General features: G+C 37.0%; 6 protein-coding genes across 9 annotated transcripts; 3 read left to right on the top strand and 3 right to left on the bottom strand.

The window, feature by feature from the left end:
• Nucleotides 1–26,845: 26,845 nt before the first annotated feature.
• LOC148691400 (uncharacterized) lies at nt 26,846–27,571 on the bottom strand. Its single transcript, XM_088684010.1, has 2 exons — nt 27,121–27,571; nt 26,846–26,985 (listed from the first exon to the last, which is right to left on the bottom strand). Exons 1-2 carry the CDS (start codon nt 27,569–27,571, stop codon nt 26,846–26,848), a joined length of 591 nt encoding a protein of 196 aa, XP_088540136.1.
• A 448-nt stretch (nt 27,572–28,019) lies between these two features.
• LOC148691399 (uncharacterized) lies at nt 28,020–28,562 on the bottom strand. Its single transcript, XM_088684009.1, has one exon. The coding sequence runs from the start codon at nt 28,560–28,562 to the stop codon at nt 28,020–28,022; it is 543 nt and encodes a 180-aa protein (XP_088540135.1).
• Nucleotides 28,563–29,375: 813 nt separating this feature from the next.
• Nucleotides 29,376–31,879, top strand: LOC137711924 (homeobox-leucine zipper protein HAT14-like). The gene is made up of 4 exons (XM_068451077.2): nt 29,376–29,893; nt 30,360–30,679; nt 30,803–30,882; nt 31,211–31,879. The coding sequence occupies exons 1-4, from the start codon at nt 29,602–29,604 to the stop codon at nt 31,530–31,532; spliced, it is 1,014 nt and encodes a 337-aa protein (XP_068307178.2). The 5' UTR covers nt 29,376–29,601; the 3' UTR covers nt 31,533–31,879.
• A 12,243-nt stretch (nt 31,880–44,122) lies between these two features.
• On the top strand, nt 44,123–46,908 carry LOC137712110 (homeobox-leucine zipper protein HAT14-like). The gene is made up of 3 exons (XM_068451253.2): nt 44,123–45,394; nt 45,511–45,590; nt 45,922–46,908. Exons 1-3 carry the CDS (start codon nt 45,134–45,136, stop codon nt 46,163–46,165), a joined length of 585 nt encoding a protein of 194 aa, XP_068307354.2. The 5' UTR covers nt 44,123–45,133; the 3' UTR covers nt 46,166–46,908.
• A 6,775-nt stretch (nt 46,909–53,683) lies between these two features.
• On the top strand, nt 53,684–58,031 carry LOC137713867 (FT-interacting protein 1-like). Of its 4 annotated transcripts, none has more exons than XM_088683652.1 (3): nt 53,684–54,448; nt 55,027–55,321; nt 55,427–58,031. In XM_088683652.1, the coding sequence occupies exon 3, from the start codon at nt 55,447–55,449 to the stop codon at nt 57,832–57,834; it is 2,388 nt and encodes a 795-aa protein (XP_088539778.1). In that variant the 5' UTR covers nt 53,684–54,448; nt 55,027–55,321; nt 55,427–55,446; the 3' UTR covers nt 57,835–58,031. The 4 variants fall into 4 exon arrangements, with proteins under 4 accessions (XP_088539778.1, XP_088539777.1, XP_088539779.1 ...); XM_088683651.1 differs by having other exon boundaries at nt 54,341–54,448; nt 55,419–58,031; XM_088683653.1 differs by lacking the exon at nt 53,684–54,448 and having other exon boundaries at nt 54,755–55,321; nt 55,419–56,982; nt 57,082–58,031.
• A 2,007-nt stretch (nt 58,032–60,038) lies between these two features.
• LOC137713693 (uncharacterized) lies at nt 60,039–65,202 on the bottom strand. The gene is made up of 6 exons (XM_068453029.2): nt 64,964–65,202; nt 62,724–62,816; nt 61,782–61,914; nt 61,101–61,380; nt 60,939–60,993; nt 60,039–60,531 (listed from the first exon to the last, which is right to left on the bottom strand). Exons 1-6 carry the CDS (start codon nt 65,084–65,086, stop codon nt 60,457–60,459), a joined length of 759 nt encoding a protein of 252 aa, XP_068309130.2. The 5' UTR covers nt 65,087–65,202; the 3' UTR covers nt 60,039–60,456.
• Nucleotides 65,203–72,089: the final 6,887 nt, after the last annotated feature.

Genomic DNA, 72,089 nt, shown 5'->3' with positions numbered 1-72,089 from the left:
TAAAAACCTGATTGAATATTGAATACCCATAGATTCATTAAAAGAATTAAAATCCCTCAAAATCCCAATTGACCCTCCTTAGTTTTCAGCCGTCAGATCGGATGAATTGAAGAAGATCATCGGACATAAATTAACAAGGGGTGTGTGGATAGCACACCCCTATATTTTGATATAAAGATAGGAAAATGTAGAACAAGATTATATCTATTTGGAAGCCTAATGGTTGCCAGAGATGACCGAAAAATAGCCTGAAAGGTGACTGGTCCGCATAAAACTGGAAAACTCGCTAGAAACCGGGTAAAATTTAAACGTTCATAACTTCTTCAATACTCAACAAAATTAAGTGATTCAAAAACGAAAACCATACTTCTCAACGAGATGAAGAGAATGGTATCTTTCTCGATGGCTAATTCATCATGGTTTGGTTGGAAAACGGCTCAAAAGTGGCTAACTTGAGACCAAGACAGCCATTTTCGAGCTTTTCCGGCCAAACCACAGACATTTAGCCATCAAGAAAGGTACCATTCGCTTCGTCTCGTCGAGAAATATGATTTTCGTTTTTGAATCACTCGATTTCGTTGATTATTGAAGAAGTTATGAACGTTTAAAGTTTACCCAGTTTTCGACGAGTTTTCTAGTTTTCCCGCAGACCAATCAGCTTTCAGGCTATTTTCCGGCCATCATCGGCAACCATTGGGCTTCCAAATGATATAATCTTATTCTACATTTTCTTATCTTCATTTTGATATATTATGGGTCGAATTTGGTTAAGAAACGATTGAGTTACGAAGCTTTGAAAATTGCCCAAACTTTCGGCCAAGAGATCTGCGACACTTAACGGGATTTTTAACGGAATGACCAAAATAATGGATGGTGGACAATCTCAGGGACTATTTCTATTGATTTTCAATCTCAGAGATCAAAGTGATGTGTTATGCAAATCTCAAGAACCATTTTGGATAAAAAGCCTTTTCTAAATTTTTAAGACCCATGCTAGCACAACACTTTGTATTTGTCTAGTCTATGAGTCTTAAATTACTCACAGTTTAGTTTCAAAACCGTAGTTTATCTGAATTTAGAATTCGCATATTAATGGAAACATGAGTATCCGTTAGATTTACGAGTTTACATTTCTTTACTAAGGTATGGGGGTTTTTTTTTCCTTCTTGTTTTTGTAATCACAGTCTATTGATTTGTTCCCGTTAAATGATTATTAACACTAAAGATAAACCAATCAATCTATTGGATTCTCCAAATCTGACTCTGTCACTCTGCAGATTAATAACGTATGTGGGACTGCAGGTCCCATTGACACAGGTATTGTTGCTACTTGCTTGGTTTGATGATGACGACGACGATACTGTTTGGGATATGATGTTGGACATATGAAGCCTGGAAAGTGTGAGAAAAGAGAATGGGAGCAAGATGATTGGAGAAGGCAAAGGCCATGATTGAACACACGGAGAGTGTGTTTTAAGTCATCCTCTCCCTCTTGTGGCGTTGTCCCATGGTCAACAATCCTAGCTTGTCCTTACCCAGGCATATCAATTTATTTTTTACAGTCGAATAATATAAGTTATCATTAACTTTTGAAAAACTAAGAGATAGGAGAAATAAAGTTCATCTTATTTGGTATTGCTCTGGCGCTAGTCATGAGAGTCGTCAATCTCTTTCTAAATTTTTTTGTTACCAAAAAAAGTTTCATCATTATTTTTTTTTTTTTAAATAAACAATATTATCTACGTTAAAATGGAATGGATGGATTCAAATAAACCTTAATTATTAGTATTATTAAGTTACAATAGTAATTACTTTAAATGCAAAGTGGAGATAACTATACATTTTAAGTACTAAAAAAATAAATCAACTTTTCATAAAGTAAAATGCATATTGTTATTTATTGGTTCATCCTTTTATATATGACTTAGGCCACCACACAATAGTTGCAATTGTCCTTTAACCTAGTTACGGAATTTTTTTTTCTTTTAAAAGAAAAGAAAAATGGAGTGAAGTGCATTGTGCTTCCATTTTGTCTAGCTATATATGGTAAGACCATCTTTTATGGAGGTTGTTAAAACCTAAAGTTTAGCATTTAGCAACCAAAGCCAAAATAATTGTGTCATGCTAATTTTACAAGCAAAGTGGGGTGTGGATGGATTGTTTACTGTTTCATTGAAACTTTTTATGCCAACGCTTTCACACGACCCATTGAGTTCAATTTCTAGCGCTAGTAAAATACACGATAATGCTCAGGAGGAGGCTCAAATACGTCTGTGAGTCTTCCCATTTTAACATGTTTTAAGAGAAAAACACTTAATACTCATAAGCATTTTTTGTTAGAAGCATGGCCAAATTTTTAACAAAAACTTAAATTAATGCTTCCTAAAAGAAATTTATGTCCAACACTTCCGCATAGCACGTCTTCAACACTTTAACAAAAATCTAAACACTTTTTATATTTTCTCTATCAAATTTGTTAAATTCGTTTTTAGTTTGTCTGAAAGTTCTTAACAGGAAATGGATCCATTTCTAAAAAATTAGTAGAGGGAAAAATATGCAACTCAATTGCTCTTTTATTTTTACACAACAATCTTTATTGTAGGGGAAAAAATGAAAGTGTTTCATAATGTTTATTATCATTCAGGTCAGTTGAAAGCAATTTTTTGGGGGCTTATGTTCCATTTTCTCCCAACATAATACAGCATCCCAGGTCGAGAAGGGACATAGGACGCATGATGGTGATGATAATGTTGATGATTAAGATAATGCAAGAAAAGCATGAGAAATGCCTAATGATGATGTCTAAAGGGGAACAAATTAAGATCCTTCTATTTCCAGGGTTGCATGCCTCAGTGTCTTCTCTTTTGCTCTCTAATATTTTTGGATTATGATAATTATTTGTTGTGATCAAGTGCTCTTTATCGGCTACGATTAGGGAGTGTGCAATTATGTAAATGATATGAACAACAATGCGCTCATAATTACTTCACTCATGTTACACAATTATGTATTATATTAATAAGATCATTATGTATATATTTACAAGAAATGCAAGCAACATTTGCACTAGCTGAGAAATCTTTTAGTGTGTCGGAAGTATGGTAAGGTGCATCAACTATCATAATACGAGCGGTCGAAATTTTTTTTTCAAATATCCAACCAATTGTATCATGACATTTGGTGTATCGGGTCGTGTTTCCTATTAAGTCATGCTTTGTTGTGTAAGTTGATCTTGGAGTGCCAAGTGTCACAATCCTAGAAGAGGAGTTAGTTAGATGATCAGCTTAGTCATTAAGCTAACTAGTATGTATAAATAGTGGAGTGAATAGGATTGTAAGAAGGTTTTTGCATACGAATGACATAACTGCTTCCTTTCCCTATTTCTCTCTCTCTCTTATTTCTCTTTGCAAGATTTTCCTTGCTCTCCAAGTATCAATGGCGATGCTTTCTTTGATTTGTTATGATTTCCGACACATTAAAAAATCTCTCACGCTAACTTCTGCATTCAGAATTTTCCACTTCTTCAAATAACATGTGGCATTTGTTACATAAAACCAAGAACTTTATGTCTTTGAAATTAATCTTCTATTTTGTATCATTAATTTTTAGCCAAATTTTTTTTTTGTGAAAAAATAATAACACGTATCGTTTGAAGAAGTAAAAAAGTTCAAATGCAAATGTTGCTATACTCCTCTTATTTTACACAGTCCGGCATATTTTGTCATTATAACCTAGTACAGTGTAAGTCTCACATTCAAGATGTGAATTCTTTTTATTAGTAATTCCAATTGGTAATATAGGACCAACCAGCTTTTTGGTTAGTGGTATTGTGTCCGTATTGCAGAAGGAGACATCAACCTACAATATAAATGTGTAATGATTTCGGTACGGTACTTAATTATGATTCTATTGTGAGGTGTATAAGGCCATTGTAAGAAAAACGGAACATAAAATGGAACTTCGGCTGTGAGTCAGCTACTAACTGAGTATCGACATAAATATAATACGTTATCATCATTCATGTGAGCTGATCTAAAATTATCACCTACTAGTAAAAAAAAGGAATATTTTGGATGTGGTCCTTAATCCTTAACACTTTTTAACTAAAATCTTAATGGTATTCAAAGTTTGATCAAAGTCCCTTGATTTTGTACACCTCATTATGTTACTATTTATATTTATAATTTTATAGTTTTGACATTAATTGTTTGATATTTTATGAGATTTATAATCCTATAAATTTAAAATTCCTCATTATAATACTATTAGAAACGACTACAATAAAAAAATTCAAACATTTTGATTGAATAAACGGATAAAAACCATGTAACAATATGAAATAATAAATGGAAAAATAATGTATCCATAGTGTTAAAAAATTGGTACATTTTACATATAAATTTTTACACCAAAAAAAAAATGTACATTTTACTTGTAACAAAGTGGTACATTAATAAAGAAGGATGAGTACATTATAAATAAATTAGGGTACAAATAAAAGATTAAAAAATTATGAGTACAAATGAAAATTTTAAAAATATGGGCACAAAAGGAAATTAATACATGGGTACAAATTAAAATTAAAAAGAAAATAGTACAAATTAAAAAAGGGTTGCAAATTAAAAGTGGATACAAACAAAAAATATAACTATATGGTATACAAAGTTTAGCCATAAAATATAAATATATTGTCACATCCCGACCTGGGCCCCCACCACATTCCGGGATCGACTCCACTATAGCACGATATTGTCTGCTTTGGGCCCCAACCACGCCCTCACGGTTTTGTTTCTGAGACCTCACACGATAACTTCGCAGTGGATCACCCATCCTGGGATTGCTCTCGCGCAAACTCGCTTAACTTCGGAGTTCCTACGGAACCCGAAGCCAGTGAGCTCCCAAAATACCTCGTGCTAGGTAGAGATGAGAATATACATATAAGGCTTACAGGATCCACTCTTCTGGGTGACGTGGGATGTTACAATTCACCCCCCTTAGGGGCCTAACGTCCTCGTCGACACACATGCGGCCAGGGTTAGGCTCTAATACCAAATTGTCACATCCCCGCCTGGGCCCCCATCATAACCTGGGCTCGACTCCGCCGTAGCACGATATTGTTCGCTTTGGGCCTCGACCATGCTCTCATAGTTTTGTTTCTGGGAACTCACACGAGAACTTCCTAGTGGGTCACCCATCCTGGGATTGTTCTCGCTCGAACTCGCTTAACTTCAGAGTTCCTACGGAACCCGAAGCCAGTGAGTTCCTAAAAGGCCTCGTGCTAGGTAGAGATAGGAATATACATATAAGGCTTGTTGGATCCACTCCCTTAGGTGATGTGGGATGTTACATATACCATATATAATGTTTCCAACACTATATGAATATTTTAGAAATTTAATGTAATTATGTTGTATATTGAAATAATGACATTCATTATAACCTAAGGACCTTGATAAAAAATTACAAAGAAATAAAGTTTTAATCAATGAAATAGAAAAAAAATGCATGAGAACCTAATTTCTTCCAAAAAAGAATAGTGTTGAATCATATGCTTGAGGAATTGTAGAGTTTCAACTCGATGACAACTAATCTCTAGAATTTTTTCATTGTGAACGTTCAATGATAACGAAACAATAGAAATTATTACATAACTAATGATGCAGTGTTAATGTTGTATTAACATCGTTATTGTGATTCCATTACCATTTTAATTAATAAGAATTGGTTGACGAAAACATATTCGACTAATTAGTTGTTCATCATAACTCTCTATCAATACAAACCAATCAACGTGAACGCATAAAACTTCCTATTAGGTGGTGTGGTGGTTTTTGGACAAATCGAATTTTCGATTTCATTCTAAAATTTTCGAAGTGAATTGAAATTTGAAATTCTAAATTGTCGAATTATTTTGGATCGGAGTTTCAAAACATAAATCGAAATTGATTTGTTTTACAAGTTTTTTTTATATTTTCTAACTTTTTGAAATTATTTTGTTGTTCTTTATTTTATTTTATATCTAAGTATATGATTAATATAAAATTAAAAACTACGAGTAAAATGTATCCAATACTGACCCTGAACATGACGAAATGCAAAATCTGATTACAAAATACATAATGTTACTAAGTAATTATAAAAAAATTGGATTACGTTTGAAGTTTTTGATCAAAATAAGTTTGAAACATTTTGGAAAAGTTTAAATCTGAATTTAGAAATTTAAGAATCTATTTGCATAAATTTTTATCCATTCTTTTCGGAAAATTCGACTTACAAATTTTCTAGAATGATTTTTTTTATTGCACCCTTGTTTTGTTCATACATGAGCCAAATTTTATCAAAGAAACTTATTAGAAGTTTAAGACCTCAACGGTGCATTGTATTGAGTAATACAAAAATTAATTACTGAAAAAAAATTTAACAGTTGTAAAACTTTAACGACAAAAACACTCGTAAAACTCAATATGCTACGTAATTTTGAAGGTACACTCAACTTCAAGTATAAAAACCTGCTGAAAATCTAGCGGTAAAAAGTATACGAAATGAGCTGTAAATTATGTACCTCCAGATTTGAATCCCCCGAAAATATTCTCTAATATATTAAATAAAAAATAAACTGGGAAATAGTTAGTTTTGTTCTTTCAGTAAATTTGAAAGAAAGGGAGTACTACTACTAGAGATGGGGACCCAAGCCTTAGATGAGGCTGCAGGAGAAGGGGACGTGGGACTGATGACTTGCATCAAAAGGCACGAAGTATGTGACTCTCCACACAAATCCATTCACAGGCCTGCCAAACCCTAAAGATAAGTCATCATTACAAAAAATTCACACCCCCCCCCCCCCCCCCCTCTCTCCTCCACCTTGGCAAAATAACCCTAAAAATCGTTTGCTTAAATCGTTATAAAGAGGTTAAGAGTTTGAATAGGTAGATGACGAAACTGTATTAAGCAGCGTAATTTATCACCTGCAAATCTACGCGGTTGGAACTTCTTTAATCTTACAACCACCAATAATTTCACTGGGTTTGGTGCCATTTTTTTAGGATCTGAATTGTCTGCCCTTCCCATCCTATACTCTTCTTATTTTCTTCTATTTCTGTGATTACGGTTAAGTCATGTCAATATTTTATATTGATTTTTTTATAAAAAAATAAGATAAAAGGTAATAAAAATATAAAATATTAACATGCCTTAATCGTGATTTATAGAGATAGAAAAGGATAGAAAAAATATGGGATAAAAAGAGCAGATAATCCAGATCCTTTTTTTTAACGGGAGCCCCGAAGTCGAAGGCTCAAGCTACTTGTATAGCTTCTCTGCCTTTTTCAATGCGACCTAAAAAAATCTTGGCAGGTCCTATAAAGATCCACTATATAACACCGGTATCTTCCATTAGATTTTGTCTCTCATCGACATCTATAGCCTGTATTCCGCTATCCTCATAGCCTGAATTTCTTGGCAAACATTTATGATTCAAGTCGGATGCAAAATATATATATACTTGTCTACTGTATCTGTATGTATAGTTGTATACATAATACAATCAATCAGCTACTAATAGCATAGGGGAGGGTGTTCTATCATAAAGCAGACTCTCTGCCCTCTCACTTTTCGTGCTCAACTATTTATGTGATCACGGTTAAGCTACATCAACATTTTATATTATTTTTTTATAAAAATAATAAGATAAAAATAAATAATAATATAAAATTTTAACGTGGTATAACCGTGATCACACAAAATAGGATGACACAAAAAGTGAGAAGGCAAAGAATCTGCCTCTGTTCTATCGGGGTCAGATTCTTCTACTCGTTTAGTAAGTGAAAGATAAATACGGCTGAATATATGTGTGGTTGTCCGATCACAATTTTTTTTTCTTTTTTGAAGAACAATTCGATTACAAATTTGTTATGTATAATTATACTCGCATAATTTTTTGCTACTGCATTTATTAAAACACACGTAGAAGCGACCACACAAAAACAATGATTGGTGAAGAGGTGATGATAATTAAAAGTAACAGTGATAACTCAAAACACCAATGTAAATAAAAATAAGAAGTGAAAAATATATGGAAGAGAAACCCTAATTAGATCCGACGTACAATGATTGTTGCTGTATACATTGTCTCCTTTGGACTCTGCAATGTGTCCCGCTGAGTGGGCCCACTACAACATCGCTCCACCGCCATCATTATTGATCATTGGCCCTTCCTCCTCCTCCTCCTCCCTCCTCCTCATTCTGCCTCGCGCCCATAACCATACTTGACCTAAAACTCTCTCTCTCTCTCAGAGTTCACGTCATTCCACTGGCTCTGACCCAATCCCCCATCATTAATCCCACCTCATGCGGTAGTCACGTGACTTCTTGGACATATGCTCGATCTGCATTTAGATCTACTCATACATGATACATGCAATGCTACGTACGTATTGACACGAATGTCCTGGGTGTCCGTTTGTACCAATTACCGACTCCATCTATCTCTCGTGTTCTTTAGTTTTGACAATGCTGGCCTTTTATGTAAAAGGATCTCTATTTTTTGAAAAAAAAAATAAGAATCGAATTTCAACGATTCGAATCGTCTATTTTGTAAGTTTCGATTCATAGATTATCGTTGTAAAAATTCAATTCAATCCGAAACTATTTTCTTATTTAATTATCAAGATCAAATTTCATTGTTTCTTATATAACAAAGTATTCGTTCATTTCTTTTGAACCCAATTAGATGTCTTAAACATTTCTGATTTGGCTAATATTTTGCAAGGATAATCTATGAGGTACAACTTGAAAAATAGATGGTTCAGATCGTTAAAGTTCGATATAGTGTGGACCCCACAACTAATTCCTATTTTCTTATAATAAAAAATGGGTATCCCTAACCTTAAAGGCTTCCTTGGTAACGAGAGAATCATACGTTTGTGCGCATTTATCCCTTTATCAAGAGATAGAAAAATATGTATTTATCTGACACCTCATTATATATGTTTGTTTTGATTAATGATATATTTTACACTAAAAAGAGGGGAAGTTCGGTTAAGCCACAATGGGCAACCTAATTTGGTATCAAATTCACCATCTATGAGATTCGAACCTAAAACTTCTCACTTACAAATGAAGAGGAATATCACCACACCGTATTACTAAGTGAAGAAAAAAGAAAAAGGAAAAAAAATCACTCTTGATCTTCGCTTAACGTGAAGAAGTCCCAACCCAACTAAGTCATCCTCTAGTCCTAAGAGAAAATTTCAAGAGGATACATGAATTTAGTTAATGTTCAAGGTTCCAAATAGTTTAATATCCTAATTAATAAGGTGTCGGGTTTCTACATATGCGTTCTAGGTTTGAAACTCTCTCTTCCACTAGATTATTGTAATATTTTAGAATTCTCCTCCCCTAATAATAGTATAATTAAAAATAAAAAGAAAGTTAATGTTCAAGAGAGAGTTGCCCATGTGATAATTGTGATTCGCAAACAAGTTGAACACAATGATTAGAGAAGGTAGACAAATAGGATTGAATCAATTTATCGATGATGTGATCTAAAAATAAAAAACGCCTACTTTTTAGAACCCAAAATTTGAAAATGTTTTCATGATAAAAATAATATTAGAAATTTTTAGCCATCTAGGTGAAAAAATAAGGCTCAAGTAATTTCCCATGAGTCATAAATTTTGAAGTGAACCTACATTAAGCAACGTGCACCCACAATCATGTAACATGAAATAAAGTTGTGGAAATGAGACTTGGAGCTCAATGAATTCATTGCCTATAAAAGGCCAATAACTACACCAGCATAAGGGGGGTGAGGGAAATTGTATAGTAATATAACTTGAACAAAATTTGACTTGAGCGTTAAAGTGTTTTGTTACATATCCTTTTCTCATTAATGGCTAGTGAAGATTGGTGTCCAACTTCTCAACAAGGCTACAAGATTACTGTGGGAGGATTCGAAATTTTTTGCTCCAACACTTAATTATTATAAAACAAAGATGAACCCAATGTTTCATTTAATCACCAAAATTATCACAAAGTTAATCATATGGTTAAAGATTCGGATTTTGGCTGAACATTTGCAAAGATGATAGGTCGAAAGGGTTTCAATCACTAGACCACATTGGGATAGAGTTTGTAACATTATTATTGCTATTTCGTAATCGATTGTTGAAGAATTGGATTGAGCAGAAGTTCATTCCCATCAAAGTTGTTTACTGAACTATGTACTACATAAATTAGGGGAAAACTTGAAATATTAAAAATAGTTTGAAGGTATAATGATGATAGAAAAAATTGAAATTATGATGGGTTGTTTCTCCACGAAAATTCAACCCATGAGTACTCAAATTCTTCCAAAATTACGAGCTGGATTTCTAATATTTATGGGGGTTGTACCTGTATTTTAAGTTCTCCTATGATTAGTAAACACATGAGTAATCCGTAATGGAAATCTGAACTTTATTTCAATTCTGGTTGCGAACAAGAAAGCATTTCATAAGGATTAAAAACCTTTCTCATGATCAAAAGGGATTCACAAACTCATCATTCCTTGACTACCAAGAACTACGCATTCCCTTTTAAATAGGATTAGGGCAATGTCTATCCCATGCAGTAAGTAGGTAAGTGAGAACCCAAGTTTAGACAACCAAATTAGAAAAATTGCACGCCTTGCGGGACCGGGAAGTAAACAATCTAATCATACTTTGACTATATATCAATTTGTTATTAGTCTCCACCCAATATTTTTTATGATTCTTTATCTTGAATCAAAGGTTTGAATTCTAAGTGCAGATAACACAAATCCATATCGGATTCTTGGGTTTGGACTAAATCTTAATTTCCTCACCTCGTTCTCTGACTAAGCAACTAAGGATATGTACAAGAGACTAGTCGCTTAATACTAATATCTAGTGATATATCTCTTCAATCATAAGTGAGAGGTTTTAGGTTCGATTTTTATCAAATGCATTTTTGAACCATAGTATTGCTAGTCTATTGTAAGACTTAATTCACTCTCCACTCTCTTAGTGTAGATAATATCGTTTTATAAAAAAATAGATCACGATGAACAAATAGAGGGGCGTCCCCTAAATTACGCCCTTTATATTGTGTGACCTTTTCCTAAACTAACCCATAAAAGATTGCATAATCTAAGCTTAGGCACGAGATGATTTGCTTAGGTTTGATATTTTAATTAAGTAGGACCAATCATCTAACAATATTACTTGAGAAAATATCCATATTTGTTTGACGAATACAAGTAAAAGGTCCAACAAACGTCCTTCTAGAAAATCCAATTATGGCTTTTAGCCTTTTACCAATTTTTCTTCTCATTGATTATGGTCGTGATCATGTGTCATATTATTATATAGTTTTACTACGGCAGATGGTTTGATTTTGTTCATCAAATTATGCTCAACCACAGAATGTGGTTAATTATAACATAATACTATTAATCTCTAGGACATATGATGATTATTCTCTCATGTATTTCACTTCAACTGTCTCGGATCCATTATCTAGTAAACTCAATTATTTTTCATACCAACTCTACAATACCTTGTGTAAATCAAACATTAAATTTCGAGCGTGATACATATAATAATGCAATTTTCAAAATTGCTACACTTGTAAATATTATTTATTATGTGGTTGTTCACTTCTGCATCGAAACGTAATATGTAATTAGTTAGGACCTTTTTACTTAAATCTTAAACCTTTAAATAGGCACTAATCTAATGAGAAGGAAAAAATACTTATATTTTTTCTCCTAATCTCTCCTTTCTCTCTTTGTTTATACCTTACTTCTAATATTTACTTTTTTTAAAAGGAGAATAAACTGTTAATTAATTATGATCAACTGGTCATTGATCTAGCGATATATTATATTTTAATAATTTTTGAAAGTTGTAAGTTCAATACTTATTTACTAATTATTATTACAATTTAATTATATTTATTTTTATTAATAAGTGAAAAGTTTTAAATTCCACTTATATATATATGACAAACAAATTATGTTTATGTGGAATTAGCCCATTGGCTGACGTAACTCAATCATCTTTCATTAGTCTCCACTTAGTAACCAAAACAACAATCATCATCGAAAGGTATCATGTTTAATATGATTGCTAACTAAATACTGCCACGTGGCAGAGAACCAGTGGGTATTCTTGACCTAATCACTGAAAGGGTCTAAACCTTATCATTGTGAAATTGTCAAATTGGTGATTAGGGGGAATGTAGGAAGGGGAAGAGAGAGAGAGAGAGAGAGTTGTTCGTGTGGCTTTTTCCATGGAGTCATGCATTACTTTTTGCCACGGTTTATCAGCAGGAGGGGTCCCACCCAATAATTCACATATATCTCTCCCTCTCAAACCTATCATTAAAGCCTGCATGACTTCAATTATTGCAATGATCCCAAAAGCATGACATATCTGGCCCGGTCACATCCTCATCCTCTCCATCTGTATTTTAATTACGACTTGTTTATAAAGCTAACCCACGCGTGTGGGACCACAAAATTTCAAAAATATAAATAAATAAAAACTCAAACCCCAAAAAATGAAAATAAAAAACAATTAACACTTTTACGTTTGAGATTATTATTATTATTTTTTTAATTTTATTTTTTAAGTTTGAGATGATTTTCAAATAAAGGAAATCTCAGCCAATAAAGCTGGAGTTTCTAATTTTTTTTCACATTGAATCTTGAAGTTTTAAAATTACGTTAATATACACATTTTATCTCTTTGAATATTTGAAGATGGTGTTATTCATACACGTTTTTTAATTTTCACACATTATTTGTTAATTTTTTTCGTTTGATTTTTTTCAACTCATTCGATTTAATAATAAAAAATTAAGTGTGAGGTAAAAAAATGTGTGTGAATAGCACCATCCTATTTGAATCCTCCATCAAATTTGATGAGTTTTTTTGTTTTTTTCCAAATGTGACTTATATGTTAAACCAAATAAGAATTTCACGTTAATTACATCATTAATTTAATGAAGAATCAAACAATTAATTTTGTTTGTTAAAAAAACAAAATTGTTGAGAATAAATTTCACAATGATGAGAGAAAAAACTTTACATATGCTTATAATTAGTTAAACTACTTCTCATATTATTAATTAATTTTATGATCGAACCTTAATTGCTTCAAATCTGACCAAGTACATAAATAGATGCTTCAAAAACGATTTTGAAAATCGCGTCAAACTTTTAAGAGTGAAATTTAGTTTGTCCAAGCTTTTTTTTTATGAGTTTGTTTTTGCAGAAAAAAAAAAACCCTAATCGGCTAGGAGCAGCTAGTACATAATGTACACTCCATTGGATACCCTTTTCGTGGCTTTTTTTACGGTAGTTTCAATGTTTTGATGGCTATAAAAAGCTATATGACCACACCACCAAGGCAAGGCCAAGCTGCTTAAAAGACACAAAAGCAGCTTGCCCCCCATAAACTATACGAAAAAGCAATTAACGAAAAAGGACTTCTCTTGGAATGGTAAAAGATGATCACTTTGTCTGCCTACACAAAAACACATTTATAATAGTCAAATCTACACTTATGTCTCCTTTATATGCTTGTCTAACGTGCTAATCCCTTGTATTATACATGGCAATTAATCAAATTGACTAAAAAAGAGTGATTAATTAAGTTAAACTAGAGTAGTGTGTTGAATTGTTTACACTCAAATTCGAATTTTTATCTTAAGAAATATTGAAAAGACTCTCAAAGTAAACCTTTAGGGACTCTTCGACATTTTATATTTTTGATATAATGTTTTATAATGTTGACACGAGATTTGTGTAAAAAACATGAAGTGGCGAAGAGCTTATAAAAAAACTCATTTTTAAAAGAGTCTCTTTAGCATTTTTTTTATTTTTTAATTCAAAGGATATGTTCCTATCTAATGACGACTAATAAATTTCATTACAAAACTCTTGTTATCAACAAATTTTGTTGAGTTGTTCCTTCGTTTGCAAAATAATTACCTGTATTGTGATTGATCAATTTAAATTTTAGTGTGCTACAGGCTTGAAGAAAAAGAAAAGAACATATTTGCAATCAAATGAAACCCTATTTGTGATCAATTTGACAAATGCCATCCCAAATTCCCAATGTTTTGCTCCTATAATCCTATATCCGGTCGCCCATCAGACAAACCAGCGTGCTTGGTTGCCGAAGACCGGTACCAGTATTAGGTATTGGGTGGATGATACGTCTACAAAAGTAGGTAAAGTTGCATCGGTCTGCTGCATTTGAAGCCCCCGGTTGGTGAGTCAGCGGTCCAAAGCCACCAGCGACAGAGTCATTTCATTTCAAATTGCGTCATCACTGATGATAAGGAAATAAAGAAAAAAACTTGGGAAACTGCAAAATCCACTTTAAGCTTAATTGGCTATCATTTAAATACAAACAAAACCCCAACAGTGCATGCCTAACAAATATCATTGTGTATTCTGTGGATATATCATTGCGTATTCTGTGTTATTGTGTTTGGCAAGAACACACACATCATTCCCCTCATATTACCGTCATGATGATGATCATGATAACGATAAATAAATCAATTCTACGTGATGGAATTCTACGCAAAATATGATCGCGATAAGATGCTGTTTTCATCAAATTATAATACGTGAATTTAATTTTTTTTATTAATATATTCTCAAAATAAAACTAAGATGATATAATTATTTTATTATTCATCGATATTATAATTCATGAAATAACATATTTTTGTGACATGTGCTTCTCAATAGTCAGAAATTTCTACCCATCATCCCACCTCTTGAATTATATTATGTTTAATTGATTGCTTTTCATAGATTAAGGTCATGATAATCGTGGCCCTTGTTTGGTAAGGAAACAATAATTTAGTCTATGGGAGACAATAATCACATAAATAAACAAGGCACAGATTCTGCCAATAATTTATTTTTTTGGATAAAACATTCTGTAGCCTTCTACCAAATAAATATATCGAGGTTACAGGATGCATTTAAAAGAAGAGAATCTCATTTTTTCAATAAAAATAGAGATTAGTTGTGGGGTTTATACCATATCAAACTTTAATGATCTGAACAGTTTATTTTTTAAGTTGCACCTCATAGATCATCTTTGCAAAATATTAGCCAAATTGGAAATATTTGAGACATCTAATTGAGTTCAAAGAAATTGACGAACATTTTCTATAAAATAAACAACGAGATTTTATCGTGATAACTAAACAGAAAATAGTTTGAGAGTGAATTGAATTTTTGTAAGTATGATTTACGAATCGAAACTTATAAAATAGACAGTTCAAATCGTTGAAATTCGATATAAAATGAGTCTCATAACTAATTCATATTTTTTTTTTTTGAAAAATAGAAATTGCTTCCCGTAAAAAGGTCTAATAGGTTACATATCTTGACCAATAGATAAATACAAATAATATTATGTATGGTACAATGTGCTCTGTAAGGAGTAGTCAAACTAAGGGTTATTACCTTGACATGTGTCATAAGATTAGGCAATCAATTGAGAGCTTGTTAAAATAGTTAGCTTCTTTTGTAAGCTACCTCAGTTACATATAAATACTACAATGTAAATGTGAGCAGTTAGTCAGTGAATATTTTCAATGCAAACAAGATAACTTCTCTCTCTCTGTTTCTACATTTTCTGCTACATTCATCTTCTTTGCTGCATCAGATCAATCTTGGTTAACATGGTATCAATCGCCATTCACGCTTCATCAGCTTTCTCATCGGTACAAGCGTAAAGACTTGACAGTTCTTCGATCTTGGATTCTTTGATTCCTCTATTACAATCTCCTTGCGTTGGACTCTTGTTCTTCGATTTCTATTTCTTTCTTTCTGATTTAGGATTCTTCATCCCTAATTCTAGGAATGCTTTCTTCGATTTTAGTTGTGCACACCACCTGTGTCACATCCCGGCTCATGGTCCATCACATCCCGGGCCTGCTCCACCACCGTAGCACGATATTGTCCGCTTTGGGCCCCGACCACGCCCTCACGGTTTTGTTTCTGGGAACTTACACAAGAACTTCTCAATGGGTCACCCATCATGGGAGTGCTTTCGCGCGCTACTCGCTTAGCTTCGGAGTTCCCATGGAATCCGAAACCAGTGAGCTCCCAAAAGGCCTCGTGCTACGTAGGGATGGGAATATACATATAAAGATCACTCCCATGGGCGATGTGAGATGTCACAATCCACTCCCTTTAGGGGCCCGACATCCTCGTCGGCACACCACAACCAGGGTTAGACTTTGATATCAAATTGTCACATCTCGGCCCGAGGTTCACCATATTCCGGGCCCGCTCCACCACCGTAGCACGATATTGTTCGTTTTGGGCCCCGACCACGCCCTCACGGTTTTGTTTCTGGGAACTCACACAAGAACTTCCCAGTGGGTCACCCATTATGGGAGTGCTCTTGCGCGCTACTCACTTAACTTCGAAGTTCCCATGGAACCAGAAGCCAGTGAGCTCCCAAAAGGCATCGTGCTACGTAGGGATGGGAATATACATATAAGGATCACTCCCCTGGGCGATGTGGGATGTCACAACCTGTTTGTCTTTTGTTCTTTGTACATCTGTTTCTTGAAGTTCAACAATGGTGATCGCCACTCAGTTACAGATATTGCAGTCTCATATTACTTCCCTAATTTCATCGGTTTCAACCTCTATAACCATGAAATTGGATAACACCAATTACTTGACTTGGCATTTCCAAATGAAGCTCTTATTGGAAGGTCATGGAATTATAGGGTTTGTTGATGGTTTTACACCATGTCCATCTAGGTTTCTTGCTCCACATTATGGTGATTCCGAGGTTTCTTCTAGGCAACCATCTGATCAAACTCTTGCTAGCAAGGAATCAGATGAATATTTGGTTTGGCGGATGCATGATAGAGCTTTGATACAACTTATCACAGCTACCTTATCTCCACCAGCCATTTCTTGTGTGATTGGAAGTACAAGTGCTCAAGACCTGTGAACTCGACTCAGAAAACAATTTTCTACTATTACTCGGACAAGTATATTTCAGATGAAATCTGAGTTGCAAACTATCAAGAAAGGTACTGATTCAATTAACGTGTATCTTCAAAGAATTAAAGAAACTAGGAATTATTTGTTTGCTGCTGGTGTCTATTTTGAAGATGATGATATTGTGATCCTTACACTTAATGGATTGCCATCTAAGTATAATACAATTAGGTATTTGATAAGGGGGCGTGAATATATTATTTCTCTGAAAGATCTTTGGTCACAATTACTTGCTAAAGAAGTCATGATTAAGACAGATTTTAATTTAAATGATTGCAGTGGAGTTTGAAGAGTTGAAGAGTCAATGTGAGAAATGGATAAACCTTCACCATTGGCTGTGTGGATAGATTCATGAGATGGATATCGTGTAGCCATAGAAAGATTGTTTAGATCAGTGGTCATATGATTTGTAGCACTAGTATCAGTAATCCAAACTTGTTGAGGTGGTGCAGAAGGTAGTTGAGTTGACATTGGATTGCCAGAAGTATTGTTGACATACATTGCAGTCATTGAAGGAGATGATCCATTATGAAAACAGAACTCAGCACTGTGATTTGAATTCCCACATATTTGATAACCATTGGACTGAGGTATGTTTCTGAATCTGCAAGTAGCAGCCATGTTATTGTTCTTTCCACAAATTTGATACCCTTGAGAAGATCTGAACCTACATGTATCAGCCAAATGATTTGTTTTCCCACAGATTTGATAAGGAATTACAGGAAGATTGCCAAATTGTGAAGAAGAACTAAGAATTCCAGAACCAGGATTACCATTATTGAAGAATGGTTTTGAGGTATTGAACTTGTTATTCGAATTAAATTTGCCCTTGTTCTTATTGTTGAAAGATTTATAGCTAGAGTTAGAGTTACAGGAAGTGTACGGCCTGCCAGATTACATCTGAGACTGGAAATTTGAAAATTTCTAAGGAAAACCAGGTGATTAGGCCACTAATGCATTAAGCATTAGAGCAGTATTAAGAGTTCTTTATGTTCCAAAGTTGACACAGAATCTGTTATCTGTCCATTGAATATGTTTGGATAATAATTGCTGGTTGATTTTTGATGCCTTTTATTTCTGGATTCAGGACAAAACCACAGAGAGGATTTTGTACAAAGGGTAGTGCAGTAATGGGTTATATCTAATCATCTCTCCACCTCATCGAGTTTCAGCACAAAAGGCTTATGTTGTTACATATCTTGGACAACAAGTTACATCAAGACTTTGGCAGCACATGCTAGGTCATCCTTCTAATCATATAGTATCTCAGATTCTTAGAAAATCAAATGTCTCTCATACCCCTTATTCTTTACATTGTTTGTTCTACATGTCTAGAAGGAAAATTTAGTAAACTCCCATTTCCAATGTCTCCATCCAAATCTGTAAAACCCTTTGAGATAATACATAGTGATGTTTGGGGCCCGGCTCCTTGTATTTCGATTGAATGCTTCAAATACTATGTCACTTTCATTGATGAGTGTACTATGTTTTGTTGGATTTTCCCAATTTGCAATAAAAGTGAAGTTGGTACTACATTTGTTTCTTTTTATCACTTTATTGTCAATCAATTCAATGCTTCTGTTAAGGTGTTTTAGAGTGATGTGGGGGTGAATTTATAGGCAAACCATTCCACAATTTTCTGGTGGACAAAGACATTATCACCACATGTCTTGTCCAGGTACCCCAGAACAAAACGGGCTTGCAGAAAGGAAACATAGACACATTATAGAAACATCTATTACCTTATTACAAACTGCCTTATTACCACCTTCATTTTGGTCATTTGCTTGTCAAGCTTCAGTCTATCTCATCAATAGAATGCCTTTTTCACATTGAAAAATAAATCACCATTAGAGGCTTTGTTTAACTCCATTCTTGAGATTCATCACCTTAGAGTGTTTGGTCGTTCATGTTATCCTTTGCTTAGACGTTATAACCATACCAAACTGCACCTTCTAACTACAAAGTGTATTTTCTTAGGGTATGCTTCAAAATATAAGGGTTACCTTTGTTTTGAAGTTAACAAAAGGTGAGTGTTTATATCTCGTCATGTTCTATTTGATGAGATAGAATTTCCATATCCCACTTTGGTTTCTCAATGCTCTAAAATATCTACTTCACTGCCTATAGTATCCACATCCCTACCTGTGTTAATCTCAAATCTTAACAATGTTATAGTTACACCTCAATTTAACTCTGGACCTACTTCATTATCACCCTCATTATCTCATACACTAAGCCTGAATCTGTGCTTATGCCAACTGAAGTCAGTCTTAGAGATTTGAATGATCACAATTCTGCAACTCTAAGTGATTCAAGTTCCATATCTTATACTGCAACTTCATCCATTACTGGCACTGCACATCAATCCTCCCCTTCACTCTTTGTGGTTCTTGAATTTCAGGGAGAACATCTTCAAGTCATTTTGTCTATACCACCATTGAATCTTCACCTTATGCAAACTCGGTCCAAGAGTGGCATTTCTCAAAAGGTTGCTTTACTAGCTTTTGTTCATGAACATGGTGGTGATGATCTTACTAAGGTTGAACATGCAGCATACAAATCAGCATTAAAATCTCCAGTATGGTTGGCTGCGATGCAAGATGAATTGAGTGCTCTTAAAAAACAGGGAACCTGGTCTTTTGTTCCTTTTCCTCATTATAGAAACTTGGTAGGCTTTCAATCAAGAAAAAGGTACAGACTATGGCGAGACATTTAGTCTCGTGGATAAGCCAACCACTATAAGGTTAGTATTTGCTTTGGCTGCTCACTTTAATTGGAATCTTAGACAATTTGATGTGAAAAATGCTTTTTCTGCATGGTGTGTTATAAGAAGAGGTCTATATGGCTCAACCTCCTAGTTTTCTGGACCTACTCACAATGACTACATTTGCAAGTTACACAAGTCTCTTTATTGTCTCAAGCAAGCCCCAAGAGCCTGGAATGACAGATTTACTAGTTTTTTTTTGCCATCTTTGGGCTTTCAATCTACCTATAGTGATTCTTCTTTATTTGTTAAAGCTATGATTGGTACAATTGTGATTCTCCTTTTATATATGGATGACATTATCATCACGGGCAATGTATCTCAAGCAATATCAGATGTTATACATGCTCTTACTCAAGAGTTCGATATCAAATACGTTGGGCCATTGCATTACTTCCTTGGTATTCAGGTTGTTCATTAGAATGATGGCTTATTTCTCTCTCAAGATAAATATGTTAGTGATTTGCTCCTTAAGTCTGGAATAGAGATGTCTAAACCGTGTGCTACTCCTTGTCTACTTTACAATTGATTGTTGAATGATGATAGGAAACCCTACAATAATCCAGCATTATATAGAAGCCTTATAGGAGCACTTCAGCGCCTCACGTTTACTCGACCTGATATTGAATTTCATGTGCATCAGGTCTGTCAATTCATGCAATGTCCTATGGAAGCTCACATTGTGGCAGTAAAACGGATTCTGTGATATCTTAAAGCTACTAAAGGTTGTGGACTTCATTATACCAAAGAAGGATTGGATTTACAAGCATTTAGTGATGTTGAGTGGGCAGAAGTTCCTAATGATATGAGATCCACTACCGGGTTGGTTGTTTTTTCTCGGCTCAAACCCTATATAATGGTCATCTAAGAAACAAAACACTGTCTCTCGTTCTTCCACTGAAGCAGAATATCGATCACTGTCTACAATAGCTGCTGAGATCGATCAGATTAAATAATTGTTGCAGTTTCTGTATGTTCCTATTTATGGTACACCTACCCTATATTGTGATAATCTCTCAGCAATTGCTCTTACGTGTAATCCTATCTAGCATCAGCGTACAAAACATATTGAAATTGATGTTCATTTTGTGAGGGAATGGGTGGCAAAACAGGTGTTGTTGGTTCAATTTGTTTCCTCTATTGAGCAGTTTGCTGATATATTAACTAAAGGTTTGTTTGTACCTTTGTTCAAGACTCATTGTGACAATCTCATACTCAGTTTCACTGTCCCTGAGCTTGAGGAGGGATATAAGGAGTAGTCAATCTAAGGGTTACTACCTTGACATGTGTCATAAGATTAGGCAATCAGTTGAGAGTTTTCTAAAACAGTTAGCTTAGTCTGTAAGCTACCTCAGTTACATATAAATACTACAATGTAAATGTAATCAGTTAGTCAGTGAATATTTTCAATACAAACAAGATATCTTCTCTCTCTAAGATTTTTCTCTTTCTCTCCGTTTCTACATTTTCCGTTGCATTCATCTTCTTTGCTGCATCAGATCAATCTTGGTTAACATGCTCCTCTTATTTTCAGCAGAAAAGTCAAACTGATTTCAATTTTTAAGTCTTTGATTGACACTTTTTTTTTCTTTCTCCCACACTAAATTTATAGTTTTATATTACAAATGGTTTTGTTGGAGACCACTCTTGCACATTAGAAAACATTTTACTTGTTCAACATGTGTAAAATCATATTTTCATATAGTACTAATTAGGTATATGTTGGTGTAGAGGTATTATTCTTGCTCTCCTATGGTCATCGTTTCGAGGATTTGTGAGGTCCAAATCCATATTAGTCACAAAATTATATTAGTTTAGATTCAAAAACTTAAAATATTTGACAACTTAATAAAGCAAAACTAACTTTAAATTCATGAATTATTAGAAAACTCATTTTTTGTTTTGCTTCATTAAGTTGTCAAATATTTTAAACTTTTATATCTAAACTAATATAATTTTATGGCTAATATGCATTTAGTCCTCATAGGTCCTCAAAATGAGGACCTTAAGAGAACAACCCTTGTTGTGGTATTCATCTTTCCAATACTACCTGAGTTTAATGTTTGAATTGAATTTCTCACCGGGTCGAAAATGAGAATTCTACAACCCCTGATTTCATCATTTGACAATGTAACAATAACAATATAAGTACAAAACATGCATTGCATATTAGGTCATGTTACTAAATTCAAAACAAAAAACTAAACATAATAAAATTTTACAGGGTAATTTTCCATTGTATTACTTCCTTGAAATATATACATATACAATCCTTGTTCTATAAGGAAACACTAACCAATAAAGGACACAACAATAACTCCTTCCTAATAAAGGACTTATAGTATTTACAATATATTTACATACTTATTTTAATAACTCATGTTCACACTCCCCCTCAAGTTGATGCCTAGATATCACACATGCTCAACTTGATAAGTGAGTCACCAAACTTTCAACTACATACTGCATGAGTAAGAGCATCAGCAAGTTGCTCCTCTAAATCCACAAAAGGTATTGATACAATCTTCTTTTGAAGTTTCTCTTTGATAAAATGACGATCAACCTCTACATGCTTCGTTCTGTCATGTTGTACTGGATTATCACCTGTATCTCTTGCTGACTTGACAAAACAACTTCATGGTATCCTTCGGCTTAAACCCAAGTTCCCAAAGAAGTTTTCGTAGCCAAAGGATTTCACAAATTCCTTGAGCCACACCTCTATATTCGACCTCAACTGAAGACCGCGACACCACATTCTGTTTTTTACTTTGCCATGTCACCAAATTTCCTCCAACGAAGGTAAAATAGCCAAAAGTAGACTCTCTATCAGTTACATCACTTGCCCAATCTGCATTAGTAAACCCTTCAATCCTCAATGCCTGTTTTTTCCATACAAGACTCATTTTCCAGGTGCTGACTTCTAGTATGCTAAGATACGCATAACAACAGCCATATGATCCGTACTTGGTGAATGCATGAATTGACTTACAACACTCATAACATAGGCAATATCAGGATGGGTATGAGCCAAATAAATCAGTCTCCCTACAAGTCTTTGATATCTACCTTTATCAACTGGTTTCTATTTTGGATCCAAACATAAATGGTGCTTTTCGATAATAGGAGTCTCTTCTGGCTTACATCTCAACATACCAGTTTCTTTTAATAAATCCAGTACATACTTACGTTGAAGAAGATACCTTTAGACGAGCGAACAACTTCAACTCCTAGAAAATACTTCAAATCCCCTAAGTCTTTAATTTTGAATTCGACCGCGAGATTTTCTTGCAACTTGGACATCTCGTCAACGTCGTCTTCTGTTATAATCATGTCATCTACATAGATAATCAAGGTTGTTACTTTATTTTATCTACGTTTCACAAATAAAGTGTGATCAGAATGACTCTGACAATATCCATTTTTTCTCATGACTTGAGTAAATCTACCAAACCATGCACAAGGCGATTGCTTAAGTCCATAGAGTGACTTACGCAACCGACATACTCCGGTGTTTCCACCATTGCTATACCGGGAGGACAATCCATATACACTTCTTCCTCCAAATTCCCATGGAGAAACGCATTCTTCACATCAAATTGTTTTAAAGGCCAATCCATGTTTATAGCTAAAGAGATAAGGACATGTACCGTATTCATTTTGGTAACAGGGGAGCAAGTCTCCTAGTAATCCACCCCATATGTTTGGGTATACCCTTTAGCCACCAACCTTGCTTTGTGTCTGTCTACTGTTCCATCAACTTTATATTTAACTGTAATACCCACTAGCATCCCACTATCTTCTTTCCTGCAGGTAGCATCATCACCTCCCAAGTATTATTTTTATGCAATGCCAACATTTCCTCATCCATTGCGTTTGCCCACTTTGGATCTTTTAGAGCTTCATCCACTCGAGTTGGTACCTGCATAGACTTCATATTACTCACCAACGTCTGATGCTCTGGTGCAAGCCTATTGTATGATACATAGTTGGCTATCAGATACTTCACATTCCCTTCAGGAGAAAACCTATCAGGAGGCACATCTCGATTTTTTCTTGGTGGCAATTTATAAGTACTCACATTATTACTCAGATTAATTACACAATCATTTACGATACTTACCTCAGGGATATTTAGAGATGATGTATTGGGCGGCACTTCAGAATTAGAGATAAAAGGTGTACAAGTCTCGGCAAGGATAGGTGTACTGGGTTCGGCATAAGGCTGTTCAACAGCAGTGTTCTCCTCGGCAGTAGCTGGCCGAGACTCTCCTATGGGTTCGGTCAGAATCTGTCGAACATCATCAACATCAGCCACGGCACAAACAGTTCCATCATCAATATCATCCATGACACCAATAGTTCCAAGTTCTACACGCTGTTCGACAATCACATATCCCCCTAGATCCAGCCAACTTCGATTACCAACAATGTTCCCCTAGTGATCTGAAGTTGAAGGTATGGTAGTGTAGAAATATTCCGTTTCAAAAAATGTCACATCCATGGTTGCACACATATGCCGGGTCTTAGGATGGTAACATTTATACCCTTTTTGGTGAGACAAGAAGCCCACAAAGACACACCAGAGGGCACATGGATCCAATTTATTACGATGTATTTTTTGAATATGAACATAAGCCACACAACCAAACACTCGAGGAGTGAGAGTATTACTTGACACCACTGAAGCATGTTGAGTGAAGACTTGAAAAGGTGTTTGAAATCCAACAACTTGAGAGGGCATACGATTAATGACATACACGACATAGGTAACAGCTTCGGGCAAAAAACGTTGAGGAACCGAAGCCCCATGGAGCAAGGCATGGGCTGTCTCCAAAATGTGGCGATTTTTACGCTCTGCAATCCCATTTTGTTGTAGGGTATATGGACATGTGGTTTCATGGAGAATTCCTTGACCATGGAGAAACCTCGACAACTCAAAATTAATGTACTCTCCTCCATTATTAGAATGTAGAACTTTAATAACGAAATAATATTGCGTTTAAATCATTTGAGCAAAAGACCGAAATATGGCACCAACATCACTTTTATTTTTCAACACATAAAGCCATGTCATACGGGTGCAATCATCAGTAACAAACCACCTAATTCTAGAACAAGTAATAACCGGAGAAAGCCCCCAAACATCAGAATGCACAAGGTCAAATGGAAAAGGTCTTTTATTCATACTAGGAGGAAACGAAGAACGATGGCTTTTAGCAAGAATACATACTTCACAATGTAAGTCTAATTCATTTATTCCACTAATAAACTACGCAACATACGCCTTAAATAGCTAAAGAATGCATGGCCTAATTGACGATTCAATAACCATACTTCTTGTAAATTACTATCATGGAGCACTCGGACTGCATGAGCTTTGCCAGGAACAACATCATCCACATAGTACAACCCCTCTCTCTTAGGGCTTGTTTACTAATCCGTAATCAGATTGAGATGAATTGAATTGAAGAGGAATTGGATTGAGGTGGAATCAGAATCAAATTCCTGTTAAACATGTTTACTAAAATTAGCTGGAATTAGAGTATGAATGATATTGATTTATATAAACTGTTTACTAATTCACATGAATCGGAACGAAAATTAATGTGATTACTAAAATTCCCTTATTGTAACTAATTTATTTTATATCTAATTATTTTTAGTAAAATTTTTATTCTTTCATTACTCCTTACCAATTACCAACATAAAACAACCCCCCCTACCAAAAAAAAAAAAAAAAAAATCACTTTCTGTCCTATCTCCCCCATCTTTCTGCTACCATGTCGACCCATCCATTTCTAAAATTTTCCAGTCACCTTTCTCTCTTCCTCTATCTTCCTCATCTTTCTGGTGACCTACCCATTTCTAAAATTCTGCAGGCATCTCTCTCATCCCCGTCTCTTTCTCATCTTTCTCTGCTGTTGACCCACCCCTGATCGCGAGACCACCATTTTCCCTGTTCTTTGGTCTTCGTCAGGAACGCGAGCCTTATTAAGCAAGGGCTTGAAGGTAGCACCTATGGCCAACCATCACCATTGCAAGGGCTGCAAACATTGACACTATTCTCATCTTTGGAGTTTGAGGGTATTACCAGTATAAAATTTGGATTCTTGATGAAAACCATTTCCCCGAATCCAAATACCTCCTCTTACTTGAGAATCGGACTTCGGCTATTTCAGGAGTTGAATTCCTGATTTTATGCGAGTCCCACAATTATTTTAATTCCTGATGGTTTGGTAAACGCTGGAATGGTTGGGGATATGTGCAATTTCGGTTCCCACCATTCCATTCCCCTTTGGTAAAGTGCCACACCCAATTATCTCATTGGTCTGAATATCCTGAAGTAGACAAAAAGACAAATACATTAGAACAACACAATCCAATTGTTCAGTAATCTGTGGAATGGAAAGTAAATAATGTGATAAAGATGGAATAAGTAAACATCGGTGTAAAGAGAGAGAGGCCGTGAGATACACGGTACCATCACTAATAATAGGTGCACAGGTACCATTGGCAGTCGCAATGTATTCCCTGTGTGATGTTGTCATATATGGAAACATATTCTTATCGTATGTCATATGATCCGTTGCACCAAAGTCCAGAATCCAACCTGTATGATGCTCAGTATCGGAGGCCAAAAGAACATGCCCTGTAGTACCTGTAGTGGAAGACGAATCACCATGGGTAGAACGAGTTAACAAAGTGTGACTCGGGTTATTAGAGGTAGTCTCGGCCTCCTTAGCTCTCGGTAAAGTAGTAGCCAGGGAGGCATAGCCTCCATTATTTCCCCCCACTCCCACACTCATTTGCACGTAGCTTCTTTTCAATTCTGGAAACCAATCAGGCACCCCATGCTTGGCAAAACACGTATCCTTTGTATGACGGGTCTGTCCACAGAAAATACACTTCAAATCATCTTTATTTTCTTTGGTAAAGGGACGAGGATTTAAAGATTGATTAGAAGGATTACTAAGACGAGGGGCAGTAGCTGGCCGAGAGACCATGGCCATGGGCGGCAGCCCTCATTGGTTGTTACTCCCTCCCATCATGGTGGCATGTCTTTGTGCTTCACGCCGAACAACAGAAAACACTTCCTCAACAGATGGTAAAGGTTGAGTACGTAGAATATCACAACGTACTTTATCAAAGATATCATCCAAACCTGCCAAAAAAACGTACACACGATCAATTTGAATCTCTTCTCGAAGGGTCTTGAGATATACAGCACACTCTATTTTGATTGGTCTCCTTTGATCTAACTCCTACCAAACGAACTTGAGGTCATCGTAATACACACCAACCAGCCGATCCTCTTGACGAAGTCTGAAAGATTTAACCTTTAATTCATAAATTTGAGAAACATCCGAACCATCATAATAGGTCCGAGCCACGTCTTCCCAAACTTTAGCAGTACGTAGGTGAATAAAAAATCCCATGATAGTAGGTTCCATGGAATTGATCAACCACCCTTTTACGATTGCATTCCCTGTCTCCCACATCTCATACTCAGCAATATCCTCAGCAAGTTCCTTGGTACTCCCTGTCATAAAGCCCTTCCTACCACGTCCAGCGATGTGCATTTCTAAAACTTTGGACCAAAGAGGATAATTTGAGCCATTCAGCTTCACAGTGTTTGGTACAACAGATGCATCATTCTGAATAACAACAGGATTCAATACTGGATTATGGGTTGATGTACGAGAACTACCCTCCGATTTCAAAGTCGCACTATCTTCCAAAGACGCCATACTATCTTACGGTGCACAACTCTTGAAGCAACAGTCCACACGGTTCTGGTATAGCAAGATCAAATCACACACGGTAACGTAGAAATATGTCGAGACAACAGCACACCCACATGAATACTTTAGCACAACATTAATACTCCTACTCACACACGCACACAACTTGACGTTCTGCCAAGGAAATTTGGAAACAAAAAAAACAGTGATCATCATGTCTCTTGGAACTTTGGTGTTGTCTGTCTCCATCTCGGTTGCCTCGACCACCTCGACCTCTTCCTCTACCTCTACCTCGGCCTCTTCCTCTTGAGCTTGAGGATTCAAAAAAGGTAGAAGCTTTCAGAGCTTGTTCTTCTAAGTTGACACGTTTTGTGATCCCACGGTTTAGCTGCTGCTCATGGACCAACAATGAGCTTTGAAGCTCATCAATCGACATCTCTGCAGTGTCATTTGACTATTCAATAGAGCAAACGATGTAGTTGAACTTTGGAGCCATAGATCTTAGGATCTTCTCTACAATGGAGCCATCATCAAGCTTGTCACCATGGATTCGCATTTTGTTTGCAATCCCCATGGTCCTTGCAAAATACTCGGTGACAGACTCTCCATTCTTCATTTGGAGAGTCTCAAAGTCTCGTCTCAGGGCCTGAAGCTGTGCACGCTTCACTCTTGCTGGCCCTTGGTACTTTTTCTTCATGGAGTCCCAAATGTGCTTGGAAGTATCCTTCTGGAGAATAGTCTCCAAAATAGCACGATCAATTGATTGGAATAGGTAATTCTTTACCTTCAAATCCTTCAACTTCAGTTCTTCAAGCTTACGTTGTTGCGCAGTCGTAAGCGTACTTTCTTCGGGTATAGTATAACCTGTTTCCACAAGATCCCAGTATTCTTTGGACCTTAGGAAATTCTCCATCAACATGCTCCAATGATCGTAGTGACCGTCGAAGCGTGGAATCGCTGGCTGAACAAAGTTTTCTGCTGGCTTGTCAGACGCCATGAATGCTTGCTACTGCAAGGACAAAAGCTGCTGCTTCTATTAAGAAACTCTCGACACAGGCCCAGTGGGGGCTCTGATACCAAATGTTGATTAAACTTTTGAAACTGTAAATGCAAGCTTGCTGCTAAAGAGATGTCTAAGAAGCTCTGAAATTCATTTACTTGAATGAGAAAAATTACAACTTAAATAAGGAAACACATCTGCTGCATAACGTCCACTTTGCAGATTTTGTGGAACTACATACCACGATACCGTGCACAGCAACGGAAGAAAAAATATTCTAGGGTTACGGTAACCTAGGCTCTAATATCAAATAGAATTTTACGGGGTAATTTTCCATTGTATTACTTTCTTGAAATATACATATACAATCTTTGTTCTATAAGGAAATACTAACCAATAAGGGACACAACAATAACTCTTTCCTAATAAAGGACTCTGAGTATTTACAATATATTTACATACTTATTTTAATAACTCACGTTTACAGTTATCAGTATTACGAAACAGTCTTTATATATCATTTCATCTTCAATTTGAATTGGTTAAGAGCAACGTGGGAGAACTATTTCAGAATTAGGATAACAACTATCAAAAACAATTTTTTAGTGTGATTCCCACAGACTAACAAGAAAATGCAGTTTGGATTGGAAGAACATTTCATACATATAGTACACGTAACGAATATTTGACTATACCGAGGATAAAATGTGTGCTTTATTTTGGTCCGAGCCGTCCGACCCCTCTCTTTTCTCTAGTCTCGTGCATGAACCGTTGGTATAATTAAATACATTCACGTGCGTTTGTCAACCTGGATTTGTCGGTCAATTACTCTTTTTCTCAAGCCAAAAAACAAATAAAAAGGGAGAAAAAGAGTGTTTTAGAGAGAGAGAGTCTCTCCCTGTGTTTGTGTTTACACAATAAAAACAGAAGATTCTGGATAGGAAGACTACTAGTATTTTAGACTTGTTTGCTTTGGCTTCTTTTTAAACTCCTCTCATCGCTTCCCTTCCCACCAAAAATTATTCAACAGCAAAAAATGGAGTTAGCTCTGAGCTTGGGGGATGCTACAAAGCCGTTTCTGTTCCTTGACAAAGCTCCAAAGATTGGTAGCAACAAGGATCTAGGGTTTTGCATGGGCTTGGGGAGTGCTGCAAGATCGGATGAGAGTAGCAGAGAGAGCACCCATGAAGTTTACGATCAAGAGGAAGGAAGAAGAAGAAGTAGGGTTTCATCAGATCCACCTCTTCAGCTTAATCTCTTACCTTCTGCTCCAGTTCCTCGTAGCCATGCTTCTTCTCAGCTTCGCTTCCCATGGCTTACTGATAATCGTAAGACCAACTTCACCATGAGATCTTAGGTTTTGTTATTTTGTTATATGTTTTGGGAATGATTACATTCTTTTTCGTCCGTGCATCTGTTTATTTTTGTCCATTGATTCTTGTTTGATTTACTCGATCTAGGCCATAAATAAACCGTGCATGAAAAGAAAAATCATTTTCACAAATCATTTTCCAATGTTATTTTGTGTTTGGTTGCTGGGAAACTCAACAAACTGAAAAGGAAAATCTCTAAACTGAGCGCACTCTGATAAAACCGACTTGGTAGAATTTCCTTCTTTGTTTATTGGGTTGATTTCCTAATTAAGCACCCAAACTTAAGAAAGTGAATGGAAAATTTGTATTTTCCAATTAAAAACCGCTTCGCAAAATTTTCATTTTTCTTTTCATCCGGTTAATTTTCTTAGAATCCGAGCACGACCCAAATTATTCTCATATTGGGTTGATTTTGTTACAGTGGCTGTGTCTGAACCGGCCGGTTCATCAGATGGACCGGGAATAGGGTTCGATGTGAACCGGATGCCTGGAGTGGTGGCCTCGGCTGATGAGGCAGAAGATACGGCGGCGCCGCTATCATCTCCGAACAGCACGGTTTCATCGTTTCAGATGGATTTTGGAATAAGAAGTGGAGGAAGATCGAGTAAAAGAGATTTGGAGGTTGATGCCGACAGAGCGAGTGATGACGAGAACGGGTCGACTCGAAAGAAACTCAGGCTCTCTAAAGATCAATCGGCTTTTCTTGAGGAGAGCTTCAAAGAGCACAGCACTCTCAATCCTGTAAGTCAAGGGGGGGGGGAAAGAATACTTAAAAAGTTTTTTGTTTATAACTTCAGAGAGTAAACAATTCTCCTGTTTTAATTTTGACTAATTGTTTGTTGTTCTATTTTTTAATATTTGCAGAAGCAAAAACTTGCTCTGGCTAAACAGTTGAATCTTCGTCCTCGCCAAGTGGAAGTGTGGTTTCAGAATCGAAGAGCAAGGTATACTACTGTTTTATTTCTTTCTCTTTAATATAATTATTTCATTTCATACAATCACTTGTGATCACACCATGAAATTAGTATAAACCGAAATTTATATATTATCTCATAAATCACTATTTGGCACATCTCTCGTTCTGCAAATCCTTCTCTTTTTTTACTTTTAAATGAAATAAATCAAATAAAAATACAGACACTGAATATTTTGGTTTTTTCTTTGAAAAATAAAAATAACGAACTATTGACATTTTGTTCCTATGTTTTAAATTAGTTGGCCTTCTTTAAACTACTAATTTTTGTTTGGAAAAATGATGAAATAATTATACAGGACCAAGCTGAAGCAGACAGAAGTAGATTGCGAGTACTTAAAGAGATGCTGTGAGACACTGACAGAAGAGAATAGGAGGTTACAAAAAGAACTGCAAGAATTAAGAGCTTTGAAGACCTCTCAGCCTTTCTACATGCAGCTGCCTGCCACCACACTCACCATGTGCCCCTCATGTGAGCGCGTGGTCACAACTGCCTCAGCCAACACCTCCACCACCACCACCACCAACAACCACATAAAGTCTGCTCAGAAGAAGCAGCCAAGGTTAAATCCATTTGCTGCACAGGTCCACATGCAGCAGCATCAAGGTGCAGCTGCATGAGATGTCAACATAGAATCTGGTATCCTGCACTCTCCATTCCATTTGTATATATTTTGGCTTGGAGTGGGTTTTATTATCTCTTTTGTTCTCTTAATTATTTTATTTATTTTTAGGTTTGTTTTTCCCAATCTTTATCTCTGTGGTTTCTCCTTATAAGTTTTAGAAACCATGGACGGAAAGGGTGATATGATATATTTTTATTATTGATGAGGAAGTTAGAAATGATTTTTGCTAGAACTGCCCTTTAAAATGGTTTTGTTGGGGTTTTTGTGTTTTGAGAGGGAATTCAAACATAGTTACTTATTTTTTATGATCATTTTCCCACATATGCCTACGTTTATGGCTCTAATGTTTGGTTGCCGATCGATCTTTTGCTAGAAATTTTGGGAAATGCAAGGGAGATTAATTTTGTAGCTAAAATTTGTAAATAAAATGTTATGAAAGATGATGATTAAATTATCACTTAAGCGTTAATAAATGTGGTTAAATTTTATTAACAAATTTAGTTTATTTACTATTATCCAGAAATTTTTCGTTGTGTTCGGCACACGATATGATACATCACATGTTATTATGTAAGTGGTCGGGCATTTGAAAAATATAACTTTTCTCCAATACTAGATGCTTTTCGTGTTCTGAATGGACTGAAAAATTATTGATCTTTTGCATGAGATAAATAAATAACCAAAGATTTCCTTTACCAGACAGTTAACTGGTATATTTATGGAAGTCCCTGATTTGAGATATCCTATGATGATAGACTACGCGGACAAATACTTTCATGTTTGTGGAAGATCTGATCTTTGGCTTGGCCTGTCCTTCGAGTTGTGTTATTGGAGACAACAGTTAGATGTAGTTTAGGCATTTGCTTTATTTATTTATTTATATTTTTTAACAGATCAAGATTGAATTAATCAAATGAAAATCTACAAGTAGGCAAACACAAAGATCAATGAGTCTAGAAGAAAAAAATGATGAATGTCAAAATTACCAACCAATTAGACTAAAGAGAATTTTAACGAAAAACTTTTAGTACTGTTTATTTTAACAAAAAATTATATATTTACATTAAGAAATCAATTTTGGTATTATTTATTTTGTTTTTATCGTTAAAATTTAAAAGTTTTTAAATTTTTTCATTAGTTTTTCTTAGATTAAATCGAACTCCTCCAGTCAAAGTGGAAGGTTTTTCAAACCAAAGAACAATAGTCTCAAGCAACTTTTCATCATTGTTTGGAGTTCAGAACGTCTCCCAAATTTTTCACTTAGCATATCTGGTCGATTCGATGAAGATCTAGTCTTCATAATACTCTTTTGTATTTTGGTACTTGCGTGTTTTGGATGAGAGGTGGATCTTCATCTGATCTTGAAGATGGAGACGATAAGTCGTTGTTTCACTGGACGCGAATGAGAATAGCCTCCTATGTGTAAAAGCATGCTAGACAGATGTGCCGTAACTTGCATGTTAAGATACAAAATATACCATCTACATCTTCATCTCGTTGCATGGAAAATTCAAGCGATTCCAAGTTAAGATGCAAACTTCAAATTTGTATATTTTTTGTTAGCTTAATTGTATTTAATTTTATCTGTGAGAGATTCTTTGTCAACCATAATGATCGTTCAACTACAACTAGTCAATTTAATGTCATCCTAAACCCTATCTTGTGGTTTGTCTTATCATTATTTGTTGATTAGATGCCATTGCGATGAAGGAACTTATTTTAATATAGAACGACGTTGACAAGACCATTATTCCAGACACCAATATCACCCATAATTTCTACAACATGTTTAAAGGAATTTTGTTTTTCTTCACGATCAAGTTTTGTGTGTCATCCTTTTGTTTATCATCTTATCATTATTTATGATTACGTATAGTAAATTTGATGTGTTGATGTTATCCACATTCTTAGTTTATTTTGGAACTTAGATAACGATTTTGGTGGTCCAATATCATAGTGTATAGAGTATTTAGTTTCTACTTATGCGTTCCGGATTCAATAACTTTTCTAAATATTTGTAATAATTTCGAATTGTTCCCTTTCCCTTTAATATAGTAATTTTGTTTATAAAAAAAAAAACTTGGGTAACTCTATTCTTGCTCTCTCATTCTATGAATAATGTTAGGAAGACCGCATATTTTTACCACATTAATGTATTGTCACATGTGACAAGTGATATATACAACCAATTAGTCAAAAAGATATATACAACCAACATTTAATAATATTAATTCATTAATTAACGTAATTTGTACACATAATTTGTTATATCAAATAGTACATCAATATGGTACAAAAATGTAATTTTCCTAGCATTTTCTATTTATTTACTTTCTTTTTTAGAAGATTCATGCTCTCTCGTTCTCTAATTCTATTTTTATGTTATCAATCAACACCTTTTTGTCATTGATGAGTTATTGGAGGATAAAGATTTATTTTCTTGGTCGATATATTGGGGATAATGATGGAGCCACTACGCGAAAATCCTAACTTTGTTGTGAGTAGAAAAAAATAAGCACCTCCCTCATCACATTGAGGCCTGAGTGAAAAAACTTTATGGAATTTTGGTTGTCGATATTCATCACACTATATGGTGCTATTAATACATACTTAATAATATAAACGAGGGACATAATTGATATTTCATGAAACTAATAATATATAGTACTAATGAATCAATACACTTGTTATAATTAACACGATTATATTAATAACATTTTAGAGTAATGTAATGTTGCACCGAAACTTTATCCCGACTTTGTGGCATTAAGAACAAACGTGTGAAACATGTAAGGATAAAGATTGATGGAGAGGTTTAAAATATAATGGTGATCAATAAAACACATAAATCGTGTAAATATGCATTGAACCCATAAATGATTGAATAATTAAACAAAGGACATGGTGAAATCAATCGAAATCGGACCACATAAACCATACATAATAATGCTTGAAAAGCAAGTTAACCAAACCTATTTTGTGTGAAATTTGGACCAACAGCTGTTGGATGGGTGACTAAAATTGATGTGAGTGATGGAAAACCGATAGCTAGCTGTAAATTATGTGCTCAACAAAGCTGTAAATTATGTGCTCAACAAAGCTGTAAATTATGTGCTCAACAAAGCCCCTACAAAATGCTAGCAAGGACTATATGATAGTCGGTATGGACTAAATTCAAGGGTTATATTACAAGTCAAACACCTACACTATGAGGTTAAATTACAAGACAAGCAAAGAATGGCTACTGATTCATGAAGAGCGATAGTATGAGGACATTTGGGTAGGTCCAAAAGTTTCCAAAAGTTTTGTTGGCATCCTCAAACAATAAAGTAACAAAAAATAAATTTAAAGAACATGAATAAAAAGTCAGACCACTCAATAATTTAAACTACTAAAGACAACTCACTATATTATCAAATACAGCTGCCTCTAACTAAACCTGGGTGGGGTATTGTCAATTTAACAAGATTATGTTATTTCATATAAGTGGTTATTAACGGGGTACCTAGACATGTAGTACATATTTGTTTTTCCTATAAAGAAAATGAGTGGGGACATTTGTCCTGTTGCGCCTATAATAGCGTCTATGGGTAGATTTAAGGTTTTTTTTATTTATAATAATTACCGAACAAGTTTTCTGTTTTCAATTTTCTGAAAATTATAAATGAAACTAAATTCTGATAACTATCAGACGAACTCTTAACTTGTTGATTGTTGTTATCAAGTATAACACATTTTAGGATTTACTCGACCTCACTGAATACTTCCCATTCTTTGTGTAGTGCCAAATTCTTTTATCATTGCACCCACTTCTACTAATCAGAACAGTTTGAATCAACTCCAAATCCACCGGTTCCACCAATGCTGCTATCACCTTCGTTGTCCACCCCTGCCTATCGGAGGCAATTAAATCACATACCTTTAAATTAGTAGCTCCATTCTGCATCGCCGGTTTAAACGAATGAGGCTTAGGAAGCCATGGATCACTAGCCATCCTAATCGATTCACCGTTGCCCACCCACCATCGAAGACCTCGGTTTAGTACTTGCCTCCCCAATAAAATACCTTTCCACCCCCACAACGATTTATTTTGTTTGTTTGCCTCCATGAAGGAAGAATTGGGAAAATATTTATTCCTAAGCACCATACCAAGCATAGACTCTGGATTATTTAACACCTTCTAACTAATTTTGGCCAACTTTGACAAATTAAATCCAATGAGATCTTGGAAACCCAATCCGCCAAGCTTCTTGCCAAATTTCATCTTATCCCACACCACCCAATGACATCCTTTATTCTTAGACTGTCATCTTCACCAAAATTGAGCAATAACTCGTTCCATGTCCTCACAAGTACCTGCCAACAATTTAAAGCACGCCATAGCATGATTCGGCATCGCCATTGCAACTGATTTAATCAAGATTTCATTCCTAGTCGGAGAAAGAAATTGCTCCGCCCAACCATCAATACGATTTTCAATTCCTCGATGCACCACTTCAAACATTGCCTTCTTTGGGTGCCCAAAGTGTGCCTGTATTCCCAACTATTTGCCGAATCCATCACGACCTTGAATGTTCATTTTTGTAATAATACGCTTTTTTTGCTTCTTCGGACAACACTTCCTAAAGAAAATATAGCTTTTCTCGAAATTAATAATCTGACCAGAAACCATACCATAATCCTCCAAAATTCGAATCACATTTCCGGCCTCCATCTCATCCGCTTTATAGAACACCACTGAATCATCTGCAAAAAACAGATGAGTGATTGGCACAACATTTGACACCACCCACACCCCACTAATCAGACCATTCATCTTCTGCTGTCGAATATATGCCGAAAGAGCTTTCGCACATAGGGGGAATAAAAATAGGGACATTGGATCTCCCTGTCTCCATCCTCACCACATGACTAATATTTGCATGAAGAAATATGTCCATTTATCCTGAGGTCGCCACACCTCTATCAAGTCACTGTTGAATCAACCTATCATCACGTTTGTTTCTCCATGTAAAAGGGTAGCCCTCAAAACCCAAGTCAAGAAGCTCACTTCCTGCCAGGAAGTCTCAAAAATCCCTCGTGCTCACCATAGAACAATATATAATTACCTCCTTCATTCTCTTCGTCATCCACAATATCATTTGTTTGTACCATACTTGACCAATCCCGAAACTACTAAGCACCGGTCAACAGTATACTGTCAAGGACCCACAAGACTTTTCCTCCAACTAGGAGGCCAATCACAACACGACACGTGTCAATGTCAGAACAAAGCTAGAAACTCTCTTCTATAAAAGGGGGATCATTCTCCCACAATAATCCCTAATGTCATTGGTACTAAACTATTCACTAGAACTCACTAAAAGAGAGCTTGAACCTATGTATTTGTGTAAACCCTTCACAACTAATGAGAACTCTTCTACTCCGTGGACGTAGCTAATCTGTGTGAACCACGTACATCTTGTGTTATTTGCTTCCCTGTCTCTATTCATTTACATACTTATCCATACTAATGACCAGAGCAACCTAGCGAAGGTCACAAACTTGACACTTTCTGTTGTACCAAAGTCTTGGCCGATTTTGTGCATCAACATTTGGTGCCGTCTGTGGGAATCGTACTTATTCCTACTCTCTCCAGCTTTGTCAAGCTGGTTTCCACCATTCGCACACTTTCTTTCGACCAGGTACCCCTCTCCAACATGGGGAGTGAAGAGAGCCACAACACGCAGAACGACACCCCCTCGCACTTAGTGTAAAGCAACGAAAGAAGGAACGAAAGAGGTTTGCTCTTCAGGCTAAAGTCAATGAGCTAGAGGCTCATAACAACAAGATAGCGATAAAGAATGAGATCTTCCAGGAGCAGTATGAGAAGCTCTTCGAAATGCTTCATGAAGCTAGGCATACTCAAACACATGAACTCATCGCCCCCGGGGAAGTCAACCATCACCTGGGTGCCCCCCAACACGAGGGATCACCTGCCTTCAACATGGATATCCCTAATGGGGAGCGAGTTACTCATCAAGGTGTTGATCAACATGAGACCTCTCTCGACCCAGTTGCTTCGACCTGAAGCAGGAGAAGTGGAGGAAGTCACATTCTTGCAGAAGGAGTAGAAGGATCAAAAGCTGTTTATCGCGACTGTCGGGACTTCCTGAGACAACGTTGAGAGAACCCCATCCACATAAGCTTGAAGGTCAATGATCCAAGGGTTTCTGAAAGGTTCGGTCCTCTTCTATACCCCAAGCCAATTGCCAATCTAGGGAATGAGCGACATGTCCTAGAGGAATATGAAGGTACAGGGGACTCGGGGGCGTTTCGACAGGCTCGCCCTGGAAGTCAGTACGGTGAGTCCAAAGAAAAATCCCATGCCCTTGACCAAGCTTTCCTACTTCCAAGAGGAGATGGTGACTTACGGAAGAAGGATTCAGCAGTACCTGACTCCACTCAGAACCCCCTTATCCTACAACTCCTTGAGGAAGTAAACAAGTTGAAGGCCGAAATACCTGACTGGAACCAACCCAGGCCTGGCCCTCTTACAAGGAGAATCCTGGACACCCCCCTCCAAGCAAAGACAAAGCAGAAGCTTGGCTTACAACTCTACACTGGAAGGGAGGACCCAATTGAACACCTTAACCTCTTTGAGTCCACCATGGCATACCGGATGCACACTGACGAAGAACGATGTCTTCTCTTCCCCTCTACCCTTTCTGGCGGAGCTCTGAATTGGTATTGCCATCTTCCACCTGAGACATTAGACTCATTTAAGGAACTGAGGAAACTGTTTGTCTCTCAACATATCTTCCAGACAGATCGTTTGCATTCCGCAGATGACTTGTACACTATTCATCAGAAGCCGAACGAGTCATTACGAAAGTATGCCGGCCGCTTTAACCATGAGTATTCTCGCTGCGTTGAGGCAGATGATGAGACCGCCCTCAAAGCCTTCACGGCAGGCCTACGTGATTGTTTCTTCAAGTACATGATCAATGCCAACAATTGGATGACTTACTCTGGGGTGATGGCACAGGCTTACAGCCACGCCTCCGTCGAAGCAAGGACATACCAAGGGAACCTCCATGTGGTTAACCCCTATCAACAAGTGGGAAGTGGAAGTCAAATTCTACCAAGTGAGGAGATCTTGGCCATTCAGACACCTATTGCATCATCTCCTGCCTCATTTAGCTATGCGCTAAGTCACTAAACGTATTTGTCTCTTGGTAAAAGGAAGAATTTTTACTCTCAGCAAGCTTATTACAACAAGAGGGATAAAAATTCGTATCAAGACAACTAGGGGTGAACGTATTGTTGACTATTATGACTATGAGGCAAAGCTTCACTTTTTCAAAGTGGAGGACTAGGTACTGAAGGAAATGCTATTATAAGAAGGCATTCACATTACAAATGTTTTGACTCTCAACCACTTGAGATCTTTTGTCACACAAGCCATTCGGCAAATATTTAAAGAAGAGGGAATTCAGACAACTTATTCTGAGTCTTTTGCAATCCTAGCACTAGAACACTTGGTCTACGCTGACCTACCCCTATACTCCAACTCAGAGCTTCAACATGCATACTTTGACACAAAGTATGTGATACTAAGTGTTACAACCAACATGGTTCACATATCGAAAGCATGGATCCCTTCATGCATAGCAAAACATTCATAAGCATCACTCATGTCAATAAACATGAACATCATACATTCCAACACATTCATACATAAACATCATACATTCCAACACATCCATACATAAGCCAACTGTGCTTCGAAAGGGTTCAACATACTTTGTGTCATTCGACACTTGCTACAATGTGCCTCGACACCTCGCCCTTATTCTCACCAACCAAGTGATGAAATGTGAAGAAAGAACTCATCTTCATGTCACCAACGAGGTGATGAAATGTACAACCTGTACTCTCCTTCATGCCACCAACCAAGTGATGAAATGTACAACCTGTACTATAATATCATTTGGCAACTTGCCACTCATGCCACCAACCAGGTGAAGAAGGAACTTATTTTCATGCCACCAAACAGGTGATGAAATGTACAACTCGTACTTTCCTTCATGCCACCAACCAGGTGATGAAATGTACAACCCGTACTCTAATATCATTTGGCAACTTCCCACTCATGCCACCAACTAAGTGAAGAAGGAACTCATCTTCGTGCCACCAACCAGGTGATGAAATGTACAACCCGTACTCTAACATCATTTGGCAACTTGCCACTCATGCTATCAACCAAGTGAAGAAGGAACTCATCTTCGTGCCACTAACCAGGTGGTGAAATGTGATGAAAAGTGATAAAAGAACTCACATTCGTACCACTAACCAAGTGATGAAAGCAACTTACCATTCATTCCACCAACCAGAAGACGAGTGGTACAACTTGTACATGTGAACTCCTAGCATTCATAAATAATAAAAAACCCTCAAGTTTTACAACTCAACTAGGGGAGCACTTATGCCTAACAAGAGTTATAGTGACCAACAACGGCTTCAGTGCATGGTATACAAAGATTAAGCTCTTCAGCCTTCTTACATTTGCTTCAGACATTTCTACTTTGTAACAATGCAAACATTACAGCTCGTAGAAAGCTTCACACACTTTTGATCAAGACTGTTCGAAGCAAATTCAACTTATATGGTTCATCCAAACCTTCGACTACTACAAGGTGTGGCTTGCATAACAATCTCTTGCTTAACAGTGTGGAAGCAAAATTTGTATATGTTGTCTCTCCCACATTTTCAAAAGCTTCACATACTCTTGATCAAGATAGTGTGAAGCAAAATCAATTCATGGTGCCCAACAAAGCTTCAACCTCAAAGCTTCACCTACAAAGCTTCAACACAAAAGCTTCACCACAAGAGCTTTAACAAATGGAGGGCAACAACAAATGTCAAAAGCCTCACACACTCTTGATCAAGATAGTGTGAAGCAAAATCAATTCATGGTGCCCAACAAAACTTCAACCTCAAAGCTTCACCCACAAACCTTCAACACCAAAGCTTCACCTACAAAGCCTCAACACAAAAGCTTCACCTACAAAGCTTCATTAATGGAGAGTAACTACAATTCTCAAAAGCTTCACACACTCTTGATCAAGATAGTGTGAAGCAAAATCAAGTTATGGTGCCCAACAAAGCTTCAATACAAAAGCTTCAACATAAAAGCTTCACCTACAAAGCTTCAACACAAAAGCTTCACCTACAAAGCCTCAACTCAAAAGCTTCACCTACAAGCTTCAACACAAAACCTTCAACACTAAAGCTTCAACACAAAAGCTTCAACACCAAAACTTCATCCACAAAACTTCAATACAAAAGCTTCAACACAAAAGCTTCAACACCAAAACTTCATCCACAAAACTTCAATACAAAAGCTTCAACACAAAAGCTTCACCTACAAAGCTTCACCCATTAAAAAAAAAAAAAAAAAAAAAAAAATTCAAAAATTCGAAAATTCGAAAATTCAAAAAAAAAAAAAAGAAAAAAGAAAAAAAGAAAGAAAGAAAGAAAGAAAGAAATGAGCCTAGGCCTCCCCTTCTTTGGCCCTAACAACTTTCATACCAAATATATATGAAGGAGGAATTTTGGGCAACCACTTAGAAAGGAAAATGGTGAAGTTTTGTTTGGAAAATTGCCTACTAGCAAGACACCTCCCTCGTCAACTCTCTCGACCGGAGACTTGGGAGACTCCTACCATATACCACTACACCTTGGTATTCAGAAATTTCGCGACTACTCAGTGCCTTGGATTTTTCAAGTCCCAAACCGAGAAGTTTTCCTCACTCAAGAAATTAAGGGAGCACTACTTCAACCTACAGGGTCCATCCACGAAGTTTCAACATGCAAACTTCAACAAAATAAAAAATCCAGGCTCGACATCATTGCTCTAATTGAAGAGATCGATAAGCCTCAACAGCCATTTGCCAACACAGTTGTCGAAGAACAAAGCTTCGCCATACCACATCTACTACTTTGTCAAACAGAAAAAGTATCCCATATCATCAGGATCGAACATACTCCAGGTTTGACGGACTTGTTTTGACCCTCAAATTCTGGAGTCGGCTCGCTCCTTTGGAGGAAACCAGAAAACCCTCCAGCCTTTATTCAAGAAAACACCTGTGGAAAGTCAAGTACAACACAGCACGTGCCAATTCGTCCATCTTTTCCAAAAACAACAATACCTCATATCATCTCTTCTTCCTGTTTCTTCTCTTTATCCTTGTTGATGAATGAGAGACAGGGAGAATGAGTACAATCAGCCGGAACCCAAGATCAACTTACCGATCTGAGACTGATTGCTTACTTTGCCTATCACCTCATTCGGCAGATCTCCTCGCTTAGAGACTTGGGGGACTCCTACTATATGGTTTGTATCGCACTTGACCAAACCCGAAACTACAAGTAAGCTTCAAATGAAAATGATACATTACCTTGTGCGTCAACGCCAACTAAAGATATCACTCCTGGACGAAGGAAAAGTACTTCCAAGAGAAGATGCCACATCTACTTACAGGACAGAGAAGACAAGTGAAGGCGACACCACACTTCGGTACTTGGAAGTTTCGTGATTACTCAATGGCTTGGATCTTGCAAGTCCCCAATCGAGGAACTTCCCTCACTCAAGAACTTAGGGGAACACTGTTTGTACCATCTTGACCAATCCCGAAACTACTAAGCACTGGTCAACAGCATACCGTCAAGGATCCACAAGACTTTTCCTCCAACCAGGAGGCCAATCACAACACGACACATGTCGGTATCAGAAGCCAATCACAGCGCGACACGTGTCGTTATCAGAGGCCAATCACAACACGATACGTGTCAATGTCAGAACAAAGCTAGAAACTCTCTTCTATAAAAGGGGGATCATTCTCCCACAATAATCCCTAATGTCATTGGTACTAAACTATTTACTAGAACTCACTAAAAGAGAGCTTGAACCTATGTATTTGTGTAAACCCTTCACAACTAATGAGAACTCCTCTACTCCGTGGACGTAGCCAATCTGGGTGAACCACGTACATCTTGTGTTATTTGCTTCCCTGTCTCTATTCATTTACATACTTATCCATACTAATGACCAGAGCAACCTAGCGAAGGTCACAAACTTGACACTTTTTGTTGTACCAAAGTCCTCGCCGATTTTGTGCATCAACATCATTAAAATCACCTATCACAATGCATCTCCCTTGTGAACTAGCAATTCTCTTACTAAGTTCATTCCATTGCCCTCTCTTCCACTTATCATCCGTACTTGCGTATACAGTTATCATCTTCCAATCCGAATGTATCAGATCACCACCAACACCTAGTTCAATAAAGAAACTAGTCCAAACAATACTAGAAATAACCACCTCATCTTTCCAAAAGACACATAACCCCCCATCAATACCCTTTGGTTCCACCGGTTGCATAAAATCCATCCTTAACACCTTAAGTAAATGCTTATAGCGATCACTTTTCTTTTTTGTCTCAAGCAAGATCACTATGCATGGGTTGTGAAGCCGCACTTGCTCCACTAGTGCATCAACTGTCAAGGAACCCCCAATTTCTTGACAGTTCCAACATAGGGTTTTCATGGAGACCTTGGAGACCCCTCACGGCTGGTCTTCTCCATCTCAGAAAAAATAAGAGCCCTTTTAGGTCGGACACTACTATCTTCTTCACCCAAAACCTTAACTTCCTCCACTACTTCTGCAATCCTTCGCTTCAGTTGCCTGCTCTTCCTCATAACGGCAGCAATAATAGGACCTAATTTAAAGGGGTCTGAATCTTGAGTTCCACTCTGAACAACCCTCATTGTGTCCGCACCAGTCACCTCATCATCCTGATGCACCTTGACGTTCATACTCCTCCACTGCTCATCCACCAGTCGCCCTTCCTCCTCTATACCAACTGGAGCATTTAAGTCCATTTGTAAACCCCTCTGACTCCCTTCCTCATCCCCAACCCATCTCACCTCAGGTTCAACAAAAATCAGTCAACTCAACATTCTCAACTCCCGGTGCAATGACCCCTCCACGTCCAATAAGACCTGCATCGAAAGCTCTTTCCCGTGCCCTCTTGGCCTCCTCTTCCACAGTTCGACGTTGAGCCATGTATGTCATCCTACTTTCACTATCCTCCCTAATTTTCCTACCAAATTTGCTTTGTTTTAAAGGTGATGATGCCGTATCCTCCATATCCCCCCTAAGTTATTCTCCATTCTTCTACTCTCCTGTCCACCACGACCACCTCCATCCCGCATTCCTATATCCCCCTGCATCCCCTCAAGGTTCCCTCCACCATCTCTTCGTGACTCCATTGATCTCCCATTTTCCTCTCCTGTACTTAAACTTTTGTATCTTCGTGACGGTGATCTAATCACATTGCCCTGCAAATCCTTTTGAGCCTCCAATCGTTCATCAGGAATGAACACCCTTGTCTCCGTGGTTCGTCTCCCACCCTCATTCCGTGCATGTCATGCATTCCATGTACCTTGCACACCCTACTCACGTGTCCAAGCTTCCCAAAATAGAAGTAATAATTAGGCAAACCTTCGTATTTAAATTGAACCCATACTCGTCCTTCATCCGGGAACGTAGCCATCATCCACCGCATCAATGGTTCCCGTAGATTTAAACGAATACGTACCCTAAAAAACCTGCCAATACATTCTCGACTAGCCGATTTGTCCACCGTAAGTACCGTACCAATCTTCCCCCTATCGCCATAGCAACCGCATCCGTCATACTCAATGGTGGCACCTTGTGAATATGAATCCACTTGTCTCCCAATGACAACTCCTTCCACCGTGCCTCTCGCCTAGTCGTGCAATCACCCACCATTACAAAGTCATATCGGAATGTCCAAGGAAATTCCGAATCTAGAACCAACTGCATATCCCGCTTAGCCACAAACCTAATTAAAAACCTCTGATCACCAATGTCCCGAATAGATACCCCTTCCTTCCCCCGCCACAATGATGTGAACCAATCGATAAATGCCTCCCCATGCATCACCCTCTCGATTAGTACCTCCGCCAGTAAGATATGATGGAACCCAATCAATGCCTCTTCCACATCCATCCTCTCAGTCACAATTCCATCTTTCTCCTTATCTGTAAGTTGAAGCATATCCCCCAAGTTCTGCCCTAACTCCTCCATGATTCCTGCCGCATCCGGTTCGTCCATAGGGCCCAGCCGCCCCCCGCACGCAACCGTAGTACTGCCTTCACGCTCGCGATCACCACAACAACCTCTGGCACAGTTCCGTGCAAATTCCCACCGCCACTCCTCTAGGGTCTCGTGTGCTGATCGCCAGAAACCGACTCTCCGACTTTCTCGGACTACCCTCGAGGACATAATTTTTTTATAATTCTAAATTATATGGTTGTCAATTGTCACTTTTTTAATTTACGTTTAAATTTTCATTTTTCTTTTCATCCGGTTAATTTTCTTAGAATCCGAGCACAACCCAAATTTTTACAACTTGTGGGATTAAATGGGTTGTGATTATTTTCTCATATTGGGTTGATTTTGTTACAGTGGCTGTGTCTGAACCGGCCGGTTCATCAGATGGACCGGGAATACGGTTGTGAACCGGATGCCTGGAGTGGTGGCCTCGGCTGAGGAGGCAGATGATACAGCGGCGCCGCTATCATCTCCGAACAGCACGGTTTCATCGTTTCAGATGGATTTTGGAATGAGAAGTGGAGGAAGATCGAGTAAAAGAGATTTGGAGGTCGATGCCGACAGAGCGAGTGATGACGAGGAGAACGGGTCGACTCGGAAGAAACTCAGGCGCTCTAAAGATCAATCGGCTTTTCTTGAGGAGAGCTTCAAAGAGCACAGCACTCTGAATCCTGTAAGTCAAGGGAACAAAGAATACTTAAGTTTTTTGTTTAGAACTTCAGAGAGTAAACAATTCTCCTGTTTTAATTTTGACTAATTGTTTGTTGGTCTATTTTTTAATATTTGCAGAAGCAAAAACTTGTCCTGGCTAAACAGTTGAATCTTCGTCCTCGCCAAGTGGAAGTGTGGTTTCAGAATCGAAGAGCAAGGTATACTACTGTTTTATTTCTGTTTCTCTTTAATATAATATTTTTCATTTCATACAATCACTTGTGATCACACCATGAAATTAGTGTAAACCGAAATTTAGATATTATTTCATAAATCACTATTTGGCACATCTCTCGTTCTGCAAATCCTTCTCTCTTTTCTTACTTCTAAATGAAATAAATCAAATAAAAATACAGACACTGAATATTTTGGTTTTTTCTTTGAAAAAAATTTAACGAACCATTGACATTTTGTTCCCATGCTTTTAAGTAGTTGGCCTTCTCTAAATTACTAATTTTTGTTTGGAAAAATGATGAAATAATTATACAGGACCAAGCTGAACCAGACAGAAGTAGATTGCGAGTACTTAAAGAGATGCTGTGAAACACTGACAGAAGAGAATAGGAGGTTACGAAAAGAACTGCAAGAATTAAAAACTTTGAAGACCTCTCAGCCTTTCTACATGCAGCTGCCTGCCACCACACTCACCATGTGCCCCTCATGTGGGCGCGTGGTCACAACTGCCTCAGCCAACACCTCCACCACCACCAACAACAACCACATGAAGACCTGATTTGGTACTAAGGTGATTCTGAAAAAAGTTAGTATAAAAAAAAGCTGGGAGCTATTTTTGTGTTTGGTAAACATTCAGCTTCAGTTTTTTTTCACAGTTTTGAATGAAAAAAGCCAAAAACAAGAAGCTGCAAAACCCAGCTTTGAAAAATCGGCTTTTTTTCACATCTGTTTTACATAAAAGTTTACCAAACACTATAATACTGTTTTTTTTTTTTTCAAAAGAACTTTTACAAAAAAGTTTACCAAACACTCTGCTGCTTTATTTCACAACCGCTTATTCTTATAGCACAGCAGAATTAGTTTTTTTTTCAAAGCACAAAAATACCAAACCAGCTCAAAGACTGCTCAGAAAAAGCAGCCAAGGTTAAATCCATTTGCTGCTCAGGCCCACATGCAGCAGCATCTAGGTGCAGCTGCATGAGATGTCAACATAGAATCTGATATCCTGCACTCTCCATTCCATTTGTATATATTTTGGCTTGGAGTTGGGTTTTATTTTGTCTTTTGTTCTCTTAATTATTTTGTTTATTTTTAGGTTTGGTTTTCCCAATCTTTGTCTCTATGGTTTCTCCTTATAAGTTTTAGAAACCATAGACGGAGAGGGTGATATGATATATTTTTGTTATTGATGAGGAAATTAGACACGATTTTGCTAGAAATGCCCTTTAAAATGGTTTTGTTGTTGGGTTTTATGTGTTTTGAGAGGGGATTCAAACATAGTTACTTATATTTTGATAATCATTTTCCCACATATGCTACATTTATGATCTAATGTTTGCCCATTGATCTTTTGCTAGAGATTTTGGGTAATACTAGGGAGATTAAGTTTGTAGACAAAATTTGTAAATAAAATAATAAGAAAGTTGATTAAATTATTACTTAAACGCTGATAAATGTGCTCATTTCATATTGGTGACACATCATTTGGTTTGCCAATTATGTTTACAAATTTAGTATTCCTAGCATTACTTAGAAGTTTTTCAGTGTGTTTGAAACACAATGTGATACACTACATATCATTATATAAGTGGTTGGACATTTGAAAAATAAAACTTTTCTCAACTAATACTTCTTTTGTTCTGAACAGATTGAAAAATTATCGATCTTTTACATGAGATCAATAAATAAATAAAAATTTCCTTTACCAGACAGTTAACTAGTATATTTATGGAAGTTCTTGGTTTGAGATATCCTATGATGATAGACTACGCGTACAAATACTTTCATGTTTGTGGAAGATCTTTGGCTTGGCCTGTGCTTCGGGAAGATGTGTTATTGGAGACAACAGTTGGATATAGTTTAGGCGTTTGTATTTTTTTTTTCTCCTTAGTAGATCGAGATTGAATTAATGAAATGAAAATCTATAATTAGGCAAACACAAAGATTAATGAATCTAGAAGAAAAAATGATGAATGTCAAAATTACTATCCAATTAGATGAAATCCTCATGTCGAACTCCCTCCAGTAAAAGCGGAAGGTTTTTCAAACCAAGAACAATTAATTGTCTCATGCAACTTTTTATCATCTTTTTGGAGCTCAGAACCTTTCCTAAATTTTCACTTAGCATATCTGGTCGATTCGATGAAGATCTTTTGTATGTTGGTACTTGTGTGTTTTGGATGAGAGGAGGATCTTCATCTGATCTTGAAGATGGGGAAGATAAGTCGTTGTTTCACGTCGCGAATGGGAATGCTCTCCTATGTGTAAAAGCATGCCAAGCAGATGTGCGGCAACTTGCATGTTAAGATACAAAATATACCATCTACATCTTCATCTCGTTGCATGGAAAATTCAAGCGATTTCAAGTTAAGATGCAAACTTCAAATTTGTATATTTTTTGTTAGCTTAATTGTATTTAATTTTTTCTGTTTGAGATTCTTTGTCAACCATAACGATCGTTCAACTACAACTAGTCAATTTAATGTCATCCTAAACCCTATCTTTTGGTTTGTCTTGTCATTATTTGTTGATTAGATACCATTGCGATGAAGGAACTTATCTTAATATAGAACGACGTTGACAAAACCATTATTCCAGACACCAATATCTCCCATAATTTCTACAACATCTTTAAAGGAATTTTGTTTTTCTTCACGATTAAGTTTTGTGTGTCATCCTTTTGTTTATCATCTTATCATTATTATGATTACGTACAGTAAATTTGATGTTGATGTTATCCACATTCTTAGTTTATTTTGGAACTTAGGAAACAGTTTTTTTGGTTCAATATCGTAGTGAATAGCCTAGGTTTCTACCCATGTGTTTCGGGTTCAAAACTCACAACTTCCCTAAATATTTGTAATAGTTTCGAACTATCTCATTTTCCCTTTAAAATAGTAATTTTAAAATGAAAAAACTTAGGTAATGATGTTCTTGCTCTCTCATTCTATGAATAATGTTAGGAAGACCACATATTTTTACTACATTAGTATACTATCACATGTGACAAGTAATATATACAACCAATATTCAATGATATTAATTCATGAATTGACGTGACATAAATACATCACTTGTCACATTAAATAGTACATCAATGTGGCACAAAAATATGGTCTCTCTAATATTTTTTAGAAGATTCATGATCTCTTGGTCTCTAATTCTATTTTTATGTTTATATCAATGGACATCTTTTTGTCATTGATGAGTTATTGGAGGATAAAGATTTATGTTCTCGGTCGATATATTGGGAATAAGGATGGAGCTACTACATGAAAATCCAAATTTTGTTGTGAGTAGATGAAAATAAACACCTCCCTCGTCACATTTTGTCGTGAGTAGATGAAAATAAATCTTTATCCTCCACTATATTTTCAACCTCTCCATCAATCTTTATTCTAATTTTGTAACGTGTGAAACATGTAAGGATAAAGATTGATGGAGAGGTTGAAAATATATTGATGATCAATAAAACACAAAAGTCGTGTAAATATGCATTGAACCCATAAATGATTGAATAATTAAACAAAGGACATGGAGAAATCAATCGAAATCGGACCACATAATACCATACATAATAATGCTTGAAAAGCAAGTTAAACCTGGAAAACATATTTTGTGTGAAATTTGGTCCAATAGCTGTTGGATGAGTGACTAAAATTGACGTGTGAGTGATGGAAAACCGATAGCAAGCTGTCAATGATGTGCTCAGCAAAGCCCCTACCAAAATGCTAGCAAGGACGATATGGTAGTCGGTATGGACTAAATTCAAGGGTTATATTACAAGTCAAATACCTAAACTATGAGGTTAAATTACAAGACAAGCAAAGCATGACTCCTGATTCATGAAGAGCGATAGTATGAGGGCATTTGGGTAGGTTCATGAACGAGCCAAAAGTTTTGTTCGGCATCCTCAAATAATAAAGTAACAAAAAATAAATCTAAAGAATATGAATAAAAAGTCTAACTACTCAATAATTTAAACTACTAAAAACAACTCACCATATTATTAAATACGGTTGTCGCTGTATGTAACCATGTTATCATTGATACTCCTCGTCCATCTAATTTCACGATCATTATATAATTTCTTTTAGGTATTTGTATGTCGGGTAGTCATTAAACCTGGGTGGGGTGTTGTCAATTTAACAAGATTATGTTATTTCATATAAGTGGTTATTAACTGGGTATGTTACTTAGACATGTAGTACATATTTGTTTTTTCTATAAAGAAAATGAGTGGGGACATCTGTCTAGTTGCGCCTATAATGGCATCTATGGATAGATTTAAAGCTTTTTTTTTAATAATAATTACCAAACAAGTTTTTAGTTTTAAATTTTCTAAAACGTATAAATGAAACTAAAATCTGAAAAGAAAATACTTATCAGACAAACTCTCAACTTGTTTGTTGTTATCAAGTATAACACATTTTAGGATTTACTCATCTTTCTGGTTACACATGAATACACATTTTTTTAGAGCCATTGCTTGTCATAATCAAGAACAACAAACCTATTACGGATCTAAATTGATATTCCACATCAAATCTAGTCTCTAGATGCAAACATGTCTTCCCATTTACGTTTGTTATTGGATGCATTTAAAAATTAAAATCATGCATACCTCATTTAGTTGGCTACAGATTGCACAAATGTGGTATAGAATTTCGAGTATTGGGCCCTATGGTTTTGTTAACAAGACCCACTGTGACATGAAGCCCTGTAGTCCATAGGCCCAAATCGCCATAACTAGATTACTTATTCATGCGTTCATGAGCGTCTGATGCTATCATATATTTTTTTTGTTTTATAACAAAACAATATTTTTTAGATTAAGGGAATAAGAGAGTAGGTTAAGCTTCATAATAAGCTCGCAGGAAATAAAACAAGAAGAGCCCCGTGCCACTGACAAGTGAAGAAGTCTCGTTTGACATGAATCGATTCCCCATCTTTAGCGAGAATCAAATCTAAATGCCTAATGCTATCATACTTACTCGTACTAAAATTATGAAACACTACTCATGATAGACGATTGTTATTGAAAAGGTTGGTTTCTCGACCAAAATTTAACACAATTTTTTTTTTTTTGGTGCAAATGGCAGTCCACACTAAATGAATTGGGAACCAGAACTTGAAATGTAAAGAGAGCAAATTGTAGTTGAGTCACTTGGAGAAAAAAGATGAGAGGCAAAGATGGTCTTACTAGGTGTGCTAAATTTGCAAACACGAAAATTCTTGCAACGAATGAAACAAAAACACATGTACAATATAATATTTTTGTATTAATGAGAGTTTATGGTTACAACCTCTTTATAGCTATTCCTTTACAAGAATATTTCTTTGATCCAAACCCCAAAGTAGAATTCGATTCAAGGGTGGTGAACACTTGATCCTGAATCAGGCTAGTGATTTCTTCAAGGCCATTGAGGCTTGATCTTGATGAAATGGGACCACGAGGAGTTTCTCATGGTGGGTGATCTTTGGATTTGGTGGTGGATGAATCGGCACGTGTTTGTTGCACTTTTTAATTCTTCACGAGTTGGATGAAGAACACAAGTGTATTTAGTGTTTGCTTTGGCCAGAGAGCTTTCTAGTTTCTCCAAAGGCTTGAACTTCCTTTGTTTCTCTCAGATGTCGACATGTTCCACTCTTGATGACTTATCTGGCTTTGATAAGTCGCATGCAATATGTGCAATTTAGCATCCCCGTCACCTTAGGGAATGAGCAAAAATGAACTCGTTGTAAATAATTTCTCTTGTTTCACTTTTACGAAAACTTAATTTCATGCCTCTAAAGTACAAGGGAATAAATCAACTCGGCAAAAGTCCAATCCAAATCAAACTGACCAAATCGAATTTGGGTTGGTTCGGTATGGTTCATTGATATAATAACTTTTGTGCAAAATCCAATTGAATCGAACCCGTCATTTATGGCTCGATTTGAAGTTTTGAAACCGAAGACAAAATTGAACCACGCTCACACCATAGCCGGAATTGGAAAATATGTTTATGTGACAAACTTTTGAGCAAATGTATCCACATTGACAAAATAAAATTCTAACAAGTTGGCAAAAAAAAAAAAAAAAAAAAAAATGAGAATTGTTATTAGCACTTCAAAAATCTCATTCTACGCTCCTCATAAGTGTAATTTTGGAATACAAAATAAGATTTTTGGAATGCTAATAACAATTCAAAAAAAAAAAAAAACCTCTTTTTATTTGTGGAGGCCAGATGAAAGTTAACTAAATATCTATTAGAAATCAATGGAGCAGCGCCCTTGGCTCTCCCCCAAACCCATATATATACTCGTAAACATTGTTAATTTGTTGGTTCTTTGCAAGTTTAGATACTTGATTTTCTGAGTTTTGCTAAATGTCGTCAAACTTTCAATCCAATTCTCTGCTTACTGAAGAAATCTTTCAGGTTTGGATCCTTTTGCTTTGTAGGGTTAATTTGTGTAAAGTTGCATGCAATGCATTATCTATATTACATTCGTGACTCCATTCATAATTCTAAAGTGACTTTTGGGTACTTAAATAGAGCATTTCTGTTTCTTGGCTTCCATGATTTGAAACTGGTGATTTAGGTTTGTTTCATTATTATTTATATACAAGCAAGAGTGTAGAAAGGAGGAATGAAACGTAGAATTTAGGTGCAGGAATAAATCCTCGTAACTACTTGAGTTACAAATGTTTAAAACGTTTGTTTTATTATGCATTGTTGGCCTATCTAAATCAACCCTAGTTTTCTCTTGTTTTGGTGCAATGGTTCTCGTTTGTGCACAATCTTGAGGCTAAATTCTTCAAATTTTTTTTATCCTTCAAGGTCAGCCGGAAGCCACAGAGCTGCTGTACAATACCTTTCCTTGAAGATCAGCTAACCTACATATATGGTCGTCGTCTCCTTTTTTCTTTCGGGAAGAGATGGATAAATGATAAAATTTTGAATTAATATAAAATGAGCAAATTGGGACAACTTGTTAACGCTAAAAAACAAATTATTTAAAGTGTCTTTTTAAGTAGTGGTGAAATTTTTCTTATTTTGCACATTTTATTACACCTTTTTTTAGGGCTGGAAAAAATTCTCAAAAATCCAGAACCAAACTAAAAAAATCCCGATCCCAAACCAATAAAGTCCCAAACCAAAATTTCCAAAATTTTCAGGATGAAATACCGAACCAATCCCAAAATTTTGGTATAGGATTTGGTATTGTCTACTCAATCTTTCGGTAATCCCATACTGAACCGAAAATAGATAATATATATGTATAATTATACATTTGAATTGTTGCTAACTACTGGTAGCAATATAATTGGTGTGGTCTACCGGTAGAAACCATAGCCCTTTATTACCACATTGCCAGACAAATCTCCCACAAATGTGTCTAATTCTTCAACACGAAATCAAAAAAAATTATTGTTAGTTTTCAAACATATTAGGTTTGTAACTTATTTTTTTTGCTTTTGGGTTTGTTACTTATTTTATTTTGGTTGCATGTTAATTTAACTTGATATGAGTGCTTGCTATTTCAATTTGTATGAAATTTGGGAATACCAAACCATCTCAAAATACCGAAAATATTTTGGGAATCCCGAAAATTAGGAGTACCGAAATTTTGGTTTCAAGTTGGTCTTCAAATTCCCGTTGTGAAAATTTTCGGTTTGGAATTTGGGATCCCATTTTCGGTTTGGGATCCCATACCGAACCACCCCTACTATTTTTGGTCGAATGCACATTTTATTACACTAAAATAAAGAACAAAAGAACACTTGATTATGAAATGATATTAAAGCTGCTTCCAATTGATGAGAGCAGCATTTATCCAGTCAATTTCTTGCAAACAAGTTCACGAAGGGCAAATCGTGCCTTCATGATGTTACCAAGTGCTCCAGACTAATTGTAGTTTTTAATACATTCGATATTATACAATAAGGGGTAGAGAGGAATGAGCTAGCCATATTAATTTGGTTCAAATTCGCTTTTATCGAGAGTCCAAGTTAAAAACTCTCACTTACAAGTGAAGAGAAATACCAATAAATCGTAGTACTAACTGACATCATCTTTGGTAGTTAAAAGCTGACTCTTTATATCTTCTAGCAATTTAGTTTTGAGGGAATAGTAACTCGAAAAATTATGCACCGGTGCACCAGATGAATAAAGTGTTGGAGTGCAATCTAGGATCTTCCAATGGCCACATACATGTATACAATAGTGCATACTAGAAAATCTCTAAGAAAACTTCCATAGCATAAAATGAAGATTATTGCTGTAGTGCTCTCCTAAACGAAAGGCAGCATATATGCTGAACATATAACAAAGTTCTTCACATAGGTTGTGTCATTCATTCACTGATGAGAAATTCTTGCATACATATAAAATATATGAATGCATAACATCTCTTTCACAATAACTTATCTTCCGACTTACACACGAGAAGGTTCCTGTGTGAGAGAAGTTGTGTCTATGCACCTGTCATATGCAAGAATGCATCCTAACCAGTAACCAACTAAAACATCCTTCATTTTTTTTTCTTAGAGAAGAAAAGCAACATTCTCATTCCTAAATTATGTTTATTAAATTAAAGAGAGAACAATGAGCAAAAGCATCTTTGTGTGCAAGGTGACCTGCCGTCAAGCTTTCTTTCTGTAAATCCTTTTGCTCTTCTTTTAAGGTCACCACACTGCTTTAAACCATCTCTTTAATCATCTTTATCTGTTTTGCTTTGGATACGTTAGCTTTGCAGCAGAAAGAAGAGAATTGCCCAAGTAGTCCAAGTGATGCACTTCAACCAAAATTACAAGAATGCACTGGTCATGAATGCAGGAATCTTCAGAACAATCAAGGTAGGGTGAAGGGTAATCTGGGTTGTTCATCATCAAGTTTGACAATATAGCAAATAAACAAATAAAAATGAGAGAATATAGGAAAGTGAAAGTTGCACTAAAGTCGCAATGTTTTGAAACTTTGAAGTTCAAAAGACCATCTTTGTCCTCTCAAGTGGGGCATCCTTAATCTCTATCCAGAAATATAGAATTCTGGACAACTAATCAGAACTCTTGCTTTCTTTACATTCATTACTCATTACAAAATTTATGTATACAAATAGTAAAGAGGATCGCTATTCAGACTCTCTCAAAAGCAAGTTCAAACGAGACTTACTAACACATACAGTATTTGCTTAAAAATTTAAGTTGCAGCTTGGGCTTACTATAACAAAATATGATAATAAAGAAGAAATATTACGACTGGGTGTTATTAAGTCTTGTTTGAACTTACTTTTAAGAGAGTCGGAATAGTGGTTCTAGGTAGTAAATACCTTTACCATCACACTTCCTCCATGCTATATTAATTTTCAATAAAAACTTCGATCATTCTTTATCCCATCAAATATAACAACAATTACTTTTAATTTACATGACAGCAACCAAAAAGGCAATTCCAAAGTGGTAGTGTAGGTGGAAGATTCCCAAAAAGTTTGAACACAAGACAATGCAGGATTACGTGACTTGATTGTAGAAGGTGGCTCTTAATACCAGAGAAGCAGAATTCAAGAGTACTGTACCTTAAGCATTACTAAAGCCTTAAACAGCTCAAATTCACAGTCGCGAATTTACCCTAAGACAAGAATCGTCGGCTAGAACATACAAATCTAACAGAGAAGGTGAAGATTATCAAGAGGGCAATTCTTGGCATTGAAGTGTTTCTTGTGTGCTAAGGTAAGAGGAACTTGAATTCTCTGTCTGAAATAGATTTCATCTCCAGCAGCATATCTTCTATAATTATTACTGATGTACAAGTGTGCGCTTTTTCAAGTACTACAGAAGCATTCAAAGTTTCACCAATGAAGTCACAAGTAGCACCTAACCAAGAAGACTACAAGTTGAAGGACACAAAGCCCCAGCTTGGGGAACGATGGCCACATGGAGGAGTTCGCGGCGGAGGAGGGTGGATAAGCAGCGAAAGAGCTACAAGCACTTATGACCTTGTTGAGCAGATGTTTTATCTATATGTCAGAGTTGAAAAAGCCAAGGATCTTCCGACAAACCCCGTGACGGGAAGCTGTGACCCCTATATAGAAGTGAAGCTGGGGAATTACAAGGGCAAAACAAAGCACTATGAGAAGAAAACAAACCCTGAATGGAAGCAAGTATTTGCATTTTCGAAAGAGAAGATTCAGTCTACGATACTCGAAGTTTATGTCAAGGATAGAGAGTTGGTGGCAAGAGATGACTATGTTGGGAAGGTGGTATTTGACATGAATGAGGTGCCGACTAGAGTTCCACCAGATAGCCCTTTGGCACCTCAATGGTACAGATTAGAAGATTGGCATGGCGATACTAAGGTTAGAGGAGCGGTGATGCTTGCAGTTTGGATGGGTACACAAGCTGATGAAGCTTTCCCAGAAGCATGGCACTCGGATGCTGCTTCAGTTCACGGAGAGGGAGTTTTCAGCATTCGCTCCAAGGTTTATGTCTCGCCGAAGCTGTGGTACCTCAGAGTTAATGTAATTGAAGCTCAGGATGTGGAGCCACATGATCGAAGCCAACCACCGCAATCTTTCATCAAGGCTCATGTCGGAAATCAAACACTTAAAACAAAGATATCTCCAACCAGGACACCTAATCCAATGTGGAACGAAGATTTGATCTTCGTAGCAGCTGAGCCTTTTGAAGAACAGCTTGTGCTTACAGTTGAAAATAAAGTGAGTGCCGCAAAAGATGAACAGGTGGGAAAAATAAGTCTGCCGCTGACAATCTTTGAGAGGCGGTTGGATCACAGGCCAGTCCATTCTCGTTGGTTCAACCTTGAAAAATTTGGTTTTGGTCCGTTGGAGGGAGACAAGAGACATGAGCTCAAGTTTTCGACCAGGGTCCATCTCAGAGTCTGTCTTGAGGGTGCTTACCATGTACTAGATGAATCGACCCTGTACATAAGCGACGTGAGGCCTACTGCCAGGCAGCTATGGAAGCAGCCAATTGGGATTCTTCAAGTAGGTATCTTAAGTGCCCAAGGGCTTCTTCCAATGAAGAACAAGGATGGCAAAGCAACAACAGATGCTTACTGCGTAGCCAAGTACGGGCAGAAATGGGTGAGGACCAGAACAATCATCGAAAGCTTCAGTCCCAAGTGGAATGAACAATATACATGGGAGGTCTATGACCCTTGCACGGTGATCACACTGGGAGTTTTCGACAACTGCCACCTCGGTGGAAATGAGAAACCAACTTCTGGCAGCGGAGCTAAAATTGACTCAAGAATTGGCAAGGTAAGAATTCGGTTATCAACCCTGGAAATGGATCGAATTTATACAAACTCCTATCCGCTTCTAGTCCTACAACCATCTGGATTGAAAAAGATGGGGGAGCTCCAATTAGCAGTAAGATTTACCTGTCTCTCACTTGCTAATATAATTTACCTCTATGGCCACCCCTTGCTGCCAAAAATGCATTATCTGCATCCATTCACTGTAAATCAGCTAGATAGTCTGAGATATCAGGCAATGAACATTGTAGCCGTGAGACTTGGAAGAGCTGAACCGCCGCTGAGGAAAGAGGTTGTCGAGTACATGCTAGATGTAGACTCCCACATGTGGAGCGTGAGAAGAAGCAAGGCTAACTTCTTCAGGATTGTCTCTCTCTTCTCGGGTCTAATCTCCATGAGCAGGTGGCTAGGTGAAGTTCGTCAGTGGAAAAACCCAATCACTACTGTTTTAGTCCATTTCCTGTTTTTCCTACTGATCTGCTACCCTGAATTGATCCTGCCAACTACATTTCTCTACATGTTTCTCGTTGGACTATGGAATTTCCGCTTCCGTCCAAGGCATCCGCCTCACATGGAAACTAAACTCTCATGGGCAGAGGCAGTTCACCCGGATGAAATGGATGAAGAATTTGACACCTTCCCTACGTCTAAGGCACAAGATGTGGTGCGAATGAGGTACGACAGACTGCGCAGTGTGGCAGGAAGAATTCAGACGGTGGTTGGAGACATTGCAACACAGGGGGAGAGATTCCAGGCTGTGCTCAGCTGGAGAGACCCAAGAGCAAGCAGCTTGTTCGTATTTTTGTGTCTAATTGCCGCTGTGGTGCTCTACGTGACACCATTCAAGATGATTGCTCTGGCTGCAGGCATTGTTTGGCTAAGGCATCCTAGATTCCGAAGCAAGCTACCTTCGGTCCCAAGCAATTTCTTCAGAAGACTGCCATCTCGCGCTGATAGCATCCTCTGAAATCACGAGGAGTTAGACAAGAAATACTATCTAACTAACATGGATTTTCTAGTATTTGTTGTTTGATGGTTGTTTTGTTTAAAGTGAAGTATATTGGAAACAAGGCGATAAAATTTTATGCTGAACTGCTCTGTTGAGGATTTATGCATATTATGAACACGCAAAGAGCGTATTACATTCATTTGTGTTTGAGAACTTGTGTACATAGCCTTATTTGATTTGGTTGATTTGGTTTACGTTCTTTTTATATGACTTGAGACCTCTCATAAGTGGAATAACACTAGACCGTATGTAGTACCGTTTAAAAACTAACATGTTTTGGACTATTGTATGTAAAATTGAGTCACACATATTAATTCCATTTCGATCCTATTTTTAAAGAAACGATGAGAAACAAGTGAGGAAGTATACTGAGTGAAGAAAAGGGCCAAGCCTTGCCAAGCCTTGCCAATCTCTTCGACGGATACAGAAAATGCTTTAAGAGGGTGCAAAATAATAGCATAAAAGAAGAAAAAAAAAAGTTGAACAAACTAGCAAATTAGCTCAAAAGCTTATTTTAGATACAATCAGAGAGGGTGTTCGCACGATGCTGCAAGTTTTAAAATCGTATAAAACATTATAGAAATTTCTAAATATATGTGAATATATACACACACAAACACGCACGCTCATACGACATGCAACAATATTTACATACATGTGAAAATGTATTTACATTCCTCTTTACACTAAGGAACAAACAGGTGTCCAAGGGCAAGGTTCGTAACATTTTGCTAGTTTCTAAGCTACTATTAGCCGAAGCAAAGGATGAAATGTCCATATCATATCTGAATTATTAGCCCTCTTCTTTATTATGAGACTACCACCCTGATGCAATTTCAATTTGGGTTTATTTTCGATTCAATTCAATACCCGTTTGATCATTAAGTTCCATATTATATAATTTATACTTGAAATTTAGGTTTTGAGACAACTAATTAATATAGATCATAATATACCTAATTGGTGGGTTTTAAATATAAAGGTTGGATGGGGTTTTGGTGGTCGTAGGTTGAGCTTGGAGGGGTTGGGTGGGGGGAAGGGTTGGATTGTTTATTCATTTTTTTATCTTTCCCGATCTTCGTTTTTGTTTTCTATTTTATTTTTGAATTGTTTATTTATTTTTTATATTTTTTATCTTCATGTTATTTTGAAGTTATTTATATTATTATTTTAGTGTCCATATAACCTAAAAAATGGGACACATTGTTGTCACATGTACAATTAGCGGAAAAGTAAATAGGGTTTAATAGATGTCAAATTTTTCAATAGGTTGGACACTTATTTGAAATGTTTAAAAATGTTGTAACTAATTCAGAATGACACTAAAATGTTGCTAAGTTAGGTACTTTAGCCTAAAAATTAATTTTTGAATTCATTGGGCTCGTTGTGGAAAGTAGGGGTGGGCGTGGGGGTCGATTTTGGGCCAAAAGCGAAACCAAACCGACCTTGTTGGTTGAGCCAAAATTGCAAATTGAAACAGACCAAGATGAGTCTAAGACCGTTCAGGTTGGTTGACCAACAGTGGCGGGTTGGTTTGGATCGGTTCTCGGTTTATGTGAAGACGAAAATACATAACAAATTTCTCTTCAGCTACAGAACGTATCACTAATATGAGTGATTGCTCAAAGAAAAGCATAAATGAAGCAACTCAAGGAGAGCACCAAAGCAGTAGTTGTTGCCTTCTCCAAATGGTCCATCTTTTTCTTCTCCAAAAGGACTCTTAACTAATTAGATTTTGTTTTCATGTGACGAAAACATGGTAACACGTAAATAACTAAACATTTATATTACTACACGTATTAATTATTATTAAAAAATAAAATTAAATGTATGCATCTCGGATTGATTAACTGCACCCGAAGAATTTTGGGAACCGATTAAGGTTGGTATGGTTTGGTATAACCACTAAAAATTAAAAAACAAATAAAAAAAACCAAACCAAACCGCTAGTGCGGTCTGGGTTATTTTTTTTATTTTTTTTTATAATATTAAATTTCTAATGCTAATTAAAGGAGCAATTTATTTACAAGATGAAAATACACTCTGGTAGTTACTGTTTATTAAGGCAGTAATTGCCTTTGTGGTTGGAGTTGCTCTTATGTTATGCCTTGTTAATAAAGTAACCCTTCGACCAAAAAAAAACTCAATTATAAAGTCACATATTTCCTTCAAAATAAGGTCGAATTTCTCTATTTTCTATATCTCAAGGATTCTCAACATTGCGAAAAATAAATAAATGCTGCTTCTTACAACCTCAGTAAATGAAGATTATAAATTAAAAGCATGCAGACATACTTCCGGCAGTGCAAAGCTGCCTGATGCAGCTATCGTTGGATGATTATTGTACTTTCTGCCGTGCACCTTTGAAACCCCCATGCACTCACCCCTGCCTTGTTTCATAAATAAGTTTCGACAACCCCTTCGTACGGTAAACCATCATCCTTAATTAGCCTGGTCACCTCCAATTCGAGCTTCACTCGTAATCGGCTAAAAAACTACAACCTTCAATAAAATGTGATGTTATGTTACACCTACTAGCCACCTCTGTGACTACACTACATTAGCCGGCTTGGAGCATCCTCAGTTCACAGCCAATTTACCGCATAATGATTGATATGCCGCGCTGCAAAGCTTGAACTTTTCCTCTGCAGCCACCTGCAACAGTACATATGAATTGGTCAGTCAATGCACAACTAGTTTTGCCTATACGAGTCTGCTAAAATAGCAAAATTGGCCACCTAAGCGACTAGTGCTCAAGTTATTTCAGGCGTTGGATCATCTTAACCACTTGCAACAAATCTTCATTTCCACTGCATCGTAAATGACCCAAAACCCGAAATACAGTAAAGAATTACAATTGCTTTGTCAATATGTGTAGCTTATCTGGGAAATACTAGGTAAATGAATGATTCACCACTTAAAAGTCCGGTGAAATAGAATGATTCTCTAGTTCTAAATATCATAAGCCAAATTACTCTCTCTTAGTTTACTACTCATGGCATTCCGCATCAAAGATCCCAATATAACGAGAGTCAAAGAAGGATATGGTTAGAGCAGATTACCTTGGAAGAACCTTGGTGACGGTCTGGATGCCATTTCAGCGCACAGATTCGATATCTGAAATTGTTAAAAGTAGGATTGGGGTAAGATGATAGAGAAAATTAATATATGAGCGGACAAAGGTGACTGAGAAGTAAAAATGCAACCCAGCGAAAAGAACTCACGCATTCTTGACATCATCAAGTGTTAGAGGGCCCGAAGCACGCAACCCGAGGGCCAACCTTTCATCTGACTCCAAATTCTCAGGCTCAGAGTCATATTGATACTCTTCCTTATTGTTATGTCTCCAATTCCAAGACCTCCCATAGTTAGAGTAATTACTGGAGCTCCTCCGCTGTGAATTCTCTTCATTAATGAATGACCAATAATAAAATTTGTTTCCACCAAACATGGATCGGAAAATTGTCTCCACGTCTCCATCTTCTTCACAAAACCAGAAATCATCTGAAATAGCGGTGCAAATGGACTGAGATCATATGGAATGAACAAAAAAATCAGGACATAACATCAATCATGCAAGGAACATGTAAGGTGCCCCACTCTGATGCCGTTAGAAAAACACACTATTGTAATTGAGTTCAGAGCCCTGATACACAATCTATGCCCAAAAGGTAAACTATTTACCGCAGACTTACACCTAATGATCTCTGTTGAACAAAGGGCACAATTGCGCCCACATGAAAGGCTCCAAAGAAAATTCTACCAAGAATACGAGTAGAATGTTTCCAGAATGGGAACCGACTAGAATACATGCTCATAAAACCTAACCCAACTTAACACATGCCACTCATATATCTAATTCTACAAGATCTACTACATCCTTTTCTGCATAACTACTTCCTTACTTCTTCCGTAATTCCAGGCTCCTTGATCGCCTGACTTCTTTTTGGACCCCTTGGCTGAGTATTGTTTTTTAAACCATGAGGTGCCTCTACTTGATGATGGCTCCTCCTCCTCATCGTATTCGTTCTGCCAACTCTGCAACATTCAAGAGATATATAATTGCAATTACAGAAAAGAGATATAATTGCAAGATAATTAAAAACTTTCACATAACAAAACAGACTGCCAGCCAAATGTTTAAAAGTTCGCCTATGCATAAATTGGAAAAGTGCAGGACAAAATTACAAAAGATATGAAATCCATGAGGATTAGAAACATATCAAACAATTACTAGGATAAAAGAAGTCAATCCACACTATCATGTCCAACAAGACCCCGCTATATACAAACAGGCTGTTGCGCGGAATCATAATCATCAAAACTGGGAAATTGAAAGAAGGCGTTGTATAACAGTCAGAATCATTTCTGTACAAGTATTCTCCAAAAAAAAAAAAAAGGATTGAGTGTTCGGGGACTGCCATTGGACAGGTGCTCTTTCCTGAAACTTCAAGAATCATCTACACATTTGACATTTATATGTGTTTGGATGACGGACTTTAATATCCCATGGAACTTGGGTTAAATTTGTCAGGAAGGCACTACAAAACTTAGATGGATTTGTAAATGACTGGATGCAAAACATTTGAAGTCATTTGTTTAGTGTCTTTGTAGTAATTAGTAGTGTTTTAGTAGTAGTTTTGTCGTGCCTGAGTAGTTCAACAGTAGTGTTCTTGTAGTGAATTTTAAACAACAATTGAATATAAAGTTCCTTGGTACTTTGAGGTCCCTCATCCAAACATAGCATTTGGAAATTACTGGCAGAAGATTATTAGCAGGTGCAAGTTAAATGTGACAGCAATCACCAAATTCAAATTATAATATAAACCAAGTTAACAATGAAGTACCTGAAATAAGAAGTCTGCATAAGCATTGACATTCCTCAGTAACGCTTGCTTTCCATGGAACCTTCTGGATCTTCTTCCATGGTTGTTGAATCTCTGCAAATAAACATCCACTATCAGAATTAAGAAATAGAATACAAGGTCTTATGACTCAAAAGGAGAAAGAATGGGGATAAGAAAACAAAGAATGCAGATGAACAATGAAATTTGACACATCCTACATATCTAGTGCGGTAAAGAAATGGACAGCATCACATTAGATGAAAACAGAACTCTCAATCAATTCAATTGGTTAACATGAAATAAAAAATCGAACTGCAGAAAAGTAAACAAAATTAACATAGCTACAACCTAAGGATGATTACATGGTCCCTCTTCGTGCCACAAACTGGCCACTGACCTGACAATGTGAATAGAAAATGTATGCTCGAAAGATTATTATAACACTATGATATAAGCCTGTGCAGGTTGCCAGTTATTAAGGGCATACTATTCAATGAAGAGAGGCATATATATGTGTGAGTGTGTGTGTGTGTGTGTGTACATATGTATGTACTATGTATATATATCTCTTTCAGAGGAGTATAGTTAGTAAAATACTGTAATGTTATAACACATACGTGCAGTATAATCCGGTTGGTTTAAAATACCTGTTTTTCCCCCACATAATTGGGAAGACTATGAGAAAATGAAGTAATTTTAAAAAATATTACGCAAATTTACTAACTACGCAGAGGATTGAGGCATGTGTTGGCTCAGCTTGGGCTGTTTAGGTAGGCTTTAAGAGTAAAGGGGAGTGTTCTTGTGTGCTGTTAACACTGTCCATCTTAAAGATAATGTGTGTTATCTCATTATATTGCATCAAAGATATTAGTGCAGGTTTCAATCTGTAACATTAAACAATCATTTGCTAAAACCTAATGTCTCTGGGCTCATTTCCCAATTCAATATATTTGCAAACAAGTTGGAGACACATATTAGTGGCAACAAACAGAATCGGGTATAAAAGTACAGCACGTTATTGGTATGGTATCTAAATACTCATAAAAGAATACATTCCAAGGTACATTCCTAAATATGGGCCGAATTTGACTAGAGAAGATGGATAAGGATCAATTCCTTGCACCAACGTTCCTACCAGTTCCGAAGAAAATACATTACACCTCATTTCCATTTCCATACATGAGTTCTCAGGCATTTCTAACTTTCTACACCCCTTCAAGTATAAATATATAGCATCTCAACTGAACCTTATTAAATTCTGAACAGCATTTCAAATGTCCTTTGGCATCAAGGTTAAAATTTTGATAACTTCCAGCAATTAGGCCATTTTGTCATTTCTGACGTGGCATTAAATAATAAATGGAGTTCTGCAAAATTAAAAGACTTTAAATTTGAAATCTGGGATAACCACTGAGAGAGAGTTGGCTACCTACTCTCTCCACTTCTAGCCGGCAGTTCCTCTTTGATAGGGAGAGAACTTCTGGGAAACTATGGTGTATAAATAGTCATTTATCTCTCCTCTCAATTCACCAGTTCTATAATTGCAATTCGTCCTATCAAGAGTTGGAGCATTTCTGGAATACAGAGAGGAGAACAAACGACTCCATAGCCATGACATCTTCAAGTTACTCTACTGTCTAAATTTAGATTGCACTTTTAATAGTTCGAATGTGATTCAATTACTTGATTAGATTGGGCAAATCTTCATTTTAGTTATAGCTTACAATATATCATTTGACGAAAGCTTGAACCTTTACCGCAATGAATCAATCAATCAACTTCAGCTTGAACTTTTGCCTGATTGGTCAGGAAACTGAAAAATGAATCAATCAACTTCAGCTTAGAATCCTAACTATGCTTTTTTTTTTTTTAAGGCAAAGGTAACAAAATTTGAACTTTATCAAATCCCCAGAACAAAATGAAACATAATCCACAAAATTCCATCTATTTCTCACTTCCACTAACTTTTCACAGCCAAACTAAGCACAGAAGCAAGAGGCAATCATTAAGAATCATTAAGGGTAAGGAACAAAAACACCAAAAATACCAATTTTTTTGGTTTCTTATCTTATATCCTTGCATAGTGAGCATACCCAATAACCCAAATCACCAAGTTTCAAACTTTAGTAGAAACTTTAGCAGAAATTATTAAAAATAAACAAAATGGACATTGACCCAGAAACATATACACATACATAATGAAAATATACATATATATATAGAGAGAGAGAGAGAGTTACAGGTTGCCAGTAGGAGCGTCGCTTACGATCCAAGACGGGGGTGGAATGAAAGAGGGCGGCCCTCACATAAATGCAGCAGTTGAATTTGGAGTTTGTGAGAGCCGCTTTCATGGCGGTGTTCATTTTGGTTGGAATTGGAATTGATTGTCGCAGAGAGGAGGCAGAGGGAGGGAGCTCATCAAAAAGGAGGAAGCAGAGGTGAAGCCCACGGCCCTGAACCTACGCTTACGCTATGCCGATGTAATTATTGTTCCCAAATGCTATACGGACTCCAAGTCTCCACCCGACCCGACAAGAACATTCAGTAGGATTGATTTATTTATTTATGTATTTATTTTTTAAATTTGTTAGTGCCGCTTTAAAACTATCATTTTGCACTTATATTTTTTATTTTTAGAAAGAAAAGTACTGAGCCAATTCATCGCCCACTCCTGGTCGGGGCGAGCCGCATAATACTAATACGATTTAGTAATATTTATCTTCATTTATAATTAAGAAGAATTCGTCTCACATGACATGGATGTATAAAAAAAATGTTAAACCTAGACATCCATAACCAAGTTTCTATTGAGAGTATATTTCTCATAGTGGGAAAATGAACTTACTTGTGTTTATAAGTAATTGAACTATCCCATATTATCGATTAATTTTATAGTGGTATTTTAACTTTTTTCATGGTATCAGAGCATGTTGTCCAATGTGTGAAGCTCAACGGTCACACATGCTTCACGTCACCCTATTTGTATTGAGCAAGTTGTCTTGTATATGAAGCACAATAGCCACAAGTGTCTCATGTCACAAGATTTGTATTGTCTATGTGTTAGACTTGAAAATTTTTCACACATGAGAGCTCATGTTGAGAGTATGAATCCTATGTCAAAATAAATAAATAAGGAACCTTGCATGTTATTACAAGTAATTGAGTTACTCTCTTTATTGCCAATTATAGTTGAACCTCAACTTTCTTTTCTATGTAAATTACACAAAACTACCTCAACTATGGTCGAACCACAAATGCATACCTCATGTTTTAAACATTGCATTGTCATACCTCAACTTATGAATTCGTTGCAATGTCAAACCTCCATTAAATTTTCTGTCAAATTAACTATTAAATAATGATGTGGCAAGAGAGGGGCCCCCTTTTTTGCCAACTGAAATAAAAAATTAATTAATTTTTATTAACTAATAATTTTTTTTTATTTAACAAAACTAAAAACACACAAGCATTAACTCTTTCTGTCTGTGCACTACAAGATTATTAACTTTCAATCTGAAAACCTCCTACAAATGCCCAAGCATCTTCTTACCATTTTTATAGGCCCTTCTCAAGCACCAATCCAAATAAAAAAAACCCAGATACCACCAAACTCTAATTGCTCAAAAATGGGAATGGTTTTTGGATAAACAAGCATGGAAACTGCAAAATATAAAATCCTCCAATCCGCCGCTCTCTACGAAATCTGGCAATACCCGCCTTTACTCGTAGCCCAATTCACCGACGATCGTTCCAACCTTAAGAACAACGGCGACTTTACCGTTTTGGCCAGCTACATCGACGTATTGGAAACACCCATAACACCAAATCTAAGAAAATTGCCATGACGGCTCTGGTCATAACCAAAACTAAAACTCAGAATGCTATTTAGGGATTATATCAAAAAAAAAAAAAAAAAAAAAAAAACTCATACTAGCCGCGGGTCTGAAAATTCGCATCTCGTAGATTTGGCGCTTCGGGCAGAGCCGCGCCTTGAGGAGTTGCTTGGTTTTTTTGGCCTGCATGCGCTTCCATTGCCATTTGGATATGCTGTCGAGGAAGGTTCTTGGCCCTCCGCCTGTTAGATCACGATTCCTACACTGGAAATCAACCTAAGCTCAAGGAGCTATGGCGGTGATGAGAGAGAAGGAAGAATAAGTGGAATTGGAATATTCTTTTAATATTTCAAATATGATCGTTGCAAAATGAGTAGTAAGGGATATATACCCACTAGCTAGCAATCCAATGTGAACATTGCCAATTGTACATTCTAACAACTTATTTAATAAACTCCCTACAATACTTAACCCTTAACAATCAAATCCCAAGATTCTAGATCATTACAAATCAGTCCCCATTCACTTACAATTCACCCATTTTACTATAGCTAATCATTACTCTGGTGATCGAAGTGATCACAGACCTGCAATTCATAACAATACTCCCTCCTTGAGAAAACCTTGTCCACAAGGTTCAAAGGGGAAACTCGGGAAACTTAGCTTGGAACTCATCAAAATCTTCCTATGTAGCATTGTCTTCTTCCTAATTTTGCCACTGCATCAAAACTTTCACACCTGCAAATTTCCCCTTCTTGTAAATTTTCCTAGCCAACACCACTTTAGGTTCATTGTGAGCCAAGCCATCTTCCATCACTTAAGGCAGCATTGACTATGCAATGTTGTGATTTCCCAATTGTTTCTTAAGGCAGCTCACGTGGAATGCTGGGTGTATCTTAGTCCATTCAGGAAGTTTAAGCTTATAAGCTACATCACCAATCTTCTCAAATACCTCATATGGTCAATAGTACCTTGGTTGCAGCTTGTGGTAGTTATAGGGGGTTAGTGTCTGCAATTGGTATGGTATCAGCTTCAAGTAAACCCAATCACCAACAATGAATTGCCTCTCTAAACTCTTCTTATCACTATAATGTTTCATCCTATTTTGAGCCAGTTCCAAATTACTTTTCAACACAAATAGGATCCTATCTCGCTCCAACAACCTTTGCTCCACAGTTTCAACTATTGCAGTTCCTATCTTATAAGGTACCACATAGGGTGAGGGATATCTATAAACCAACTCGAAGGGAGTGTACTTGGAGAAAGTGTGATAAGAAGTGTTAAAACACCACTTCATTCAAGAGAGCCATTGAACCCACTTTTTAGGTTGGCCACCCACAAAGCACCTGAGATATGTCTCCAAGCATCTATTCATCACCTCAGTTTGGCCATCACTTTGGGGGTGATAACCTGAGCTCATACACAACTTTGAGTTTTGCAACTTAAACAACTCATTCTAGAACGCATTTATGAATATGGGGTCTCTATCGCTAACAATAGTGTTAGGCAACCCATGTAACTTGAATATGTGGTCCACAAACAGTTGTGCTATTTCAGTGGCAGTGCAGGGATGTGACAAGGGCACAAAATAGGCATACTTCGAAAATCAGTTAACCACTACTAGGATCACTGTTTTTCCCTTGTAACTGGGCAAACCCACTATAAAATCCATGCTAATGCCAGCCCATATACTTTGAGGAATAGGTAATGGTTGTAACAAACTTGGAGGTGAAAGGGTTTCAAATTTGTTTTGTTGACAGGTTTGACACTCCGCAACAAACTTCTTGATGTCATTGTACATTCCTTGCCAATAGAAACTCCTTTTATCCTATGGTAAGTTTTTAATACTCTTTGATGCCTAGCTGCTGGAGTTGCATGGTGCTTCTTAATGATTTTAGCTCTCCAATCCGATGTAGAACTTAGAACAACCCTTTGTTTGTAGCACAAGAAGCCATTGTCTATGGAATACTTACTCACTGTTAAACCCCCAGAACCATCTTGGACAGCTTGCATTGCTTTTCTCTTTTTCTCAACAGTCCACACATCTTGTTCATTACTCCTTCGAAGTTCATCTATCCATCCAAAATATGGATATGAAATAGCAGTGCATTCCATGCTCATGTCCCCCACAGGAATAGGAGATTCATGCAATGGATATGTTCCTTGAACCCTAGAAAGTGCATCAGCAACTACATTCTGAGAACCTTGTTTGTAATGTATCTCGTAGTCATATCCCAACAATTTGGACACCCATTTCTATTGGAATAAGGTATTTTCCCTTTGGTTTAAGAAATATTTAAGACTGTTATGATCAGTCTTAATTATAAAATGTCTTCCTTGTAGGTAGTTTTGCCACTTCTTCACGACATGCATTATGGCAATCAATTCTCTTTCGTATGTAGAAATGGCTTGGTTTCTGGGGCCTAAGGCTTGACTGGTGAAAGCTAATGGTCTCCCTACTTGATGTAGCACAACACCAATACCGCATCCAGAAGCATCACATTCCAATTTGAAGGTTTTAGAGAAATCTGGAAGGGCAAGAACCTGTGGTGAAACCATGATCGACTTGAGTTGCTCAAAAGCTAATGTAGCCTCTGAATCTCACTCAAATTCATCATTCTTATGAGTTTGTACAAGGGTTGACATTCATTCCCATAGCCTGGCACAAACTTCTTATAATAACCAGTGAGTCCCCAAAAACCCCTTAACTCCTTCACATTCTTAGGTACAGGCCAATCTTGTATAGTTTGCAATTTAGAAGGGTCAGCAACTACACCTTCATGGGATACAATGTATCCCAAATACTCTATAGAAGCTTGTCCAAATGAGCATTTAGATTGTTTGAGATAGAGGTTGTTGTCTCGGAGGATTCCCAAAACAAGCTGCAAATGAATCAGGTGATCTGTCCAAGTCTTGCTATAAATGAGAATATCATTGAAGAATGCTAACATAAATTGTCTGAGATATGGCCTGAACAAATCATTCACGAGCCTCTGAAAAGTAGCAGGTGCATTGGTGAGGCCAAAAGGCATCACTAGGAACTCGTAATGCCCTTTATGAGTTCGAAAGGATGTTTTTTCCACATCTGCAGGGTTCATTAAGATTTGATGGTAACTAGACCGTAGATCCAACTTTGTGAAGTACCTTGCTCTATGCAACTCATCTAAGAGATCATCTATCAAGGGAATGAGATACTTGTTCTTGATAGTGAGTGAGTTAAGCTCCTTATAATCTATGCACATCCTCCATGTGCCTTCCTTCTTTTTCACTAATAAGACAGGAAATGCGAAAGGGCTATAACTCTTTTGAATGAAGTTGGCATCAAGCAATTCCTGTACACCCTTTTCAATCTCCATTTTTTGCAGTGGACCATAATGATATGGCCTAATATTGGGTGGTGTAGCTTCCTGCACCAATGGAATGTGGTGGTCATGGATCCTATGTGGGGTAACTTGGTAGGTAGAGTAAAGATCTCCTCAAAGTCTCTTAGCAACGTTTGCAGTTAATGAAACTATTCTCCACTTAATTCACAAGCTTCAACCTTCCTACCCTCCAGATAATAAAGAAACAAGCCTAAATTGGAGTGAATGAGCTCCTTATCTAAGTATTGTAATGACACTTCAATAATAGGAGATGTAGCTGTAAATTTGTGAGCTAACTTGTAAGTGTGGTTGTTCCTAGTAAACTCCATGGTGAGTAGTTGGAAATCCCACAATACATGACTCACTGTAGATAGCCACTGCACTCCCAACACCACATCACAACCCCTTAATGGTAATGAAAACAGATCCACTATGCAATGATACCCTCCCAAGGTGAGATCAGCCTGTTGACAACAACTGGAACTTTGAACTGTTCCTCCATCGGCAATCATCACATCAAAGCACTTAGTAAGAGAGGCCTGATAACCCCACTATTTGAGAAGCTTAGGGTCAATAAAATTATGCGTGCTACCCGAATCCAAAAGAACTGTAACACACTGACCATTAAGCTGCCCTTCTACTTTCATGGTTTTGGAAGTCTGTCCCCTATTGGTGCCATAGAAGGCACAAGCACTAAGCTCCATATTGTGCAATTCAAGAGGCACCTCACAAACCTCAACCACCACTTCCTCCGAGTCCAGTACATCCAACATAATGAGTTGCTTCAACCCACATTTATGTCATGATGCCCACTTATCAGTACAAAACCAGCATTCACCACGATCACGTTTCTTCTGAATCTCTGCATGAGTCAATTTCTTAATGGCTAAATTCCCCTAGCGAGGTATAGTGTGAGGCATCAGTGTAACCACAGCCGTGTGAGATTTAGCTGGAAGAGACGACTTAACCGGTGTAGGTTTAAACTTAGAAAGTTTTTCCTCCAATTGTACTGCAATTGCAATGGCATGATGCACAGTGACAGACTTAAAAAACTTAACATCATATTTTAATTCCTTCTTTAATCCTCCTATGAAATAGTTTTTAAGAAGAACATGACCAATTTCTTGAGAGCGATTAGCTAAACGGTGAAATTCAAGTACATACTCTCGGAGGGTATCGGTTTGCCGGAGTTTGAAAAGAGCCTCAACACTGTCGTCAAAATCTGATGGTCCGAACTCACGACAAAGAGCATAAGAGAATCCAAGCCAGTTTGGTGTAGTACGAAGGCAGTCCATCCACTGGAACTACTGCAGCATTTATCCTTCTAAATAAAAGGAGGCGGTCAACATGCGTTGAGGATCAGAAATATTGTAGAAGTGGAAGAACTGCTCTGCCTTGTAAATCCAAGCTAATGGATCTTTATCCTCAGTGAATTGGGGAAAATCAATACGTTGCTGCCAAGGAACATGAGGATTCAAACCACCACCAGCCCAAATCTGAGTATGATGGGGAGGAATTGGATCAAAATTGGAAGAAGGAGGCGGGTCAGTGAAGTGGGAAGCGAAAGTGCCCTCAGTGCCACCCAGAAACTGCAGCTCACGGTGAAACTGCTCAAAGTACACCGGAATGTGTGCTTGGAGTTGGCCAGGAAGATTAGGGTCGAACGCATTGCTCACAGCCTCGGCGATCAGAGCGGGAAGGGAAGCTTTCAGAGCCGAAAAATAAGCATCTATGGAGGTTTGCCGAGTGTTTGGTTTGTGGTGGGGCATACACCGGAAGGAAAACCAGGATCAGAAGGTGATACCAATGTTAGATCACGATTCCTATAGTGGAAATCAACCTAAGCTCAAGGAGCTATGACGATGATGAGAGAGAATGAAGAAGAAGTGGAACTGGAATATTCTTTTAATATTTCAAATCTAATCGTTACAAAATGAGAAGTAAGGGATATATACCCACTAACTAGCAATCTAGTGTGAACATTGCCAACTGTACATTCTAACAACTTATTTGATAAACTCCGTACAATACTTAACCCTTAACAATCAAGTCCCAAGATTCTGGATCATTACAAATCAGTCCCCATTCACTTACAATTCACCCCTTTTACTATATCTAATTATTACTCTTGTGATCGAAGTCATCATAGACCTGCAATTCATAACACTGCC

This window comes from Pyrus communis, chromosome 14 (genome assembly GCF_041283825.1).
Source record: "Pyrus communis isolate YQ-2024b chromosome 14, ASM4128382v1, whole genome shotgun sequence".
NCBI lineage: Eukaryota > Viridiplantae > Streptophyta > Magnoliopsida > Rosales > Rosaceae > Pyrus > Pyrus communis.
This window is presented reverse-complemented; position numbering and strand designations above follow the sequence as displayed.

Bases quoted from the DNA above. Each gene is read 5' to 3' on its own strand.
- LOC148691399 (XM_088684009.1), bottom strand. From the start codon at position 28,562: ATGGCGTCTGACAAGCCAGCAGAAAACTTTGTTCAGCCAGCGATTCCA.
- LOC137713867 (XM_088683652.1), top strand. From the start codon at position 55,447: ATGAAGTCACAAGTAGCACCTAACCAAGAAGACTACAAGTTGAAGGAC.
- LOC148691400 (XM_088684010.1), bottom strand. From the start codon at position 27,571: ATGGCGTCTTTGGAAGATAGTGCGACTTTGAAATCGGAGGGTAGTTCT. The intron at 26,986-27,120 runs GTGTGTATTACG...TTTTTTTGGCAG, and splicing joins TCAAGAGGATCGGCTGGTTG to GTTTGGATGATATCTTTGAT.
- LOC137713693 (XM_068453029.2), bottom strand. From the start codon at position 65,086: ATGAACACCGCCATGAAAGCGGCTCTCACAAACTCCAAATTCAACTGC. The intron at 62,817-64,963 runs GTAACTCTCTCT...GTTTATTTGCAG, and splicing joins GACGCTCCTACTGGCAACCT to AGATTCAACAACCATGGAAG. The intron at 60,994-61,100 runs GTGAGTTCTTTT...TAACAATTTCAG, and splicing joins CTTGATGATGTCAAGAATGC to ATATCGAATCTGTGCGCTGA.
- LOC137711924 (XM_068451077.2), top strand. From the start codon at position 29,602: ATGGAGTTAGCTCTGAGCTTGGGGGATGCTACAAAGCCGTTTCTGTTC. The intron at 29,894-30,359 runs GTAAGACCAACT...ATTTTGTTACAG, and splicing joins CCCATGGCTTACTGATAATC to TGGCTGTGTCTGAACCGGCC. The intron at 30,883-31,210 runs GTATACTACTGT...ATAATTATACAG, and splicing joins TTTCAGAATCGAAGAGCAAG to GACCAAGCTGAAGCAGACAG.
- LOC137712110 (XM_068451253.2), top strand. From the start codon at position 45,134: ATGCCTGGAGTGGTGGCCTCGGCTGAGGAGGCAGATGATACAGCGGCG. The intron at 45,395-45,510 runs GTAAGTCAAGGG...TAATATTTGCAG, and splicing joins AGCACAGCACTCTGAATCCT to AAGCAAAAACTTGTCCTGGC. The intron at 45,591-45,921 runs GTATACTACTGT...ATAATTATACAG, and splicing joins TTTCAGAATCGAAGAGCAAG to GACCAAGCTGAACCAGACAG.